Source organism: Salvelinus alpinus, chromosome 22 (genome assembly GCF_045679555.1).
Source record: "Salvelinus alpinus chromosome 22, SLU_Salpinus.1, whole genome shotgun sequence".
In the NCBI taxonomy this organism is placed as follows: Eukaryota; Metazoa; Chordata; class Actinopteri; order Salmoniformes; family Salmonidae; genus Salvelinus; species Salvelinus alpinus.
Genome location: NC_092107.1, coordinates 15,464,319 through 15,523,350, shown reverse-complemented (window position 1 = coordinate 15,523,350; position 59,032 = coordinate 15,464,319). Strand labels below are relative to the sequence as shown.

General features: G+C 42.6%; 2 protein-coding genes and 1 long non-coding RNA gene across 5 annotated transcripts; 1 reads left to right on the top strand and 2 right to left on the bottom strand.

The window, feature by feature from the left end:
- Nucleotides 1–24,127: 24,127 nt before the first annotated feature.
- Nucleotides 24,128–46,194, top strand: LOC139549114 (uncharacterized). The gene is made up of 4 exons (XR_011669829.1): nucleotides 24,128–24,167; nucleotides 30,830–30,977; nucleotides 44,376–44,538; nucleotides 46,055–46,194. It is a non-coding gene; the product is annotated as an uncharacterized lncRNA (long non-coding RNA).
- On the bottom strand, nucleotides 24,415–35,096 carry LOC139549113 (protein YIF1B-like). 3 transcript variants are annotated; one of them, XM_071359248.1, is made up of 8 exons: nucleotides 34,898–35,096; nucleotides 26,882–27,102; nucleotides 26,667–26,771; nucleotides 26,422–26,500; nucleotides 26,262–26,319; nucleotides 26,006–26,161; nucleotides 25,742–25,835; nucleotides 24,415–25,614 (listed from the first exon to the last, which is right to left on the bottom strand). In XM_071359248.1, exons 1-8 carry the CDS (start codon nucleotides 34,938–34,940, stop codon nucleotides 25,459–25,461), a joined length of 912 nt encoding a protein of 303 aa, XP_071215349.1. In that variant the 5' UTR covers nucleotides 34,941–35,096; the 3' UTR covers nucleotides 24,415–25,458. The 3 variants fall into 3 exon arrangements, with proteins under 3 accessions (XP_071215349.1, XP_071215348.1, XP_071215350.1); XM_071359247.1 differs by having other exon boundaries at nucleotides 34,868–35,059; XM_071359249.1 differs by having other exon boundaries at nucleotides 34,888–35,046.
- Nucleotides 37,262–51,487, bottom strand: LOC139549112 (HHIP-like protein 1). The gene is made up of 9 exons (XM_071359246.1): nucleotides 50,936–51,487; nucleotides 45,970–46,616; nucleotides 45,631–45,774; nucleotides 40,656–40,984; nucleotides 40,361–40,487; nucleotides 39,982–40,127; nucleotides 39,510–39,591; nucleotides 39,012–39,094; nucleotides 37,262–38,882 (listed from the first exon to the last, which is right to left on the bottom strand). Exons 1-9 carry the CDS (start codon nucleotides 51,221–51,223, stop codon nucleotides 37,810–37,812), a joined length of 2,919 nt encoding a protein of 972 aa, XP_071215347.1. The 5' UTR covers nucleotides 51,224–51,487; the 3' UTR covers nucleotides 37,262–37,809.
- Between the last annotated feature and the right edge of the window lie 7,545 nt (nucleotides 51,488–59,032).

Genomic DNA, 59,032 nt, shown 5'->3' with positions numbered 1-59,032 from the left:
GGAGGCCACTGTGTTCTTGGGGACCTTCAATGCTGCTGAACATTTCTGGTACAATTCCCCAGATCACTGCCTCGACACAAGCCTGTCTCGGAGTGATACGGACAATTCCTTCGATCTCATGGCTTGGTTTTTGCTCTGACATGCACTGTCAACTGTGGGACCTTATATAGACAGGTGTGGGCCTTTCCAAATCATTTACCACAGGTGGACTCCAATCAAGTTGTGGAAACATCTCAAGGATGATCAATGGAAACAGGATGCACCTGAGCTCAATTTCGAATTTCATAGCAAAGGGTCTGAATACTTATGTAATACTTCTGTTCTTTATTTGTAAAAAAAAAAAATATATATATATATATATTCTAAAAACCTGTTTTCACTTTGTCATCATAGGATATTGTATGTAAAAAAAAAAAAAAGTTTTTTTTATCCATTTTAGGAAGTCTGTAACTTAAAAAAAAATGTGGAAAAAGTGAAGGGGTCTGAATACTTTCCGAATGCACTGTATTTTGACCATTGGAACCAATAATTTAATCTGAGATGGAACATGAATCAAATAATGTTGCTTTGATGTAATATTGTTTTCAGGGAAAAGCTTTTTCACGTTTTTAAAATATTGCTCAATAAGACATTTCAAATCTGATACAGTTGACTAATAACAGGATAATATGAACCATCTCAAAGTACATTCACATTGTCTACATTTGTTAAACCCCACCCCCTCTTTAAATCCCCACAGCTCATGTTGGGCTAAAGTGTCTCAGCGGAGAGAAACCAATGCACGATATATTTCTCTCTCCCCATTGGAAGTTTGAATTTGAACTCCATTGTACAATAGAACCAAGTCCTCTTGATGTCTTTCAATATCGCATCAACCCCACACTGAGAAAGGTCATGTGATGTTGCTATAGCAACAAGTTGGATAGCAGACAGCTTGGATCTGTATTTATGGTTGATATTTCCCAACATAATAAACCATGAGTAATTTGTTCTTTGAGGCATGGGAGCCTAAAGGATTACACAGCTAAATTTTGTCTGTGTATATAAAATCTGTAAAGCAGTGGGTTTCATGAAAACAATGGATGTGATCTTATAAGGTCCCCATCTACAATGTCATATAAGACTCCATACGTGCATTTCTGAGGTCCATCTTCAATCTTGGCTAGTATTTTCAGGTGACACTAACTGTGCCAACCTTTTCACTAAAGGTATGTAATGAAAGGATATGTCTTTGATGGTAAGGCCACTACCTTTCACCCTGCATGCCTTTTGCCCAGCCTTAGCTTCTCCTTTGATATCAGGGATCTCTTACTGGGTCCAGAACGTTTCGTAAGGAGTAAAGCCATATGGCAAGTTGCTCATCAGGATCATGAGGTAGGATTTCAATTTACACCAGCTAGTACACTTAATATTGGTGTAAATGTTTGCAGCTCTTAAATTTATATATTTTTTAAATTGCGAACAAAGTAGAAATTGGCATTTTATTGCCTAGAAAGCCATGTCTATCTGATGCATGTGTTTACAGGAACAAGATTCAGATCAGCTAAATTTGACACCTCGTGCACAAGGCAGGCACCTCCAGTACCAGACCCCGTGACCCAAGCACTCTCGGGTCCAGTAATCCCAGCACCTACAGAACTAATGGCAGTGACTCCAGTAGTCCCTGATCCAGTAACCCAAATACCTTCACCAGAGCAAATGGCAGTAACCCCAGTGCCTCCAAGCCCAGGTTCCGTTTTGCATCCAGGCTCAGTGATCACGAAAGGAGTCCCTCCAAAATCATGAAGTTACCCAGCCCAGAATATGTCATCTACACAGACAGCGAGTTAGAACAAGCCAGAATATATTACTTTAAAAAGCAGCTCGTTGGGCAAACGCAAGATTACACACTCTCAAAAGAACTTCGCCGTCGACTACTCCATGACACGATGACCAACATGATATCCATAATGCGAGTCACAACGGAGGACTTAAAGTATCCATTGAAGCCTGAAGTAAATGCAATGGCCAAACGACTGGTAGAATTTTACCCTATGCTGCGGGACAATTCGGTGCATTGTAAATTTGAATGGGTGAGTGATCATCTTGTTCACTTCCTTTTAGTCTAACCATTGTGGCTTTTGCTATTCAGTAATTAACAGCAGTAATCTCTGCATTGTTGTCATGTGCATTTAAAGGGATACTTAGGAATTTTGTCAATGAGGCCCTTTATCTACTTCCCCTGAGTTAGATTAACTATTGGATACTATTATATTATCCACAAGTTCATTTGACTCTGGGGATGTAGATGAAGGGCCTCATTGCCAAAATCCCAAAGTATCCCTTTAAAGGGAGACATTACATATGTGTCCTAACAGGAAACTGTCTCCAGACTACTGATGAAGAGATTACAGAATGTGCGGACCCCTCAAAAGACCAAGGGCAGAAAGCCCAAGGATGCTACACTTGGAAAGAAGATCAAGGGCCATACACCTGAACGGGAGAAGAGAAGTTTGGAGTTTGGATCTGGATCGAACGACAGCATCCGTGATGCATTAACTGATGACTATCACTGCAGTTCCAGTGGCTCCACAGTGTTTCTTGACAAGTACCAATTTAGATCCAGCACACCAGAGAGTGAAGAGCAGGATGATGGTAATGAAGCATGTAAGTAGGCATTATACTCTGTTTACAAACAACACATTTAAATCTTGTCAACTCAAACATTAGCCAAAACAGTAACAGCTTAAGTTAATGCCCTAATCGGGCTGTTGCACTGTCCACTAATTAAAAAATTGTTCAAATTTGCATTTTCTGGCGGAAGGCTAAATCTGATTGCTGTGCTCTGAGCACCAGGGTTTAGGGCTGATTTCCAAACTAGTCCCTAGACCCTACCACTTAAATTCAATCAAATGTATTTATAAAGCCCTTTTTACATCAGCCGATGTCACAAAGTGCTATACAGAAACCCAGCCTAAAACCCCAAACAGCAAGCAATGCAGATGTAGAAGCACGGTGGCTAGGAAAAACTGTCTAGGAAGGTAGGAACCTAGGAAGAAACCTAGAGAGGAACCAGGCTCTGGGGGGTGGCCAGTCCTCTTCTGGCTGTGCCGGGTGGGGATGGTACATGGCCATTAAGGCCAGATTATTCTTCAAGATGTTCAGTGCATAGATGACCAGCATGGTCATTCAGAGGTCGGGACAGCAGGTGCAGTAGAGAGAGAGTCAAAAACAGCAGGTCTGGGACAAGGTAGCATGTCCAGTGAACAGTTCAGGGTTGCATAGCCGCTGGCAGAGCAGTTGAAACTGGAGCAGCAGCATGACCAGGTGAACTGGGGACAGCCAGGAGTCATCAGGAGTCATCAGGCCAATTAGAGGGAGCGTACTTAAATTCACACAGGACACCAGATAAGACAGGAGAATTACACCAGATTTAACAGACTGACCCTAGCCCCCCGGCACATAGACTATTGCAGCATAGATACTGGAGGCTGAGACTTGGGGGGGGGGGGCACACTGTTGCCCCGTCCGACGATACCCCCGGACAGGGCCAACCAGGCAGGATATAACCCCACACACTTTGCCAAAGCACAGCCCCCACACCACTAGAGGGATATCAACAGACCACCAACTTACTACCCTGAGACAAGGCTGAGTATAGCCCACGAAGATCTCCTCCACCGCACGAGCCGGAGGAGGCGCAAAACCGGACAGGAAGATCAAGTCTGTGACTCAACCCACTGAAGTGACGCTCCCCTCCTAGAGACGGCATGGAAGAGCACTAGTAAGCCAGTGACTCAGCCCCCGTAATAGGGTCAGAGGCAGAGAATCCCAGTGGAGAGAGGGGAGCCAGCCAGGCAGAGACAGCAAGGGCGGTTCGTCGTGCCAGTGCCTTGCTGTTCAACTTTGCACCCCTGGGCAATACAATACTCAATCATAGGACCTTACTGAAGAGATGAGTCTTCAGTAAAGGCTTAAAGGTCGAGACCGAGGGACAATAAGGAGGCTTGCATCTTGTGGCCATAGCGTATGTGTAGGTATGTACAGCAGGACCAAATCGGAGAGATAGTTAGGAGCAAGCCCATGTAATGCTTTGTAGGTTAGCAGTAAAACCTGAAAATCAGCCCTAGCCTTAACAAGAAGCCAGTGTAGAGAGGCTAGCACTGGAGTAATATGATCAATTTCTAGTCAAGATTCTAGCAGCAGTGTTTGGCACTAACTGAAGTTTATTTAGTGCTTTATCCGGGTAGCCGGAGAGTAGAGCATTGCGGTAATCTAATCTAGAAGTGACAAAAGCATGGATTAGCTTTTCTGTATAATTTTTAGCACAAAAAGTTTCAGATTTTTGCAATGTTACAAAGATGGAAAAAAACTGTCCATGAAATATTATTTTTAATGTTGGTCAGAAGAGAGATCAGGGTCCAGAGTAACGCCGAGGTCCTTCACATTTTTATTTGAGATGACTGTACAACCATCAAGATTAATTTTTAGATCCAACAGCATATCTCTTTGTTTCTTGGGAACTACAGTAGAACTAGCATCTCTGTTTTGTCAGAGTTTAAAAGTAAAACCATTTGCTGCCATCCACTTCCTTATGTCTGAAACACAGGCTTCCAGGGTAGGCAATTTTGGGGCTTCACCATGTTTCATCGAAATGTACAGCTGTGTGTTGTTTGCATAGCAGTGAAAGTTGACATTGTTTTTCCGAATGACATCACCAAGAGGTAGAATATAGTGAAAACAATAGTGATCCTAAAACGGAACGTTGAGGACCGCTGAAACATACAAATGATTTGTCAGAGGACAAATCATCCACAGAGACAAAATTATATCTTTCCGACAGATAAGATCTAAACCAGGCAAGAACTTGTCCGTGTAGACCAATTAGGGTTTCCAATCTCTCCAAAAGAATGTGGTCTAGTAGCACGAGGACAGATGCAGAGTCTTGGTCTGACACCATTAAAAGATAATTTACCACTTTCGGTACAGTCTCAGTGCTATGATGGGGTTTAAAATCAGACTGATGCGTTTCATATACAGTGGGGAGAAGAAGTATTTGATACACTGCCGAATTTTGCAGGTTTTCCTACTTACAAAGCATGTAGAGGTCTGTAATTTTTATCATAGGTACACTTCAACTGTGAGAGACGGAATCTAAAACAAAAATCCAGAAAATCACATTGTATGATTTTTAAGTAATTCATTTGCATTTTATTGCATGACATAAGTATTTGATACATCAGAAAAGCAGAACTTAATATTTGGTACAGAAACCTTTGCAATTACAGAGATAATACGTTTCCTGTAGTTCTTGACCAGGTTTGCACACACTGCAGCAGGGATTTTGGCCCACTCCTCCATACAGACCTTCTCCAGATCCTTCAGGTTTCGGGGCTGTCGCTGGGCAATACAGACTTTCAGCTCGCTCCAAAGATTTTCTATTGGGTTCAGGTCTGGAGACTGGCTAGGCCACTCCAGGACCTTGAGATGCTTCTTACAGAGCCACTCCTTAGTTGCCCTGGCTGTGTGTTTCGGGTTGTTGTCATGCTGGAAGACCCAGCCACGACCCATCTTCAATGCTCTTACCCTAAATACGGTGCAGTCGTCCTGTCCCCTTTGCAGAAAAGCATCCCCAAAGAATGATGTTTCCACCTCCATGCTTCACGGTTGGGATGGTGTTCTTGGGGTTGTACTCATCCTTCTTCTTCCTCCAAACACGGCGAGTGGAGTTTAGACCAAAAAGCTCTATTTTTGTCTCATCAGACCACATGACCTTCTCCCATTCCTCCTCTGGATCATCCAGATGGTCATTGGCAAACTTCAGACGGGCCTGGACATGCGCTGGCTTGAGCAGGGGGACCTTGCGTGCGCTGCAGGATTTTAATCCATGACGGCGTAGTGTGTTACTAATGGTTTTCTTTGAGACTGTGGTCCCAGCTCTCTTCAGGTCATTGACCAGGTCCTGCCGTGTAGTTCTGGGCTGATCCCTCACCTTCCTCATGATCATTGATGCCCCACGAGGTGAGATCTTGCATGGAGCCCCAGACCGAGGGTGATTGACCGTCATCTTGAACTTCTTCCATTTTCTAATAATTGCGCCAACAGTTGTTGCCTTCTCACCAAGCTGCTTGCCTATTGTCCTGTAGCCCATCCCAGCCTTGTGCAGGTCTACAATTTTATCCCTGATGTCCTTACACAGCTCTCTGGTCTTGGCCATTGTGGAGAGGTTGGAGTCTGTTTGATTGAGTGTGTGGACAGGTGTCTTTTATACATGTAACGAGTTCAAACAGGTGCAGTTAATACAGGTAATGAGTGGAGAACAGGAGGGCTTCTTAAAGAAAAACTAACAGGTCTGTGAGAGCCGGAATTCTTACTGGTTGGTAGCTGATCAAATACTTATGTCATGCAATAAAATGCAAATTAATTACTTAAAAATCATACAATGTGATTTTCTGGATTTTTGTTTTAGATTCCGTCTCTCACAGTTGAAGTGTACCTATGATAAAAATTACAGACCTCTACATGCTTTGTAAGTAGGAAAACCTGCAAAATCGGCAGTGTATCAAATACTTGTTCTCCCCACTGTACATGATTTTTCTCCAGGAAGGCAGTGTGTTGCTGCGCAAAAGCTTTTTCTAAAATTTGAGAGGAACGAGAGATTCGATATAGGCCAATTTAATTTTTTACATTTTCTGCGTCAAGGTTTGGCTTTCTCAAGAGGTTTTATTACTGTCATTTTTAGTGATTTTAGTACACGTCCGGTGGATAGGGAGCCATTTATTATGTTCAACGTAGGAGGGCTAAGTAAAGGAAGTAGTGTCCAGTACGCAGCTTGACAGTTTAGAAGCATGACTATTTTCATGAATATGTCAAGAGATACAGGATTAAAAAACTTGAGTGTCTCCATTGATCCTAGGTCCTGGCAGTTCTGTGCAGACTCAGGACAACTGAATTTTGGAGAAATACGTAGATTCAAAGAGTTGTCTGTAATTTGCTTTCTAATGATCATGATCTTTTCATCAAAGAAGTTCATGAATTCATCACTGCTGAAGTGAAAGCCATCCTCACTTAGAAATGCTGCTTTCTAGTTAGCTTTGCAACAGTATCAAAAATGTATTTTGGATTGTTCTTATTCTCCTCAATTAGGTAAAAAAAATAGGATGATGGAGCAGCAATGAGGGCTGTTCGATAATGCATGGTACTGTCTTTCCAAGGTAGTCGGAAGACTTCCTGTTTGGTGGAGCGCCATTTCCGTTCCAATTTTCTGGAAGCTTGCTTCAGGGCTCGGATATTTTCTGTGTACCAGGGACCAAATTTCTTGTGACAACTGTTCTTAGGGTTGCGACTGCCGCTAGGCTAATATTCAAGATTAAATTGACATCCTCAGTTAGGTGGCTAAATGATTTTTGTACTCCGACGTCCTTGGGTAGGTGGGGGGAGTCTGGAAGGGCATCTAGGAATCTTTGGGTTGTCCAAGAATTTATAGCATGACTTTTGAGGATCCTTGTTTGGGGTTTGAGCAGATTATTTGTTGCGATTGCAAACGTAATAAGGTGGCGGTTTGATAGTCTAGGATTGAGGAAAAACATTTAAATCCGCTATATTTATTCCACGGGACAAAACTAGATCAAGGGTATGACAGTGGCAATGAGTTGGTCCGGAGACATGTTGGACAAATGATGGCTCCGAAAGCCTTTTGGAGTGGGTCTGTGGACTTTTCTATGGGAATATTAAGTCATAAAAAATGTCAATATTATCTGCCATGACTACAAGGTCCGATAAGAATTCATGGAACTCGTTGAGGAACACTGTATATGGCCCAGGAGGCCTGTAAAACAGTAGCTATAAAAGTGATTGAGTTGGCTGCATAGATTTCATGACTAGAAGCTAAAAAGACAAAAACGCAGTCATTTATTTTTAAAAAAGAAATGTAATTTGCTGTCAAATGTTAGCAACACCGTGTTGCCTTTGCAGGATGCGCATGGATATGGCCATTAGTGTAACCAGGAGGAGAGGCCTCATTTAACACAGTAAATTCATCAGGCTTGAGCGATGTTTCAGTCAGGCCAATCACATCAAGATTATGGTCAGTGATTAGTTCATTGACTATGACTGCCTTGGAAGTGAGGGATCTAACATTAAATAGCCCTATTTTGAGATGTGAGATCACAACCTCTTTCAATAATGACAGGACGGGAGGAGGTCTTTATTCCAATGAGATTGCTAAGGCGAACACCGCCATGTCTAGATCGAAGCACAGACACGGTCTCAATGGGGATAGCTGAGCTGACTACACTGACTGGGCTAGTGTCAGACTCCACTAAGCTGGCAGGCTGGCTAACAGCCTGCTGCCTGGCCTGCACCCTGGCCTGCACCCTATCTCATTGTGGAGTTAGAGCCCTGTCTATGTTCATAGATAAGATGAGAGCACCCCTCCAGCTAGGATGGAGTCCGACACTCCTCAGCAGGCCAGGCTTGGTCCTGTTTGTGGGTGAGTCCCAGAAAGAGGGCCAATTATCTCCAAATTCTGTCTTTTGGAGGGGCAGAAAACTGTTTTCAACCAGCAATTGAGTTGTGAGACTCTGCTTTTGAGCTCTTCACTCCCCCTAACTGGGAGGGGCCAGAGATAATTACTCGATGCCGACACATTGTTCTATTTGATTTACACACTGAAGCTATATTGCACTTGGTGACCTCTGACTGTTACATTCTAACATCGTTGGTGCCGACGTGGATAACAATATTCCTATACTCTCTACACTTGCCAGTTTTAACCTTAGCCAGCACCATCTTCAGAGTAGCCTTTACGTCGGTAGCCCTGCCCCCTGGTAAACAGTGTATGATCGCTGGATGATTCTTTTTAAGTCTAATACTGCGGCTAATGGAGTTGCCAATGACTAGGATTTTCAATTAGTCAGAGCTAATGGTAGGAGGATTTGGTGGCTCAGACCCCGCAACGGGTGGAGGAGAGACGTGAGAATGCTCAGCCTCTAACTCCGACTCGTTGTTTAATGGGGAGAACCGGTTGAACGTTTCTGTCGGCTGAATGAGCGACACCAGTTGAGCATTCCGACAGCATTTCCTTCCAGAAGCCATGAGAAAATTGTCCGGCTGCAGGGACAGTGCGGGGGGATTTATACTACAGACGCTGTTTCATCCTTTCCTACACTTAAATTACCCTTGCCTAACGATTGAAGGTGGGCTTGGAGCACGGTTATTGTCACCATATGGCGATAGTTCTCCTGTATATTATGAATACAGCGACTGCAATTAGATGGCATAATGTTAATGTTACTACTTAGCTTCGGCTGGTGGAGGTCCTGTAGAACCATGTCCAGATAAAGGTGAAAAAGTTTAATGAAAAAAGTTGTATGAGGGGAAAAATAAAAATATAAAACGGTTATTAAACATTACATTTTTAAGTAAAATCCTTAAAGTTGACATGGAGCAAAGTAACGTTAGCGTTTTACAGCATATTGGTTGACTGTCATTCATATTCCATTCACCCAGTTACATGTAACAACGATAGGTTTAGGCTACTACATGATACTAACATTTTCCCTATAACCATCATAAGGTTGCTTCAACCTAGCCTATGAATGAAAGTTTACAACGTAGGTACAGTGACATTCAATACTGCCTTACACACTCTTGCCTGCATCTAGCTGATATAGGGTGTAATCATTAGTACAACAGTTGCAAACGAGAGTTTCTATTGGACAATTTCAGGTATGTTTATCCCAGTTTTGTTCCGTTTGCTTCTGTTTTAAGAAACGTTTTTCAACAGAATGGGCGGATTGAATACACCCCTGATCATACGTAAACACAGTTCAGTTTCATAGCAGCCACGTTGTATTCCTTCTCATATCTACATTATGCGCTCTCCTACTTTCTCCTCTTCCCTTTGCTTGTGGACCTCAATGCACAACACATCAGCTGTACGTGACAAGGTGAAAAAAAACTTTCCAAGCTACACACAGCCTACATCATTGTCACCATATTAGCAAAAGTAACATCATAGTCAGCATAGCTAATAGAACTAACGCGTTAGTAAACCCGCTAAATCATATGGTAACGTTAGTGTCCATCAGTAAGCAGTTACACCGGCGGGCACCGGTGGCAATACATTTGTAAAACCAAAAGCTCACCTTTTACTTGGAAGAGTTCCAGTGTTGTGTTGGATAGTCATAGCTAACATAGCATCTCTCTGTTTGAGCAGGGTCTTTCAGTAGGCTAAACTAGCTAGCTGCATTTTCTAGCTAAGTAGGTTAAACTGAAAGCAAAAATAAATAACACTTTCGCTCTCTCTCTTGCTTTTCCTTCATTTAGGAAGAAATTCATTTGTTAAACTGTTCAACTATTTTCTTTCTCTCTTTGAGTCAACTACTCACCACCTTGTATACACTGCAGTGCTAGCTAGCTGTAGCGTATGCTTTCAGTACTAGATTAATTCTCTGATCCTTTGATTGGGTGGACAACATGTCAGTTCATGCTGCAAGAGCTCTGATATGTTGGAGGACGTCCTCTGGAAGTTGTCATAATTACTGTGTAAGTCTATGGAAGGGGGTGAGAACCATAAGCCTCCTAGGTTTTGTATTGAAGTCAATTGTTGAGTGGCAGCTCTCAGGGAACTGTGGGGGGATCTTGGAGGGTTGGTGGCCCGGCGGTTGGGAGCTTGGGCCCGGTGGCCAAATAGTTGCTGGTTCTGGTCCCTGTTTTGACCTGGTGGGAGACCTGTCGACGTGCCCTTGGTCAGGACTTTGACCCTCAGGGCACTCTGGATGGGAGTCTGTTAGATGACTGATTGTAATGTAAATGTTGTGGCTTCACTGCAAGTAGATTTTATGTTTGAATATTTTTTGGGAAGAATACAACAACAAAAAAATCCTAAATATTTCAAAAACTAAAAGCATTGTATTTGGGACAGATCATTCACTAAACCTCAACTAAGTATTGGAATGAATAATGTGGAAATTGAGGTCAAAACATATTGATTGAACATATTGATTGAACAAAACATATTGATTGAACTTGATTGAACTTATGGTCAAAATATATTGATTCAACAGTAGCTAAGACGGGGAGAGGTCTGTCCATAATAAAGTGCTGCTCTGCCTCCTTGACGTCTATATCAACAAGGCAGGTCCTACAGGCCCTAGTTTTGTAGCACCTGGACTATCTCCCAGTCATGTGGTCAGCTGCCACAAAGAAGGACTTGGGAAAATTACAACTGGCCCAGAACAGGGTGGCACGGCTGGCCCTTAAATGTACATTCATAATATGCATGTCAATCTCTCATGGCTCAAAGTAGAGCGGAGATTGACTTCATCACTACTTGTTTTTGTAAGAAGTGTTGACATGTTAAATGCACCAAGCTGTTTAAACTACTAGCACACAGCTCGGACACCTATGCATACCCCACGAGACATGCCAGCAGAGGTCTCTTCACAGTTACAAGTCCAGAACAGACTGCACGCAAGCAGTAAAATCAGATTTTAAAAACAGATTCAAATATACTGTTGTTACCAGATGGAAAAGACTGCTCCCTGACTTTTGTGGCCCGTGCCCTGGGAAAGGCTTGTGTTCAGGGTCACTGTGTTAAGCAAGGCTGCATTCAACATGTGCTGGAAGCTGCTGGAGACCGTCCCAGAGTGCTGGCTGGAGTGTGTTCTCACTGGGCTGGTGCAGGCTGTCAACTGTCAACAGGTAAGGGAAGGGGAGATGGCTAGAGGTTATAAAAAGGTGTCAAGCTGTCTGTGTCTTTGTCCCATGCCTTTTTCCCAAGTGTTCTTTTTCCTCTAAGCCTGACAGAGGTCCAGGATCATGGGGTACCTGGTGTTGAAGGACAGAAAGTCCACTTAAAAAGCTGTTGTTATAGCCGAAGTCTTCAACTTCACTCTTGTTTTGAGGATTCTTCTGGGCTACCCGGCTCAGGACAGGGAGAGGCCACTACTCATACAGGTGAGTGTACAACAGTCTTTTGTGTTGTGATGATATGTGTGTATTTTCATGACAATGTTGATTGTGTGTGTGTGACTGCGTGTGTGTCCAGGTGCTGCGGTTGCTGTGCCAGGCCTGAGTCAACCCCCTCTGGAGCTGCAGCTCTATGTGAGCCGGGCTCTGCTGCTGTGTGTGACTGAGTGATGCAGAGCTACAGTAGCTACGCTCAGGTAACACCCCTAATACTACAGCACATTATTGTCACACGATCAGAGCTGTCCATACTAGTTTCTGACCTGTCCGCCTCTTGAGTTAAATTCATTTTTACTAGGAAAACGACGATAAACATTTTGTTATGGGAAGTGTCCATGTAGTCCCACCTTGTTGAAGTCTGTTTTGTGCCTAATGATCACAACCCTAATGTCTTTTCCCATGTCAAAGTTACTGCAGTTCAAGCTGGGAGGGATACAGAGCCACCTGGATAGCAGGGTAGTGCATGTGAGGGGCATGGTGGTTGGGGGGTGTCTCCGCTCCTGCATGGACATCAACAGAGCTAAGCTCAAATTCGAGGTATACTACAGTGTGGCACCGTAACCAAGGTTTTGGGTGCATCTCAATAGTTTGAAGTGGCTTATATTCTGTTCTCTGCTCATACTGCTCTGAATGAACTGGACGGGTGAAAACAAATACCATAATGCTTTCACCTATCTGCTGTTCAGATCAGTGCAAATGAAAGAAAGGAGATAGAGGAAGCCACTGTAGACTATTGAAGTGCACCCCTACAATAGGCTTTGCCTGCCTTGTTAAGAGTCCAGTGTAGGACACAGGGAAGGGTGTGTGTTCAGTGTTTCTTTCCCTCAGGATGAGGAGACCAAGGATCTGCTCTCACTGATGACTCCACTGTCTGATGAAGAAACGGAGACGATTAATGACAGATTGGATCTTCCTCAAGAGGTCAAAGGGCAGACTATACCATCCCAGGCTGCTTCAGTGGCCCAGAAATCAGGAGCTGACCCATACTCTTGTTATACACTACATTTATTAACATAATGTTGTCTGTGAGACTGAAGTTGTATATTTAATTCAAATCATTACAACTTAATGAATCTTCCCACGGGCAGTTAAGAAGGCATGGTATAGAGCTCGCCAACTTGTAGTCCTAAAAAACAAATGCTTCAAAAATCACAAAAAGTTAGATTAACTGATGAAGATTATCTCATTGAGCAGAACATATAAGATCTCCTAAGCCTGTGTTTATCACAGACCTTATTTTCGGTGTTTATCCAAAACTCTCCAAAAACGCCATTAATTTCCCCATAGCCTTGTCCAACAAACCATAGTGGAGTTAGTGCCTACAAAAAGATGCCATTTCTATTTTTCTACAGTAGTGTTGTAATAACTAGGCTCTATTTCCCTGTCCTGTGTTTGTATGAACCAGTGATGATTCGCTCACCCACTACTGACCAGGAGATGAGACAAGCCGCCCCGCCTTGCTACCTCCGAGACTGTCTTGGAGAGTAAGATACAGTATATACAGTACATTCGGAAAGTATTCAGACCCCTTCCCCATTTTGTTTCAGCCTTATTCTAAAATGGATTAAATTAAACATTGGACTCTGCAAGGTGTTGAAAGTGTTCCACAGGGATGCTGGCCCATGTTGACTCCAATGCTTCCCACAGTTGTCAAGTTGTTTGGCTGGCCTTTGGGTGGTGGATCTTTCTTGATACACACAGGAAACCGTTGAGAGCAGGTACTTGAATTTGGCACTCTAAAATTTAAGTACTGGAATACCTTAAATCAGACCTTTTCTCAAGTTAGTACTTGAAAAGTACTTGAATTAAAATAAGAGCAGAGCAGAACATGATCAAATATGTTATTTCCTTACGTGTTTTCCTTTCACCACAATGGCACTCAGCCAGGCAGGTACAGAATTGATTGATTAAGCGCGGCCAAACATCACATCGATAGCTAAAATGCCGGGCAAATGTAGATTTATTCCTGCCTGGCAGGATATTGATGTTAATGAATGGGTTTTGCCAGACAACCAGGGATGTAGTGAAGCGTAAACGCCGTTTACACACATTTTTACTTGTGAAATAGCGTTTACTTACCCTTTTTTTTATTTTTTATGTTTTATTATTGTTTACCCACTTATTACGTTCCCAGCATTGATCAACGCTCAGAAGGATTTTTGATCAGAGTTCTAATTGCGCCTACCTCTGCGAACAAGTGGAATCATGAGTGTTTCATGTATGTTCGCTATGTTCGCCTGCTCCCCGGATTTGCCTTGAAGGCAGCTCATTCATTGCCAACTCTGTCCAATGGGAAATTCCGCCCACGACATAGGCGGAGAGGTAAAAGAAACTAACTCAACCCAGACAGTGGCAAGTGTCAGACGCCGTTGACAGCGGGGATTTTTTTAACATCCCTCGACTCCTGCGGTGTCAACGGACATCCCCAAAACGAAAAACCCCTGACTCTCGGAGAATGAGTGTGCAACTGGTAAATAGTCGCTGCTATTTCAGTCAGATGTCTAGCTAGCTCGGTAGCGCTAGGACTCTGGCTATAACTAGCTGACTAGAAGGATTCAATTAGAAGCTAACGTCGAACGGAGCCTGACCTCAGCAGGAGCAGTTGACTGAAATTAAGATAGCTATAATCAAAAGATGGGCTACAATAATTTATCATCATAAAATACATTTTATTTACAGAGAGTAGTGAGACAGACAGCGGTAAGTCAGGCTGCAATGGAGGCAAAGGAAGATCCAAAGAGGAAGCATTGAAGCAAGCAGGGAGAGAGACAGTATTACAGTTGTACCCAAACTTGTGGTCCCCTAAGTTTTAAATAGGGTCCCCTGAGAGAGTCCTTCATCTTATTAAACACAATAACTTGTATCTCTTCAAATGGGTATAGAATGCAACATTTTAGAGTCAACTAAAGGAAGGGCATTTTACACTGTCAGAATTCACTTTCATGTCATTGTGTTGGGACAGCTTTTGGGACCCAAAATGTTGAATTATAAAGACAATTTAAATATTATCATGTACACTGAACAAAAATATAAATGCAACATGCAACAATTTAAAATATTATACTGAGTTAGTTCATATGAGAAAATCAGTCAACATCATCAGTACTGACTTACCACTCTTGTGTAGTAAATAAGTAGTGAAATGTATTATTGAGTAGAACTTGTAAGGCAGTGATGAATAGTACGTAATCTTTTTCATGTGGTTGATATACTGCAATCTGGTGGTGACTCAACATTTGCATAATAGGAACTATTACAAATGGATAATCCTTGAAAATAAGTATTAGTGCTTGAAAGTCCTTGAATTTGACTTGCCACTGTCTGTATGAACCCTGTGAGCGTGAACAACCCAGCAGCATTGCAGTTCTTGACACAAACCGGTGCGTCTGGCACCTACTACCATGCCCCGTTCAGAGGAACTTTAATCTTTTGCCTTCACGCTCTGAATGGCACACATACACAATCCATGTCTCAAGGATTTAACATCAATAAGGGATCATAGCGTTCACCTGGATTCACCTGGTCAGTCTGTCATGGTGTCCACAACGTTTTGTACACTTAGTGTACATACCATGCACAATTTTGACAAGGTGGATGATACATAATGAATTTATACTGTTTTTCATACTAAGATGTGTTGCTTTTTCACATATTTGTTCATTGGTTTTGCAAGAGTTGGTTGATGGGTCGGTTCATTGGTTTTCAAATATGTGCATGCCATTGATTAAGAATAGGATGCAATGTCCACCCCAAAATATAAGCTTGTTTTACTCCATTGTAAATTGTTGGTTACATAAATAATGACTATGTTACATGAAATGTAAATAAGAAATATCTCAACCGAATGAAAACCCCTATGTTAATATCTATTGGCAATAATTCACTTAATGGTGAGGTATAGAATAATACAACATGTATCTTTTCTCACACTGGATGTTTGAAATATGAGCAGGTGATTTGAGTCATGCTTCTTCAGTAGTGGAATAAAGACAATTAGCACTTGAGTGTTCTTAATCAATACTGTGTAATTACTGAATTGATGTATGATTATTAATACAATTGTTCATGGACCAATTTGATACTGTGTCCATTTGTATGAAACTACATTGAAATTACTTTGTTTAAGTCATTGAAATGACCTGAAAAAAAAGTATTTTCAACCAAAACCGAAAGTAGGATATTAGGAAGATGTTCTTAATGTTTTGTACACAATGTATACTTGCCATAAGTGTCCCCATGGCATACTACACAGTGCCTTCAGGAAAGTATTCAGACCCCTTGACTTTTTCCACATTTTGTTACGTTACAGCCTTATTCTGAAATTAAATAGTTTTTTTCCCCCCTCAAACTACACATGGTACCCCATAATGACAAAGCAAAGACAGGTTTAGAATTCTTTGCAAATGTATTACAAATTTTAAAAAAACTAGCATTTACATAAGTATTCAGACCCTTTACTCAGTACTTTGTTGAAGGACCTTTGGCAGCGATTACAGCATCAAGTCTTGGGTATGACGTTACAAGCACCTCCTGCGTTGTCTTGGCTGTGTGCTTAGGGTTGTCCCGTTGGAAGGTGAACCTTCACCCCAGTCGGAGGTCCTGAGCGCTCTGGAGCAGGTCTTCACCAAGGATCTCTCTGTACTTTGCACTGTTCATCTTTACCTCAATCCTGACTAGTCTCCCAGTTCACGCCACTGAAAAACATCCCCACAGCATGATGCTGCCACCACCATGCTTCACCGTGGGGATGGTTTTGACCAGGTGATGAGCGGTGCCTGGTTTCCTCCAGACGTGATGCTTGGCATTGAGGCCAACGAGTTCAATCTTGGTTTCTTCAGACTAGAGTGTCTTGTTTCTCATGGTCTGAGTCCTTTAGGTGCCTTTTGGCAAACTCCAAGCGGGCTGTCATGTGCCTTTTACTGAGGAGTGGCTTCCGTCTGGCCACTCTACCATAAAGGATTGATAGGTGGAGTGCTGCATAGATGGTTGTCCTTCTAGAAGGTTCTCCCATCTCCACAGAGGAACTCTGGAGTGCTGCCAGAGTGACCATCTGGTTATTGGTCACCTCCCGGACCAAGGCCCTTCTCCCCTAATTGCTCAGTTTAGCAGGGAGGCCAGCTCTAGAAGAGTCTTGGTGGTTTTAAACTTCCATTTAAGAATGATCAAGGCCACTGTTCTTGGGGGACCAAAATTTTCTGCATAATTTTTTTGGTACCCTTCCCCAGATCTGTGCCTCGTCACAATCCTGTCTCGGAGCTCTACGGACAATTCCTTCGACCTCGGCTTGGTTTTTGCTCTGACATGCACTGTCAACTGTGGGACCTTATATTAGACAGGTCGTGCCTTTCCAAATCATGTCCAATCAATTGAATTTCTCAGGTGCACTCCAATCAAGTTTCTAAAAACATCTCAAGGATGATCAATGGAAACAGGATGCATCTGAGCTCAATTTCGAGTCTCCTAGCAAAGCGTCTGAATCCTTATGTAATTTGTTTTATTTTTTTATTTCACCTTTATTTAACCAGGTAGGCTAGTTGAGAACAAGTTCTCATTTGCAACTGCGACCTGGCCAAGATAAAGCATAGCAGTGTGAACAGACAACACAGAGTTACACATGGAGTAAACAATAAACAAGTCAATAACATGGTAGAAAAAAAAAGAGAATCTATATACAATGTGTGCAAAAGGCATGAGGTAGGCAATAAATCGAATAATTACAATTTAGCAGATTAACACTGGAGTGATAAATCATCAGATGATCATGTGCAAGAAGAGATACTGGTGTGCAAAAGAGCAGAAAAGTAAATAAATAAAAGCAGTATGGGGGGTGAGGTAGGTAAATTGGGTGGGTAGTTTACAGATGGACTATGTACAGCTGCAGCGATCGGTTAGCTGCTCGGATAGCAGATTTTTAAAGTTGTTGAGGGAGATAAAAGTCTCCAACTTCAGAGATTTTTGCAATTCGTTCCAGTCGCAGGCAGCAGAGAACTGGAAGGAAAGGCGTCCAAATGAGGTTTTGGCTTTAGGGATGATCAGTGAGATACACCTGCTGGAGCGCGTGCTGCGGGTGGGTGTAGCCATCGTGACCAGTGAACTGAGATAAGGCGGCACTTTACCTAGCATAGCCTTGTAGATGACCTGGAGCCAGTGGGTCTGACGACGAACATGTAGCGAGGGCCAGCCGACTAGGGCATACAGGTCGCAGTGGTGGGTCGTATAAGGTGCTTTAGTAACAAAACGAATGGCACTGTGATAAACTGCATCCAGTTTGCTGAGTAGAGTATTGGAAGCTATTTTGTAGATGACATCGCCGAAGTCGAGGATCGGTAGGATAGTCAGTTTTACTAGGGTAAGTTTGGCGGCGTGAGTGAAGGAGGCTTTGTTGCGGAATAGAAAGCCGATTCTTGATTTGATTTTGGATTGGAGATGTTTGATATGAGTCTGGAAGGAGAGTTTGCAGTCTAGCCAGACACCTAGGTACTTATAGATGTCCACATATTCTAGGTCGGAACCGTCCAGGGTGGTGATGCTAGTCGGGCGTGCGGGTGCAGGCAGCGAACGGTTGAAAAGCATGCATTTGGTTTTACTAGCGTTTAAGAGCAGTTGGAGGCCACGGAAGGAGTGTTGTATGGCATTGAAGCTCGTTTGGAGGTTAGATAGCACAGTGTCCAAGGAAGGGCCGGAAGTATATAGAATGGTGTCGTCTGCGTAGAGGTGGATCAGGGAATCGCCCGCAGCAAGAGCAACATCATTGATGTATACAGAGAAAAGAGTCGGCCCGAGAATTGAACCCTGTGGTACCCCCATAGAGACTGCCAGAGGACCGGACAACATGCCCTCCGATTTGACACACTGAACTCTGTCTGCAAAGTAGTTGGTGAACCAGGCAAGGCAGTCATTAGAAAAACCGAGGCTACTGAGTCTGCCGATAAGAATATGGTGATTGACAGAGTCGAAAGCCTTGGCCAGGTCGATGAAGACGGCTGCACAGTAATGTCTTTTATCGATGGCGGTTATGATATCGTTTAGTACCTTGAGCGTGGCTGAGGTGCACCCGTGACCGGCTCGGAAACCGGATTGCACAGCGGAGAAGGTACGGTGGGATTCGAGATGGTCAGTGATCTGTTTGTTGACTTGGCTTTCGAAGACCTTAGATAGGCAGGGCAGGATGGATATAGGTCTGTAACAGTTTGGGTCCAGGGTGTCTCCCCCTTTGAAGAGGGGGATGACCGCGGCAGCTTTCCAATCCTTGGGGATCTCAGATGATACGAAGGAGAGGTTGAACAGGCTGGTAATAGGGGGTGCGACAATGGCGGCGGACAGTTTCAGAAATAGGGGGTCCAGATTGTCAAGCCCAGCTGATTTGTATGGGTCCAGGTTTTCCAGCTCTTTCAGAACATCTGCTATCTGGATTTGGGTAAAGGAGAAGCTGGGGAGGCTTGGGCGAGTAGCAGCGGGGGGGGCGGGGCTGTTGGCCAAGGTTGGAGTCGCCAGGAGGAAGGCATGGCCAGCCATTGAGAAATGCTTGTTGAAGTCTTCGATTATCACGGATTTATCGGTGGTGACCGTGTTACCTAGCCTCAGTGCAGTGGGCAGCTGGGAGGAGGTGCTCTTGTTCTCCATGGACTTTACAGTATCCCAGAACTTTTTGGAGTTAGAGCTACAGGATGCAAATTTCTGCTTGAAAAAGCTGGCCTTTGCTTTCCTGACTGACTGCGTGTATTGGTTCCTGACTTCCCTGAACAGTTGCATATCGCGGGGGCTCTTCGATGCTATTGCAGTTCGCCACAGGATGTTTTTGTGCTGGTCGAGGGCAGTCAGGTCTGGAGTGAACCAAGGGCTATATCTGTTCTTGGTTCTGCATTTTTTGAACGGAGCATGCTTGTCTAATATGGTGAGGAAGTAACTTTTAAAGAATGACCAGGCATCCTCAACTGACGGGATGAGGTCAATATCCTTCCAGGGTACCCGGGCCAGGTCGATTAGAAAGGCCTGCTCGCAGAAGTGTTTTAGGGAGCGTTTGACAGTGATGAGGGGTGGTCGTTTGACCGCGGACCCGTGGCGGATACAGGCAATGAGGCAGTGATCGCTGAGATCTTGATTGAAGACAGCAGAGGTGTATTTGGAGGGCAGGTTGGTCAGGATAATGTCTATTAGGGTGCCCATGTTTACGGATTTAGGGTTGTACCTGGTGGGTTCCTTGATGATTTGTGTGAGATTGAGGGCATCAAGCTTGGATTGTAGGACTGCCGGGGTGTTAAGCATATCCCAGTTTAGGTCACCTAACAGAACAAACTCTGAAGCTAGATGGGGAGCGATCAATTCACAGATGGTGTCCAGGGCACAGCTGGGAGCTGAGGGGGGTCGGTAGCAGGCGGCAACAGTGAGAGACTTATTTCTGGAGAGATTAATTTTTAAAATTAGAAGTTCGAACTGTTTGGGCACAGACCTGGAAAGTATGACAGAACTTTGCAGGCTATCTCTGCAGTAGATTGCAACTCCTCCCCCTTTGGCAGTTCTATCTTGACGGAAAGTGTTATAGTTGGGTATGGAAATCCCAGAATTTTTGGTGGCCTTCCTAAGCCAGGATTCGGACACGGCAAGGACATCAGGGTTGGCAGAGTGTGCTAAAGCGGTGAGTAAGGCAAACTTAGGGAGGAGGCTTCTGATGTTGACATGCATGAGGCCAAGGCTTTTTCGATCACAGAAGTCAACAAATGAGGGTGACTGGGGACATGCAGGGCCTGGGTTTACCTCCACATCACCCGAGGAACAGAGGAGTAGTAGGATGAGGGTGCGGCTAAAGGCTATCAAAACTGGTCGCCTAGAGCGTTGGGGACAAAGAATAAAAGGAGCAGATTTATGGGCGTGGTAGAATAGATTCTGGGCATAATGTGCAGACGGGTATGGTGGGGCGCGGGTACAGCGGAGGCAAGCCCAGGCACTGGGTGATGATAAGAGAGGTTGTATCTCTGGACATGCTGGTCTCAATGGGTGAGGTCACCGCATGTGTGGGGGGTGGGACAAAGGAGGTGTCAGAGGTACGGAGAGTGGAACTACAGGGTCCATTGCAAACCAAAACAATGATAATGATAACTAGCCTGAACAACAGTATGCAAGGCATATTGATATTTGAGAGAGACATACAATAAGGCATGAAGTGATTGCAGGTCTTGATTGGGAGAGCTAGCTAAAACAACAGGTAAGATAACAGCAGCAATAACAGGGTGCTAGTCTAACACAGCAACAACAGGTAAAAATGGCGACGACTAGGCAGAGAGGGTCGGATTAACTACACACAGATCCTGAGTTAAAGCACAGAGCCGACAGATAAAACACAAATAAACAGAATGGAGTACCGTGAATTAATGGACAGTCAAGCATGCATCAGCTATGTAGCCAAGTGATCATAGTGTCCAGGGGGCAGCCGTAGATGGAGCAGGGAGGCCTCCACTAAGCTAGCACGCGGCGTTTAAAGTTAGTAGCCCGGGGGGTGGTCTGCTCAGACGGAGGGGGTCTGCTCAGACGTGGTCGTGTCGACAGAGAATCCAAGCCGGATGGCGAAAGAGAGGTTGTGAATTGTAGAATTGTGTTTGCTAACTGGTGCTAGCTTCGTGGCAGTGGCGCTAGCTGCAAGCTAGCTGTGAGGATCAGAAGTAGTGGCTCAGGGATTACGGCAGGAATCCGGCGTTGTTGTCGAGAGACAGTCCGATGCTGGTAAATTGGTGAGTAATATCCAGGCTAATAACAGGGCTGGTGTCTGTGCAGAAGGTAAAAGCTACTAGCAGCGGCAAATAAACGGCTAAATTAGCTTGTAGCTGATTTAGACCAGTTGTGATGGATTGGCAGGGCTCTGTGTCGGCAAAAAAGGTCCAGTCCAATTGGCAAAAGAGGTATTGTAGCCCAAGAATTCGCTGGTAGACCTCTTCGGCTAGCCGGCAGATGGGCCTAGCTCGAGGCTAGCTCAAGGCTAACTGGTGCTTGCTTCGGGACAGAGGTGTTAGCCAGTAGTAGCCACTCGGTTGCAGCTAGCTAGCTGTGATGATACGGTGTAATTGTCCAGAGCTTGCGTCAGGAATCCGGTGATGTGGTAGAGAAAAAGCAGTCCTATATGCTCTGGGTTGATATCGCGCTTGCAGACTGGCAGGTATTGGCCCGAGCTGAAGCTGGCTGTGTCCGAGTTAAGGGTGAAGACCGCAGCAGTGGCTAACTGACTACTAGCTAGTAGCTAGTTATCTGGCTAGCTTCTGATTGGGGTTACGGTTCTAAAGTATAAAAAATAGCAGGTCCGTACCACATTGGGTGAGGCGGAATGTAGGAATGTATATTCAGTTCCTAGATGGAAAGTGAAATTAAAATATATACGAAATGTATACGAAAAATACGAGGACTATTTACACGGGACAAGACAAGACAAACACATGTCCGACTGCTACGCCATCTTGGATATATATGAATATATATAAATAAGGTATTGCAAACATTTCTGAACCTGTTTTCGCTTTATTATTATGGTGTAATGTGTAGATTTGTTTTTAAATGCATGTTAGAATAAGGCTGTAACAAAATGTGGGAAAAGTGAAGGTCTGAATACTGTTTGAACATATCATTCTGGAAATACATTGTCTTGCAATACTTGGCACCACTTGTCTATTTTTTGAGAACTCAAAGGAAAAAACTTAATCAAACCAGATGGATAAATTATTTGTGGTTGTCAGAGTTTCTGTAGACAGGCATATAGAGAATAATATTTGTCTGAGAAGTAAAATCACACCGGTGTCTTCTATATTGTCGCTACTCAATCAGACTACGGACAGCCATCTTCATGAGAGACATAACTGATCTCATTTTACACGTTGAATTGTAAACATAATACCAAATTATAGTTTTATACGGAGGTCACCTGAAATATGTAGATTGGTCTTTCCCAGAACATTGTCAGAAACCCATGTTGTAGTGAAGTAGATTTTATTGGTTTCTCGCATTCAAAGACTAAATTGTAAATGTTCAATCATAGATTATTAACAAATAGTAAAATCCTAAAGTAGCACAGTTTAAATATAACACAATGTTAAAAGATACAAAACAATACAACTACAATCTTTGGGTCGCAGCAGAAAAGCTCAGTGCATGACAAGTACTGTATATGGCAAAGTATAATGTGTATACCAAATTTTCCACCTGTACATTTAAATCTAGCCAGAATGAAAGGTTAGCGGGTAGTGAAGTCCATTTCAGTTGCTATTGGCCTATCAGATATGAAAACAATACATTGGTATTACAATCCAATCCTTTTTGATTTTATTATTTAGAAGTCACATAGCTTTCTGTAAGCATGAACAAGGCCACTGTCCAATATATCGATTGAAGCTTTTGTCCAAGCCTTTTCATAATTTGACCACATGTCTCGCTATAGGTTATCATATTGAAGTTCCGTTAGAGATTTATCACTGATCAATTATTTGGAGGAAACAAAACCATGGTTGTACTCCCAGCCTGTCGCTTTTTTAATTTGGTGCCTTTTAGGCATTATTTATAATACAAGATTACAATAATATAAAGACGACATCCATGCGTAAAGGACAACCCTGTCCAAACATGTTTGGATAATGCTTTGCGCCATTCTGAGATGCACTTTGTAGCCTACTTTAACTTGTTTAGTTTTTTACTGTGGGCATCAGGGCCTACGTGTAATTTATATTTATACTGTTCAATTTTGTACACACACATCCAGATACTCAGCTTGTTTGTGTGGTGACTTTTGTAGGGATGGGAGAGATTCTCAATATTTATTTGTACGGCCGTGGACAGGTCAAGGTTAATCGGGACAGTAGGCTATTATGGCCAGTCTTAAATCATTGGATAAAAAAGTAGGCTGTAATGATGAGTATAAAACAAAACGTGACGTTTCCTTTCAATTTATACAGCTTGTTTCATAACGGGAGGTCCAAGACAGGTTGAATTAATTTGTATACAGGGAGGGACCATGGCATCTGGGCACAATGTGGACTCAGCGGCAGATAAGACACATTTTATTACCATGTGTAACGCAACAAATCCCGATCCGATCAAGATCTGATGACAACCACATGTTAATCCAAGGTGTAAACCACAACTTCTGTTATCTGATTGTGCCATGTGACAGTGGGGACAGAGCAGCAGTGTTGGATCAAGATTGACAGGAATATCTGACAAATACATCTGCGAATGTCAAGGTAAGCAGGCTTTATCATACACACTGGCTTTCCTTATTGATTATCATATCATCCTAACTTGGGGCAGAGAGGGAAAAGGGCTAAGGTGTTAATCTTAAAGATACAACGTAGCCTTAGTCCATTAAAGCTTATTTCATGTTGGAAAAAAATTGTATCAATAGAAAACAAAGTTTGAGTGTATGTTAGTGATACTGGATGAGAAATATTCAGCTTCATAACAGTTACATTTTTAAAAAGCCATAGCAAATTTGTACTCCAGTTTCAGTTTATTTATCAAGTTGTAGAGAGCATAAGAGGATCCATGTTATTCCGACTCTGTATATCAAATATTCATAAAAGCAACTGAGGCATGGCAAAGCAACACCATTTTAGCGTGATATTTCTAGTAATTGAACATCTAAACCATTAAATATTTTTCCAGTTTGAAACCTGAAAATCAATTACAGTGTCATATGCTCATGTATTTTTGTCAAGCTTGTTTAAAAAAAGCATCAGCTGTAATTTAAGATCACTTAATGACTTTGTTACATGATAGAAAGCCTTTGATTGGGCTTCAGTTCGTGGCATCAATACACCAGACATGTACAAAAAGCATTTTTTGTATTTACAAACACACATCCACAAATCTGTTTACATACATCGTCCTATGATTAAGGACATTAAGAGCGCTTTTTTTGTGCTCACTGGACGGCGCAGGCAAATTATGTTAAAGCCTTTTAGTCAACGTAAGTATGTGATGCAAGAACACAAATTAGCCACATGAAATGGCTTCCCTGCGTAGTTGTGACACATTACACATTTTGGGCTGTAAATTCTGCAATGCAATTCTGCAGGACAGCCATTTTACGTAGCTAATATCGTTCTTGCGTTGCCTACTTACGTAGGCTATGATTTTGCCTTAACTGTGCTTCCATCCTTGGCTCAGTCAAAGCTTTTGCGATTGAGGACCCAGCTAGATTGCTAATATACAACCATATGTTCACAAATACTTAGAAAACATAACTAACTAATTACAGTATACAAAACATGGCAAGCCAGTCAATCATCCTTCTTACACAATTACATAAAAAAACAATACAAAAGACAGGTCAACACTACTGTCACACTTGTACTGTGAGACTTGGCAATGCTAATTCTACAATGCCATTTGTGTGTGGTTTTATTTATCCGTGCATGTGTCCCGCACCTCTGCAGCGAATGGTGGGGAGAGATGATGGTCAGTGAACAGTCTTATCTTTCCATAGAGAGGTAGTGTCTTGTCAGATGAAACACTCCTGGTCAGCTCGTGGTCTTACCTGACCAGGTGATAGGTCAACCAGTACATGAATATGGGCTGGGCGGCTGCGATGGACATGGTCAGGTACATCCTCAGCTGGTTCCTGGCCCCGTGAACCAACACGCCTTGGGCTGCTGCCTCAGACAGGAGCTTTAGTCTCAATGTGCGGATCTGAAGAGAGGACCAAGACAGAGGGAGACAAAATCAAGCTTGTGAACCTACGTACAGTAGTCAAGGTGCTAGCAGGGGACATCGGGTGGAGTAAATCCGATTCTAGTCCGCTCTTCCTGCTACTCACCATGAAGACGAAGATGGATATACAGCACCACAGCAACGTTAGGTAATATCCCGTTCGACCAAATAGTAACCCTGCCACGACCCCTACAATCATCCTGCACACACAAGGGAATCTTTCACAATTAATCAGAGTAGTTGATGTGTCATCATGTCTTTACAAATAAAAAAATGAAGACAACTTCCATGTTGAAAGACAGGGAAATCCAGAACCACAAACTGCAATGTCATACTAATCATGTCAGAGAGAGCGAGAGACCAGCCGTACCCCACATATTTGTATCCAGAGAAGGCCACAAGATCGATGGTGGTGAGGTCTGTGTTGACTGTGACCAGGTAGAGACTGAGGAGGACAACCAGCACCTCCATGATGAGCCACACCAGGGCTGAGCTGGCCTGCATGCCTAGGATCTCAGGGGTAAACCTAGAGAGGGGAGATGAGAGTTTAGAGATTAGAGATACAAGTTTCAGGATACTCTTTATACAGAAAACTGGGAAGAAAGGTGCAAAGTGGACCAGTTTACCTGTTCTGTGTTCCGAGCGCTAACCCAGCCACCAGGATGTATGTGATAAAACCCATTGCTGCAAAATAATATAAAACAATGTTAAAACAATAATAGGCTAGTTGTAGGTTTTATTTGTTTGGTTCAGTCAGGGTGGTAGACCTGACCAAATCTCCTTTACCTGGAATGTACAAGTCAGGAGCGTTGATATCAAAGCGTGGAGCCACTGGGGTGTCCTGTTGGTAGCTCACTTCCCAGTTCTAATCAAAAACAAAACAAAAACATACAACTTCTTTAGTCACCCAATCAAGAGTCATCCTAGGGCATAAGTTCAGTATCAGCTTGGTAGCTCTGAGTCTGGACATGGACACAAGCAATACCAACAGATGGTGACCATAGTAACACAGGGTGACATGGCATCAGTACCTGGTGCATGTAGGGGAAGACTAGCAGGCCGAGTTTCTTGCCCACATAAACTGTGTCCACAGCAAAGTAATATTTCAGCTTAGAGATGGGGAGGAAACGATCCAGCTGTAGATTAAATGGAGCAAAATCAAGACAATTTGGGCCCACAATGACACTCATGTTGCTACTTACTAACTGGTACCACAACTATGTACCATCACTACCATGAGTCTTACATTTTTGTCCACCAAGTCCTTGCCCTGGCTGGCCAGGCTGCTCCCGTAAGCCATGGCCAAGTTGGACATGGGGTCTGAGAGGAGGGTCCGGCCGGGGTGACCCATCGTCCCAACACCCTGGCCCTGGAACCCAGTGGGCTGCACCCCCGACGCTGCACTGGTGTCATCAAACAGCTGGCTGGGGTCTGTCCCATCCATTGACGTGTTCCTCATTTCGGGATCTGTCACGCAAGAGGCAGATGAAAGCACATTCTGGTCAGTGGAGTGGGGAATACAGACTGCAAGTACTGTGCAACACAAGCATGCATTGTTAATACCTGTGATATGTGAAGCTGGAAGGTGACGAACTGCAAACTTACAATGCATTTGAAGGACAACCAAAATGTAGCTGCAAAAGGAGGAGCCATGCAGTGCACATTGACACAATTCAACAAATAGCCTAGCCTAAACAGACAGTGCCTATAACGGGGTCTCTTCACTCCATGTGTAAGATAAACCCTATTCTCAGTCATCAATTCTGGGTGTGTTTTATCCCGAGTGCAGAATGGTCACATCACACACTAAGCAGATGGACACCCTTATGTCACCCCAGCCGCTTCCTATCAAATTATGCTTTGTCGTTTCACAGACATCCATTGGCCTGCACTGTAGACTAATCTTATTATTAATACTTAACGAGATCAACTGAGATTAGGAACCTCTTTCTCAAAGAGTGAGAGAGATCTGGCTAGAAGTCAGCCAGGACAAGTAGGCTCTAGTTCAAAATGAAACAATGAAACTTCAAACAGACACTCTTATAGATCTCCACTTGTGGTCTACTGTAGAGCTGGGACGATAAACCAAAAATGATCGATACCAAGCAAACCAAGGATTTTACAGATATCAATAACTTTAAGTAGAGGAATGTGAAGTTTGAAATGAAATAAGTCTGCTAATATGGGCTATTGCTAACTGGACAAATGGTACAATATTACAAGTAGTAGTAGTAGTTGTTAAGCGTCATATAACAAAAGTAACTGGTGCACACTGTTTTAAAGTTATTCAATTTCTCATTATCGTGCCAATTTACCACGATATAGATGTTTGTCCATATCGTCCAGCTCTAGTCTGTCTCAAAAAAGCCTATAGGCCTAAATAATGAAATACAATGTTTGTTATTCATTAGAAGCACATCTCTGAATCTCTATTTCTGACCTATTTAAAATGGGTAAGCCTAATGTTCCATATTCTTTACCAAATCAGTAAGTTTACCATGGTACTCTTAGCCGTTCTCATGACTACAATTCCATTCCATTACAGTGGAGCCAATCCATGTCCCGTTTCGCCTTGTGAGTGAAATGGCCCGTAGCTCTGACGCTTCCTAAATGCTCTGTCGAATTGCAAATACGACTCACTTCCGTTACGGTTTTAGAAACATTTGGAACTGAACTTTCATATATGCGAGAAATCACTTTTCTAATACAAAAGATACACTTACTGTACACAGTTTAGAAAAGTTGCACCTGGTTGTATTTTGAGAAATATGCGATCCAGCTGGAAACTATGGAATAACATATGGAATCATGTAGTAACCAAAAGTGTTCAAATATATTTTACATTTTTGATTCTTCAAAGAAGCCAACCTTTGCATTAATGACAGCTTTGCACACTCTTGGCATTCCCTCGACCAGCTTCATGAGGAATGCTTTTCCAACAGTCTTGAAGGAGTTCCCACATACGTTGAACACTTGTTGGCTGCTTTTCCTTCACTCTGTGGTCCAACTCATCCCAAACCATCTCAATTGGGTTGAGGTCGGGTGATTGTGGAGGCCAGGTTATCTGATGCTGCACTCCATCACTCTCCTTCTTGGTCAAATAGCCCTTACAGGGCCTGGAGGTGTGTTGGGTCATTGTCCTGTTGAAAAACCAATGATAGTCTCTCTAAGCGCAAACCAGCTGAGATGGCGTGTCGCTGCAGAATGCTGTGGTAGCCATGCTGGTTAACTGTGCCTTGAATTCTAAATAAATCACAGACAGTGTCACCAGCAAAGCACCTCCATGCGTCACGGTGGGAACCACACATGCACAAAGACACGGCGGTTGGAACCAAAAATCTCAAATTTGAACTCAGACCGAAGGACAGATTTCCACTGGTCTAATGCCCATTGTTTGTGTTTCTTGGCCCAAGCAAGTCTCTTCTCATTATTGGTGTCCTTTAGTAGTGGTTTCTATGTAGCAATTCGACCATGAAGGCCTGATTCACACAGTCTCCTCTGAACAGTTGATGTTGAGATGTGTCTGTTACTTGAACCCTGAAGCATTTATTTGGGCTGCAATTTCTGGAGGTGCAGTTAACTCTAATGAACTTATCCTCTGCAGCAGAGGTAACTCTGGGTCTTAATTTCCTGTGGAGGTCCACATGAGAGCCAGTTTCATCATAGCACTCGATTGTTTTTGCGACTGCACAAAGTTCTTGAAATTTTCCGTATTGACTGACCTTCATGTCTTAAAGTAACTTAATTGAGCTGTTCTTGCCATAATGTGGACTTGGTCTTTTACCATCGGAATAATCGGAATAAACCCCCACTTCCTTCCATTCTGCTAGCAAACATGGAATCTTTGGAAAACAAAATTGATGACCTACGTGGAAGATTAAACTACCAACAGGACATTCAAAACTGTAATATCTTATGCTTCACGGAGTCGTGGCTGAACGACGACATTATTAACATACAGCTGGCTGGTTATATGCTGTAGCGGCAGGATAGAACAGCGGCGTCTGGTAAGACAAGGGGCGGCGGACTATGTATTTTTGTAAATAACAGCTGGTGCACGATATCTAAGGAAGTCTGAAGGTTTTGCCTGCCTGAGGTAGAGTATCTCATGATACGCTGTACACCACACTATCTACCATGAGAGTTTTCATCTGTATTTCTCGTAGCTGCCTACATACCACCACAGACTGAGACTGGCATTAAGACCGCACTGAATGAGCTGTATTCCGTCATAAGCAAACAGGAAAACGCTCACCCAGAGGCGGCCCTGCTAGTAGGGCTGTGCTATATACCGGTATTTATGCATGGACCAGTTTGCGTTTTTACTTTACCTTCTATAACAGTATTTGATTTGTTTGTTAAATGTGATACGCTGTGAGTAACGTCCATTTTTTATAGTTTACTCCGCTACTTGAGTCATCCCTCTCCATGCCGCTTTCCACACAGACCTAGTCCCACCCCGTCACTCAAGGAGCGCATTTGTTCTTGCTTGACCACGAGTCACTTTCATTCAGTCTGCATGGTCAATGCAGCACATGCAACAATGTTGATGACAACGATGTTGTTTCCACTTTGATCTTAATAGAAATCCACAAGCGTTCTATAATTACAACATTAGTTTGTGTTTCTTAAATCTGCAAACAGCTAGTTTGTATTTTCTTAGCAAGTTAAGCTAAATTGTGTTAGCCACTATTGCTAATTGCTAGCTAACTAGCTAATAAAAGCACTGAGTCAGAGCAAATGTGGCTAGCTAATATAGCCTGATACCAGTACTGGTGGAGGCTAAAATCGGCATTTTGTTTGTGCAACAGTATCTTCTAAAGCAAAGAGGAATAGGCGAAGCATGAATAAAGATTTAATGTAGCCAAAGATTATAGGGTCCCCTAGAAAACACTGAACATAACTTTGGTTCCTACCCTGTCACAATAACTCATCCATGGCATTTTCATTCGTTGTTATGTCAAACACTGTATTCAAAGTACCCACTATTATTTAAATTCTAACTATAGAATTATAAGAAACATTCTATTTCCATGATTCCAAAAGTTCACCCAAATGTTTTGATCTAAATCACAATGGCAACATTGACCTAGTATTTTTGCCCATATCATGGCAGTATGGAAATGATCTCAAATGAGTGCAGTGTGTATGTCCATTACTTGAAATCCAAATAAAAATACATTTTAAATTACAGGTTGTACTGCAAAAGGAAAAACACCAAGGGGGATGAATACTTTTGCAAGGCACTGTATGTTCCCGGGATTCCTCCGATGGCATTGAGGAGTACACCACATCAGTCATTGGCTTCTTCAATAAGTGCATCGATGATGTCATCCCCACAGGTACCGTACGTACTAGAGGTCGACCGATTAATCGGAAAGGCCGATAACTTGAAATCGGCCCTAATTTTTCATAACAATCGGAAAACTGTATTTTTGGACACCGATTTGGCCGATTTTTTACATTTTTCTTTAACTAGGCAAGTCAGTTAAGAACACATTCTTATTTTCAATGATGGCCTAGGAATGGTGGGTTAACTGGCTTGTTCAGGGGCAGAACGACAGATTTTTACCTTGTCAGCTCGGGGATTCAATCTTGCAACCTTACAGTTAACTAGTCCAACGCTCTAACCACCTGCCTCATTGGACTCCACGAGGAGCCTGCCTGTTACGCGAATGCAGTAAGAAGCCAAGGTAAGTTGCTAGCTAGCATTAAACTTATCTTATAAAAAACAATCAATCAATCAATCATAATCACTAGTTAACTACACATGGTTGATGATATTACTAGTTTATCTAGCGTGTTCTGCGTTGCATATAATCGATGCGGTGCGCATTCGCGAAAAAGGACTGTCGTTGCTCCAACGTGTACCTAACCATAAACATCAATGCCTTTCTTAAAATCAATACACAAGTATATATTTTTAAACCTGCATATTTAGTTAATATTGCCTGCTAACATGAATTATTTTAACTATGGAAATTGTGTCACTTCTCTTGCAACAGATTCAGGGTATATGCAACAGTTTGGGCCGCCTGGCTCATTGCGAACTAATTTGCCAGAATTTTACGTAATTATGACATAACATTGAAGGTTGTGCAATGTAACAGGAATATTTAGACTTATGGATGCCACCCGTTAGATAAAATACGGAATAAAATACGGAATCCATATTTCACTGAAAGAATAAACGTCTTGTTTTCGAGATGATAGTTTCCAGATTCGACCATATTAATGACCTAAAGCTCGTACTTCTGTGTGTTATTATGTTATAATTAAGTCAATGATTTGATAGAGCAGTCTGACTGAGCGATGGTAGGCAGCAGCAGGCTCGTACGCATTCATTCAAACAGCACTTTAGTGCGTTTTGCCAGCTGCTCTTCGCAATGCTTCAAGCATTGAGCTGTTTATGACTTCAAGCCTATCAACTCCCGAGATTAGGCTGGTGTAACCGATGTGAAATGGCTAGCTAGTTAGCGGGGTGCGCGCTAATAGCATTTCAAACGTCACTCGCTCTGAGACGTGGAGTAGTTGTTCCCCTTGCTCTGCAAGGGCCACAGCTTTTGTGGAGCGATGGGTAACGCTGCTTCGAGGGTGGCTGTTGTCGATGTGTTCCTGGTTCGAGCCCAGGTAGGAGCGAGGAGAGGGATGGAAGCTATACTGTTACACTGGCAATACTAAAGTGCCTATAAGAACATCCAATAGTCAAAGGTATATGAAATACAAATCGTATAGAGAGAAATAGTCCTATAATTCCTATAATAACTACAACCTAAAACTTCCTACCTGGGAATATTGAAGACTCATGTTAAAAGGAACCACCAGCTTTCATATGTTCTCATGTTCTGAGCAAGGAACTTAAACGTTAGCTTTCTTACATGGCACATATTGCACTTTTACTTTCTTCTCCAACACTTTGTTTTTGCATTATTTAAACCAAATTGAACATGTTTCATTATTTATGTGAGGCTAAATTGATTTTATTGATGTATTATATTAAGTTAAAATAAGTGTTCATTCAGTATTGTTGTAATTGTCATTATTACAAATAAAAAATATATATAAAAAAATTATCGGCCGATTATTCGGTATCGGCGGTTTTTGGTCCTCCAATAATCGGTATCGGTATAGGCGTTGAAAAATCATAATCGGTTGACCTCTAATACGTACATACCCCAACCAGAAGCCATGGATTACAGGCAACATCCGCACTGATCTACAGGCTAGAGCTGCCGCTTTCAGGGAGCGGTACTCTAACCCAGAAGCTTATAAGAAATCCCGCTATGCCCTCCGACTAACCATCAAACAGGCAAAGCTTCAATACAGGACTAAGATCGAATCGTACTACACCGGCTCTGACGCTCATCGGATGTGGCAGGGCTTGCAAACCATTACAGACTACAAAGGGAAGCACAGCCGAGAGCTGCCCAGTGACACGAGCCTACCAGACGAGCTAAACTACTTATATGCTCGCTTCAAGGCAAATAACACTGAAACATGCATGAGAGCACCAGCTGTTCCGGAAGACTATGTGATCACGGTCTCCGCAGCCAATGTGAGTAAGACTTTTAAACAGGTCAACATTCACAAGGCAGTAGGGCCAGACGGATTACCAGGACGTGTACCGCGAGCATGTGCTGACCAACTGGCAAGTGTCTTCACTCACATTTTCAACCTCTCCGAGTCTGTAATACCAACATGTTAAGCAGACCACCATAGTCCCTGTGCCCAAGAACACTAAGGTAACCTGCCTAAATGACTACCGACCCATAGCATTCACGTCTGTAGCCAAGAAAATCATGAAGAGAGCACAACAAAATCTATTCCCCCTAAAGAGACTGAAAAGATTTGGCATGGGTCCTCAGATCCTCAAAAGGTTCTACAGCTGCACCATCAAGAGCATCCTGACTGGTTGCATCACTGCCTGGTATGGCAACTGCTCAGCCTCCGAGTACATCCCAGTACATCACTGGGGCCAAGCTCCCTGCCATCCAGGACCTCTATACCAGGCGGTGTCAGAGGAAGGCCCTAAAAGGAAGCCCCCCCCCCCCCTCTCCCCCTCTAGAACACTGCTGCTACTCTCTATTATTACCTATGCAGTCACTTTAATAACTCTACCTACATGTGCATATTACCTTAACTAACCGGTACCCCTGCACATTGACTCTGTACCGGTACCACCCTGTATATAGTCTCGCTATTGTTATTTTACTGCTGCTCTAATTACTTTTTACTTTTATTTCTTTTTAACTGCATTGTTGGTTAGGGGCTCGTAAGTAAGCATTTTACTGTAAGGACGGTCTACACCGGTTGTATTTGGTGCACGTGACTAATAACATTTTACTTGAATGTCCTCGAGTGGCCTAGTTACAGTTTTGGCAAGACTTGAAAATGTCTGTCTAGCAACAATCAACTTGACAGAGCTTGAAGAATATAACAAATAATAATGGGCAAATATTGTACAATCCAGGTGTGCAAAGCTCTTAGAGACTTACCCCAAAAGACTCACAGCTGTAATCACCGCCAAAGGTGCTTCTTTGAAACATTTATTCATTTTGTCATTATGGGGTATTGTGTGTAGATGGGTGAAAAAAAAATAGAATCCATTTTGAATTCAGGATGTAACACAACAAAATATGGAACAAGCAAGGGGTGCTAAATTACGTTAATGTAATGTATGAATACTACTCTGTATTGGGAACAAGTTCTGATTGGACACTGGGCGGAGACCAACAAGAAGCTAACGTTAGCTAACAAAACAAGAGGCACAGTCCCATGTCCAAATTTTGAAGCAATGGAATACAGGAACTACGTGAAGGCTTGAAATCGTAACTCTTGAGAGCGAATAGCGCGACCTTCTAACCTACACCTGAATAATGTAGCCCGAAACTGATCAGACATGTTTCAGATTCAATGTCGACATGGAATATGACAACGTCACCAGATAGCTTATCTAATGACGTGGCTAACAGCCAGCTAGCGAGCTAGCTAACTCAGTCTTGTGCAACATGCGTTAGCTAGCCATATTAGTAAGAAATTAGCTGTCATGATTGATAACAAACCGCATATGACACAAAACAAGCAAGTTAGCTAGCTACATTTGCCAGGTAGTTAGTATAGCTTTGGCTTGAAGAGCAGCCATCGAGTGGGTTAGCTTGTTAGCTAGCTATTACTAATAGTATTAGCATGCCGGTTAGCTACATTTCTAGGCCAAAAAGTTAAGACATCTTACCAATAGTTTGACCAACGTACGTTAACTTACGCTGTCTGAACACACTTTGGGTTGCTGTGTAATCCATGTCCATCAATTATTACAGGTAGTTTCGGATATCGTCTATAAAAACGCTGATATGAAACCATTCAATACGCTTCCTACAAAATTTGTACACAGCCACACCCATGTGTCAACTGGCCAATGATAGAATCGTAAAAGAAAAGACGAAGTTCTAGGAAAAATGTGGACCAATCGAAATAATCCACTATAATTAATTTATTTCTACGTCTACCATTTACCATCACTTCTTGGACAGACTAGAGTCTTAGATATGCCGTTTTACAAACTTATTTGTCCTGTAAACATTACATGGCCATTTTGATAGCGCCCAGGGCTGCGGGCCAAACGGTTGTGGGTTTGCAGACTACCATGGACAAGAGTCGGGGAGGAAAGATCTCCTATATAGTAAAATGAAAAATAGCCCTTTATAAACATTTCATGCAATTCTACTTTATGTTATATAATAGCGGATTTTTTTTTAAATACCACACGTTAGCGAAATTACAAGATAAGAATGGACAGAGAGGTTAGGCATCTGTTAATTTGATCATATTTCTCCAACTCCAAATCAGTGTGTCTTGTTCGCAACGAAACTGTCCCTGTTTGCAAATAATAAAATCTGAGCATGGTGCTGTACTTTCAAAAGTTAGGCCTACCTTTCCACCCCAGACAGAGTAGGCAAACCAACTCAGAACAAATATAAGCTTTAATTGCGGGCTACTCTTCTTCCATGGCTTAACCCAATGAGAGGTCACAAGTAAACCCAGTTGTCTTGGTTTAAACAGTTTACTCAATTGATAGTGACAGAATTTGATTATTTCCCAAGCAAAGTAAATGTATTGTCTCCTCGGCTATGGAAGGTTATAGCTCAGCCTCTGAATATCCAAGAAACAAAACAATGATATCCCGATATGCATCGGATTCATGTCTTTCATGGGTATTTTACAGCTTGTTCCTATATATAAAGCATCGCGGACCAAAGCGATGTTAAATATCACTTTATTTAATCTCATCCGTTTTATTTTCTTCGAAATCTTAAAATAGTAAAATGTTGTTCGTAAAATCTAATTAAAATGAAGACGGATTAAATTAATTATGGCCACTCTGTTGCCTACTTTCAGCACCATGAGCTGTCCATTTCCGACTGATTGTGCCGCGGCTTCTGCTTCGAGTTTCAGCACCACAATGTCAATTACTCAAATATGGCTTATTGTGAGGTCAATAACTCTGATAAATAGGCTGACATGGGCAAGAAACATATTGCTTTTAATGAAATCAATTATAGTAGTAGCAAGCTATCAAAGTTGACCTCAGGTCCTTCTCATCTTCCTGCTCTCTTTCTCAAACTGAACAGAACATAGGCTATAGGATAGTCCATGCGCAAGATGGACTAGGCCTAATTTTTTTTAAAGCCTTTGAGTCTCCTGAACTGCCACTATATGCATACACAGGACAGCCATTGGTTAGGCAAAACACAACAACTTTTTGATCAGCAAGAGCAGAGCAGACATTGGGCTCAGTGTTGGAATATCCATTGCAGTGTGTAATGCAGCCTAGTTTTATTTATACAATCCCAGGGGCTATCTTAGAAATATAACTTTCCTCTGTGCTTCTCCAGGCATGCATTTCGTAGCCTATACTTTATAGGCTATGGATAATTTGGTTGAGACCACACTAGCCTATAAGCGCACTTGATATTTCCCACCCAGCAGAGAATCAGAGATGAGGGGCGGCATTGGGCACACATCGATATATAGCCTAATAAGCAACTAATTCTAAAACACAGAGAAATAGAAAAAGTAATCAATTACAAATTACATGACCCTCCCCTGGACTAGGAAAAAAATGAAATCCTAAACCCTCCCGTTGACTGAAGTTGAGAAAGCATGACTCACCCCCATTTTCCTCCAGGGACCATTATGTAAACTTTTACTTAACTACATTCCTAAAGAAAATACTGTACGTTTTACTCCATACATTTTTCCTGACACCCAAAAGTACTCTTTACATTTTGAATGCTTAGCAGGACAGAACAATTGTCAAATTCAAGCACTTATCAAGAGAACATCCATGGTCATCCCTACTGCTTCTGATCTTGCAGACTCACTAAACACAAATGCTTCATTTGTAAATTATGTCACCCTTCTCCCTTATCGTCCAGCATTATGCCGCGTTCAAGTGCTAGTCGGAACATGTATAACTACAACCTGTTAGCAAGTCGGACATTTCTGAGTTTCCTAGTTCCGACTAGCATGTGAACGCAGCATTAGTCCTCTGAATAACAGTTTTGTTTTATCTGGTTGTCAATGGGTGACGCAGTATGCTTGCTTGAGTAGAAATGAGGAGCAAGAATTAAATTGAAATCTCAGTTTATTCGTCTCAATGGCCTTAAAAACAGTTTACATACTGTATATAATCCGTCAAATTTTACAATAATAAAAGCACACAATGTCCAGCATCTTCCTTTTCATTATCATTATTATTATTATTATTTTGACATCACTTCTTCACATGTAGAATTTTTTTTATGAAAAAGAAAACATTTAATTATATATATAGATGTGATTATCAATTCATACAATGTAAAAAAAAAAAAAATTATCAACAAAACATATGCCATTTCTTTCAGCAGAGGGCAGTATTGTAAAGTGATACACTTTTTTCTGGAAGGGAGGCAAGGGAAGGAAAGGGATTCTGCCTCTGAAGTAAAGTATCAGAAAGTCTAGTCTACAATCAACAATTGCTGTTAATCATCTTGAATTCGCAGTGTATGTGAGTATGTGTGGGGGAGTAGAGGGTGAGATGTGTCTGACCACAGTGGAAGTACAGTACATAGAGGAAGATTCTGTTCATGCACAGGAGAGTAGCAATGATCCCCCAGTCAGATGTCTTTTGGCTCATTATTTATCCTCGTCGTGGTGGTAGCCACACACCACCCCCACATCCTCATCGTGTGCACAGTTGTGCTTGCCCACCTTTGCCCGTTTGCAGTCCAGTAACGTCCTCTCTGTGCCTTCACACTCCACATCATCTAGCAGGATACTGCCACTGCCACCCCCCAACTCCGCCCGTTTAGCCACATCCAGGGCTACAGGGAATCCTAGTTGCTGGCACACCACCGTAGCCGCTTTACTACTAAACAAGTCATCACACACTGTACCCCACTCCCCTCGTATGTAAATCTCCACCCGCCCACGGTCCGATAGCTGCTCTGCACTGATCAGCCTCACGGACCCAGCCCGGTGCTTCCGGCGCCGCTGCTTCCCAGGTTTGGAGCCCCGTTCCTTCTTGTTGACCTGGTTCCTTGTGGAACGGTCTATCTTGTCACTCTGGCCTTTCAGGAGCTTGTCCTGGGCCTTTGAGAGGGTGAAGTTAGGCCTCTGGGTGGTGGGCTTTGTTCCAGCTGTCCAGTACATGGGCCTTGGTGTGGTCTGGGGCCGGTTGGTCGTAACCCCTAGTGGTGGGGGTCTGACCGTGTCGTGCGGTTGTGGTAGGGTCAAGGGTCGTGCTGTTGGTGGAGAGGGCTTTCTGGCTCCAGTTGTCAACAGTGGTCGGGGCTTCGGGGTAACAGTGGGCCTGGTGTAGGACAACGACGTTCTCTGCCGGGAAAGAGTGGTGGCATGACCTGGCCTGGCCGTCATCACCTGCCTCCATGAGGTGGTCAGGGCAGGTGTAGCAGTACCAGTAGGCCTCTGCTGCATTGAGGTGGGGTTGGAAGGTGTTGCTGCAGGTTTAACAGTAGCCCGCGTCGTAAGAGGTTTAATAGTAGCCCTCATCGTTGAAGGTTTCACTGTAGCCCGCGTCGTTGCAAGTTTAGCGGTAGCCTTCAGGGTTGCAGTTGGCGGTCTGTAGGTAGGTCTCGTCGTCGTAGAGCGCATGGTGGTCGGAGGAGTACGGAGCGTGGTGGTAGCTGTTGTTCTAGCCGTAGTAGTGGGCACAGCAGTGGTCATCGGCTTCTTGTCAATGACAAACTCTGTAGAGAGGAAGTCAAGCGAGAGAAACAGCCCTTTAGAGCACTCCAACTGACCGAGATGTGTTGCGCTATGACTCATGATAGCCTGCAAACACAGAGCAACGCGTGTTTGTTTGTGGTGTCACTTACCCTCCGTCGGGTGGAAGGGAATCAGCTTGCCCTTAATCTTGACAAGAGTGGGCTTGAAGCTGCACTTGCCTGGAGGTGCTCTCCTAGATGGTGAGAGAAATCCATCAAACAATCCATTTGTTCCAATGCTGCTCATGACAACTCTATCTCCTACTAATACAGTATTGTGTCATTTTAATCATACGTTATCATAACCACATGAAAAAACAATTCTATCATAGATAAGCACATTATATTCAGTAAATTGCATTTCGGGGTAAAGGATTTAGCAGATATTCCCTTAGTGTGACACAGAGCAAGTACATTTGTGATTACACAGTTAAAGTAAGAGATGTACTAAACAAACACAGGGGGATTGAAGACCACATCAATAATTGGATGGACAACAGACATTAGTATATCTGGCAAAGGTATGTCTGTTTTGGGAATCTGCCATTAATTCGAGATGAATTCCCAGAGCCCCCAGGCTGTTGGGACATTGGGACCCTAGTTTAATACCTGGATGGATCCACTATCTTATAGATCACCCCCGCTCTGGCAGACGCACTGGGAGCTCCCGTTGCCAGGAAGTACAGCTCCCCTAGAAACAAGAGGGTAATAAGTATCTAAGACCCAGCACAAAGATATGCAACACTTTCAAAGTGAAACGAAGACAGACCGTTTCTTTTGAACCCCTTCCCACTCTAATTAGCTTTGAAGTCAGGAATTCTGAACAAGATTGCTTTTTGAAACTTATCTGAAGTTAAAGAGCATGCACTAAGTGATGCACCACTGGGTTTGAACTCTTTATTGCTGTTCAAAAGCAGAAGAGCTCATCATGAAATAGCTCAGAGAAGCAATTTTTCATGGTTGCCTTGGGTGAGTGACAGCACAAGCAGCATGCATCCTCTAATGGCCTTTTCATGTACGGATCAGTACGAACAAAACACAGAGAGACACAAAAACATGCAAAGCTAGTTGTCAAGGTTACCTGCCTCATCTTCAGCAAAGGATATTATGTATTTGTAATAGCTGTTGATGAGTTTGGGGAATCGGCACGTCTGGCCTTTTCCCATACACATCTCCTTGTACTCCCACTTCCCAGTGCTTTGGTTCTCCTTCAGTGACATCAGCCGCCTAGGTAGACAAGGAGTCACTCAGATTGTGCATGTGTCAAGTGAGTTTTAGGGCAAAAAAACGATTGTAATGCTATTGTTTTAATGCATTTGAAACATTTGGCAATGTTCTTTCAATGTTAAGAACATTTGTCTATCAACTCCTTTTCGAGGCATGACAATCTATGGAACATTTTAAGCATATTAATCAGTATAACATTGGATAAATGTAGGTTATGTTGTATAAACACACACCCACTCATAAAATCCCCGAATATGTAGAGGCCGTTGAGATTAGGCATCTGGCAGCCGCGGTATATGTAGCCTCCAGTGACCGACTTCCCCAGTTTGTGGGGGTAAGCGAAAATAGGCAGGATGTCATCTGAGGAGAAAAAAGGTAATACAACAACACATCTCGCTTTGGAAACATGCTGCAAGGATTTTTACGCCGCTTAAGGGTTTTAATAAATATCTGAACTTATAATGAACTGATGCTTGATTGATCAGCCTGCCACTTCTACCAAGCCTGTAGGAGGAGTAGCCTACTCACCAAGAGAGGAGTTGCGACACAGCCTGTTGTCATAGCAGGAGAAGCCCTCCTTGGCTCTCCAGCCGTAGTTGCCACCCTTGACGATGAGGTCCACCTCTTCAAACTTGTTCTGCCCCACGTCCCCGCAGAACAGTCGGCCACGGCCCTGCCCGGTGATGGGGTCGCCCCGGTCGATGGAGCAGCGCCACATGTTACGCACCCCGTAGGCGTAGATCTCAGGCAGCGAGCTCTTCTCCCCCAGGAAAGGATTGTCCGACGGGATACTGTAGGGGTCCATGTCATCGTTGTTGTCCACATCGAGACGCAGCACCTTGCCCAACAGAGTGGACCTACGCACACATGGGGTGGAGTTAATTCATAGGAAAATGTACGAGCGTTTTAGTGTGTGCTTCTGTCATTGTTGTGTGTGCTTCTGTCGTTGTTTTTCATTTGTGATTGTGTATCCAACCTTGTCTCAGACCATTTTGTAAATCTGAGACACTCTAGTATGATACAGTGGCTTGCGAAAGTATTCACCCCCCTTGTCATTTTTCCTATTTTGTTGCCTTACAACCTGGAATTTAAATATATTTTTGAGGGGGTTTGTATCATTTGATTTAGACAACATTCCGCTGGTGTACAGCAATCTTTAAGTCATACCACAGATTCTCAATTGGATTGAGGTCTGAGCTTTGACTAGGCCATTGCAAGACATTTAAATGTTTCCCCTCAAACCACTCGAGTGTTGCTTTAGTAGTATGCTTAGGGTCATTGTCCTGCTGGAAGATGAACCTCCGTCCCAGTCTCAAATCTCTGGAAGACTGAAACAGGTTTCCCTCAAGAATTTCCCTGTAATTAGCGCAATCCATAAGTCCTTCAATTCTGACCAGTTTCCCAGTACTACCGATGAAAAACATACCCACAGCAAGATGCTGCCACCACCATGCTTCACTGTGGGGATGGTGTTCTCGGGGTGATGAGAGGTGTTGGGTTTGCGCCAGACATAGCATTTTCCTTGATGGCCAAAAATATACATTTTAGTCTCATCTAACCAGAGTACCTTATTCCATGTGTTTGGGGAGTCTCCCACATGCCTTTTGGCGAACACCAAACGTGTTTGCTTATTTTTTCTTTCAGCAATGGCTTTTTTATGGCCACTCTTTCGTAAAGCCCAGCTCTGTGGAGTGTACGGCTTAAAGTGGTCCTATGGACAGACACTCCAATCTCCGCTGTGGAGCTTTGCAGCTCCTTCAGGGTTATCTTGGTCTTTTTGTTGCCTCTCTGATTAATGCCCTCCTTGCCTGGTCCGTGAGTTTTGGTGGGCGGCCTTCTCTTGGCAGGTTTGTTGTGGTGCCATATTCTTTCCATTTTTTAATAATGGATTTAATGGTGCTCCGTGGGATGTTCAAAGTTTAGAATATTTTTTTATAAGCCAACCCTGATCTGTACTTCTCCACAACTTTGTCCCTGATGTGTTTGGAGAGCTCCTTGGTCTTCATGGTGCCACTCGCTTGGTGGTGCCCCTTTCTTAGTGGTGTTGCAGACTCTGGGGCCTTTCAGAACAGGTGTATACATAATGAGATCATGTGACAGATCATGTGACACTTAGATTGCACACAGGTGGACTTTATTTAACTACTTATGTGAATAATGAAGGTAATTGGTTGCACCAGGTCTTATTTATGGGCTTCATAGTAAAGGGGGTGAATACATATGCACGCACCACTTTTCCATTTAAAATGTAGATTTTTATTTGTTTATTTCACTTCACCAATTTGGACTATTTTGTGTATGTCCATTACATGAAATCCAAATAAAAATCAATTTAAATTACAGGTTGTAATGCAACAAAATAGGAAAAATGCCAAGGGGGGGGTGAATACTTTTTCAAGGCAATGTATGCTACATTTCGTACGGGGTGTATTCATTTGTTCATCACTCATTTCGTATGGTATGTTACAAATTACAATTTGCATTATATGTTACGAATTTGCAAAACGTACTATATGTTGTGAATTTGCAAAATGTACAATACGTTACGAATTTGCAAAATGTATGATATATTATGAATTCTAGCTAGGTGGCTAACATTAGCTAGCTGGCTAACATTAGCTAGGCTAGGGTTTATGGTTAAGTTTAGGAGTTAGGTTAAAGGGTTAAGGCTAGCTAAAAGTGTTAGGGTTAGGGGAAGGGTTAGCTAATATGCTAAGTAGTTGCAAAGTAGAAAGAAAAGTAGTAAGTATTTGAAAAGTTGCTAATTCGCTAAAATGCTGAAGTTATCCGGAATGAGATTCAAATTCATCACGGACAAGGGTTAAGGTTAGTGTTAGGGGAAGGGTTAGCTAAAAGGGTTAAGGTTAGGGATAGGGAAAGGGTTAGCTAACATGCTAAGTAGTTGCAAAGTAGCTGAAAAGGTAGTAAGTAGTTGAAAAGTTGCTAATTAGCAAAAATGCTGAAGTTGTCCATGATGAGATTCAAACTCACAACCTTTGGGTTGCTAGACTTTCGCATCATACATACTGCGATACTTTCATTAAGTAACCATCTGTCTTATGTAACCATGCGAAACGTAACATATCATGCTAATTTGAGTGTCCCGGATTTCTGTTTACTATGTTGCGTCTAGTCTACGAGACCAGGCTAGTGTATCACAACAGTCATCAAAGACATTTATGTTTAATGATGAGTGAGTACGTTATAGATGCACAAAGATCATGACCCTAAAGCATTTTTTGGGGAATGATATTTATGCCTCCGTGACTTTCTCACTCATCATTATTCACAATTCATTCATGATTATCCGTAATCATGGTAACATCCACATGAATGTAGAAGGGTTCAGAAACATATTCTATTCTTATTTACAATAATTATTTTTGTATTATTTACCATTCATTTCTATTGACCACAACATCCTTGAAACACAACCAAAACAAACTGCAAATGCATCCAAGAAGTTTGTAGAGTAGACAAGTTTGATGTAGTCATTGTGTGCTAGGAAAATGGGACCTAATATTAAACTTTTTACTATATTTAATACACTATAAGTGAATGTATCCAAATACATATGACTAAATATATAAAGTGCATAAAGTGCTTGCATTTCTAAACGATGACACAGATATGTATGAAAATACCCTCAAATAAAAGGTGACATTCTGTACTGTCACCTCATATAAAACATTTAATCTCAAATCCAAAATTCTGGAGTATAGAGCCAAATGAATCGTTTTTAGCTTCACTGTCCAAATAAATACATAGTGGAATTTCTCTCTCTCTCTCAATTCCAATTCAAGGGGCTTTACTGGCATGGGAAACATATGTTGACATTGCCAAAGCAAGTGAAGTACATAATATACAAAAGTGGAATAAACAATATAAATGAACAGTAAACATTACACTCACAGAAGTTCCAAAATAATAAAGACATTACAAATGTCATATTATGTATATATACAGTGTTGTATCTCTCTCTCTCTCTCTCTCTCTCTCTCTCTCTCTCTCTCTCTCTCTCTCTCTCTCTCTCTCTCTCTCTCTCTCTCTCTCTCTCTCTCTCTCTCTCTCTCTCTCTCTCTCTCTCTCTCTCTCTCTCTCTCTCTCTCTCTCTCTCTCTCTCTCTCTCTCTCTCTCTCTCTCTCTCTCTCTCTCTCTCTCTCTCTCTCTCTCTCTCTCTCTCTCTCTCTCTCTCTCTCTCTCTCTCTCTCTCTCTCTCTCTCTCTCTCTCTCTCTCTCGGCCCACAGCGTCGCGTCTTGTGTAAATATTAGCCATGGCAGGTTCCACAACCCTCATATCCCTGGCCTCCCATTCATTGGCTGTCAAGAAACCCTCTGCTCATCTTTCTTCTCCTGCGATGAACTGAAAGGGATGTTTCCACCCAATGGAACTCAATAGAATGCCTTTACCGTAAGTACCGCCCCCGGGGTAAAGCTGTGATGTAAAGATCCCTCTATTTCCGCATGCATGAATTCTGCTATACACTAGAGCTACCCAACTATAAACTAGACATAACCCTCTTCTGAGAATAACGCATAACAAGGTTTGATTTAGAGCACCTGCTCTTACTGTACGTCTTGCTGCTGTTGAAGATAGGAGGAAGAGCTCATTGTTATGGCTGGAATCAATCATGCATTTTCCATATTTTTTTGTGATTTGTTTGATACTGTTCCATTTATTCCATTCCAGCCATTACAATGAGCCCGTCCTCCTATAGCTCCTCCCACCAGCCTCCTCTGCACCACATTTACATCGTAATATTCTGAACAGAGTAGCAGATATTTTACCTCCACTCAGGTCTTTAAAAGGAGAGGTAAACGTCCCTTTTGAAGCTCGACTACACAAGACTGTAGTGATTATCACATGGTACGAAAAGGCCCGACAACATCCCCCATAAGTATTACTTTTGGCCTGGCACTGCAGGTCCAGACTGGCCACTGACCAATACGCTGTGGGGGTGGCACTCACTTAGAACCTGACTGGCAATGTTATGCCCTGTCCTTGCCCATGGTTCAAAATAAAAATGCATTCTAAGACACAGACTGTCCAAAGCTCAGTGATGTTTTTTTCATAATATCACTGTGTGTACAATTCTGCCATTGTGTTATAACTATAGAGGCTTTGAGTCATTTCTGAATGGCCCTGTGACACTCTGTAGATTCTGGGCACTGCCAACCCCTGCCCATGCCAGGAGAACCCTTATTTTTCCTGTAATTTCTTGTCTGTAAATAAGTATACTTTAAAGAGCCAGCACATCACATTAAGCGTTTCCATCCACCACTAGCTCTAATACTCCAACACTACTGTTTAGGTGTCCTTAGTTGAATGATAACTATATCGTCAACACTTTAAAAATGTATGTCTCTGAAGCGAACATATCATTCTGACCTTCAAAAAACATCAACATGAGGTGAAGGCTAGAAATACACTAAATTACTAAAGGTCACCCCCTAATTTGTTTCCCCTGAATGTGTTTGAAATATATAGATCACAGTGACTCACTTATTCTGGGAGTTCCCAAACTTTCCAAAGGGGTCCCCTGCTCTTCCGCCATCGCCGATGAAGATATAGAGGTAGCCATCATGCCCGAAGAGAAGTTGGCCCCCGTTGTGGTTCGAGGCAGGTTCCACCACTTCCAAAATAGTTCTACAAAGAAAACCACTCATGACTAAACATCACAAAATTAGAAATCTGATAGGACGAGTGTAGTTGCAGATCTCTATTTCAAATCTGCTGGTTCGTTCAGATTTGTTTCAAAATGTCAAATGCATTCATGTGAATGGAGCCGATGACACCACAGGTTCTGATTCAGTCCATGCCATTTGGTGATACTTGTCTTACCTCTCTGAGGAGTGGTCTAGTTGGTTCATATCATCAGCGGACAGTGTAAACTCACTAATGCGGATCCTCTCCTCCTTCTTCACAGACACAGAGTAGTAGACATAGGCCTTCCGCACCACCGTGAAGCGCGGGTGGAGGGCCATGCAGAGGAAGCCTCTCTCATCCCCCGCCCAGGGCGAGGTGAGCACTGCCTTGGTCAGGTTGAGGAAGGGCCGGTCAATACGGGAGCCGTTGGCCAGGTACGCCCACACGTAGCCCAGCTGCTCGGCCACAAAGAAGCGGTGGGTCCCGTCGTCGGCGTGGACCATGGCCACCGGGTTCCTCAGGCCGTTGGCCACCTCCTGCAGACACAGCTGCAGACAGCCCTCGGGGTCTGCCCGAACATCTCCCAGGTTGGCATTGAGCTTGTCGTCGGAGAGCACATTGGGGTAGCAGTACTCCCTGTCTTTCAGTTCCAGGAAGTTACAGAACTTATTGCGGTCGTCCTCTATGCCCACTGTGGCGTTGTTGTCGGTGAGCAGGCTAATGGTGTAGCGGCACTGGTGCCAGAACTCAGAGCAGTAGTCTCCGCACAGGCCTGGCAGCTCCCTCATGGGCGTGTTGGCATCCTCAGCATCATACAGGTGGGCAGAGTAGGGAGAGCACTCCTGCAAGGATAAGGAAACCTTGTTTGAAAAGTGGCAGAGCTATTGGGGCTCGGACAACACACGCTTATGAGCAAAACTTCATGATCAGTAGACCTACCTTATCGGCTGATAACTTTCATAATGAGCTACCACTTAAGCTGTAGTCTATAGCCACTTGATTTGTGTAATGTCGTATATAATCTTCAAAAGTATAGTCCACAGGTTAATACTATGGCATGTCTGTTCGTGATACTGTGCAGCTATTTTCATGATGTACTCTCTCTAAGCTTGAAAACATTTGTAATTCAGCATGTCCTCTTCTCATCCCAGTACTAACCAGATCAGCTAGTAATAACTATTCTAGAAATAAATAAGGCCTGTTTAAATGCATCTTGGAACGTCCAATCCCTTGTTAAGTCAAAGACACAAAATTACACTCATTTGTACACTGGTAAACCGTTGGGACAATTATGCAAAACATATAAACCACTGTAACGACTGGTACTGAAAAAGAGAGTTCTGCTACAAAGACTCTGATTAATGATATATATATATATATATATATATATATATATATATATATATATATATGATTCCAAGTCTAAGGCAAAGTGGGCATAATGTGTTCTGGAGTTCTGCTGAGTATTTATTTACTTCTTCATATTTAAATCTGGGATATGCTCTCTCAAAGGTACCATCAAACCACTGCTCAAAAACTCAACATCAAAGCTTTTAACATCAACAGCACTGGCCAACTCTGGGGTAAAATCTGTTGCTGACCATAAATTGTTAGGTGGATTATGCAGTCACATGATTGTCAGGCAGTGACGTAAACGAAAAGGGGGCAATCTGGAGGTGGTATGTGTTATGCACAGCCACACTATGTACCTGAGTTGGGGGTACAGTAAAAACTAGTAGGTAAGAGCTGACAAATGTGGGCATATAGCCACTATAAAGAATATAAAAGCATGCATGAAATGCCTTGATTATATACAAAATGTAAGATATATCACATCACATCATAGCACCTTGGGGTAAATGTTTATTTTTTACTTACATCATTTCTGTTAGATCTTAAAATATCTAGATTTGGCTCTTGTTGAGGGGTTCATTTGTTTCTGCAGATCTTAAATAGTTTCCCAGCTATCGTCCAGCAGGGTGCCATCCCTTTCAAGTCTTTACAAACAAATCCGGCCATGCTGAGTCCCATTTCCTTTGTACATGTAATGGAACTATCCAGAGAAAGTGTATCAAAAGAGCCCAGTGTTCAGTGAAGCTAAGCAGGGCAGGATTGATATCATGCCATGCTTATTTGGTTAAGTTTCAATCCAAGGTGAAAAAGGGAATCTCTGAGTCTGAATCTAAAATGCTATTGATCTACGCCAAACATACAGTGGCTTGCGAATTTATTCACCCCCTTGGCATTTTTCCTATTTTGTTGCCTTACAACCTGGAATTAAAATAGATTTTTGCGGGGGGGGTTGTATCATTTGATTTACACAACATGCCTACCACTTTGAAGATGCAAAATATTTTTTTATTGTGAAACAAACAAAAAGAACAGAAACCTTGAGCGTGCATAACTATTCACCCTCCCAAAGTCAATACTTTGTAGAGCCACCTTTAGCAGCAACTACAGCTGCAAGTGTCTTGGGGCATGTCTCTATAAGCTTGGCACATCAAGCCACTGGGATTTTTGCCCATTCTCCAAGGCAAAACTGCTCCAACTCCTTCAAGTTGGATGGGTTCCAGCAATCTTTAAGTCATACCACAGATTCTCAATTGGAGTGAGGTCTGGGCTTTATTGCCTCTGATTAATGCCCTCCTTGCTTGGTCTGTAAGTTTTGGTGGGCATTCTTTCCAATTTTGAATAATGGATTTAATGGTGCTCCGTGGGATATTCAAAGCTTCAGATATTTTTTTATAACCCAACTCTCATCTGTACTTCTCCACAACTTTGTCCCTGACCTGTTTGGCGAGCTCCTTGAACTTCATGGTGGTGCCACTTGCTTGTTGGTGTTGCGGACTCTGGGGCCTTTCAGAACAGGTGTATATATACTGAGATCATGTGACAGATCATGTGACACTTAGATTGCACACAGGTGCACTTTATTTAACTAATTATGTGACTTGTGAAGGTAATTGGTTGCACCAGGTCTTATTTAGGGGCTTCATAGCCAAGAGGGTGAATACATATGCACCACCACTTTTCTGGTTTAATTAAATTTAGATTTTTTTAAACAAGTAATTTTTTAAATTTCACTTCACCAATTTGGACTATATTGTGTATGTCCATGACATAAAATCTAAATAAAAATCTATTTAAATTACAAGTTGTAATGCAACAAAATAGGAAAAACACCAACGGGGATGAATACTTTTGCAAGGCACTGTAGACACAAATCTCTAGGTGGCAATTACCCTTCTATGACTCTCTGTAATTAACATACCAGCGCTACCCTTGACCATATAATTTATTGTGTAATTCAGCCCAAAATCAACAGGGCCAAGTTTTTCAAAAATGTTAAATGCATATAAAAAAATTCTATGCATATAAAATAGAATGAGCAGAACGGGAGTCCACATTCAAGTCAATGATTTGACAGTTCTAGCCATTCTATTTCTATGCATGTAATCCTAATCCAGATAGATAACGTTTGAAAAACTGCACCCTGGTCATTGTTCTTTGCCCTGTTTCATCTCGTTTTATCAAATGGGTGTTGACTCCTCTGGCCTCTACTGTAGGCAGCCCTGATAACGCAGTCACTTAGCCAACTATAACGTTCTGTTTAAATCCTTTGGGAATACTGTAATTTAGGCCGGCGTTGGATGGGATAGGGAGTTTTGACAACAGAAATTCGTCAAACTTAAATCCACGTGCCTTTTGTTCACAGAGATGGCAACCAGATGTGGCGTTAGAATTTGTACAGTTTAGCGTGGAAACAACCCTAGACTAGCACACCCACAAACACTGCGATTGTAAAGAAGGTTGACTACACAGTGCACGGTGAGCTGGTAGGGTTAAAGCTGTGTGTGTTGGTTTCCTTTCCTCCACAAGTCACCAAAGACAACATAAATACACTCAAAGAACACTCTAAAAAGGACCTCCTTCCAAAAGAGGTGAGCGGTAATGACAGAGTGCACATGTGCCACATCGTATCGGACAAACCTTCAGAGTTCCACGTTGCCACGATCACTGTAAATGTGAGACTTCTCAGCTTCCAACGTTGGGAAGGAGGTATAGGATAGGCTGTATTTAGTTAAATGGTTGACGTCAATGTTACTACTTGTTTTGTATCCCAATAGTCAGCCTTAATCCTACCACAAGTAGACGGTATAGTTCCTTCAACTACTTCATCTGGATTAAACTCCTCACCTCTATCTCCCTCCTGCCCTCCCTCCCTCCAGTGAAAATATGATATTGTATATCCTGTTCAGTGGCCAGACAGGAAATCAATGTTTCTTTCGCTGGTGGTCAGTGGACCGCTTGACAGATCACAAGCAGCCCCCTGTATCTATGATAACTGTTCGGACAAAGGGCATCATTGAGCAGAGTTTACCCTGGCTAAGTGGCCGTAGGCATTGGGTCTCCAGCCACTGACCACACTGCCTGTATCTCAGCATGGCTGATAGGAGAGCTGAGAGCCAAGCACAACAGCTCACTTCCACCAATGGAGTCTGCTGAGGGGAGGCCGGCTCATAATAATGGCTGGAACGGAGCAAATGGAATGGCATCAAACACATGGAAACCATGGAAACCACGTGTTTGATACCATTCCCACGATCCCGTCCTCCCCAACTAAGGTGCCACCAACCTCCTGTGACTTCCACTGGATCCAAAACCAAACAAAGCTGAGGACACATTCACATGGGCTGCGATTCTCATCATTGGAGAGGAGAAACAAGTCATCCGTTTACAGTAGTGATGTTGTGGTACTGTGGTTCAGGACCCTAAATCCACCATTGTTAACAGTGCTGTCGTTTCTCATGCTCGAACAGTCAAGTCAAGGTCTTCCATAATACCTCCAACTATAATTTGTTCCAATCTACAGCGTGCACATTTGGAAAGGCCTGGGGCATTTCATTATCATGATGCCTACGTACATTTCAGTAGCGAAGGGGTGTACAAATCTGAATGAAATATAGTTTCATGAAATGTGATAGCTTAATCTGTATACATTGTTTTATGTCCTGTGATGAATTAGAATTTTATAACAAGTGAAAAGGTTTTAAAACCATGCAAGAGGAGAATCCATTCTACAAATATCCTGCAATTTTGTGGACTGTTTTAGATAAGGAGTCATTAGCTAACATCTGACCACTGACAGACTTCAATTTACCTGACAGAGGATGGTGCGTATGTATTTCGCACAGGTCACGTAACCCGAGTAGTCAAAGTAGTCCATGATCTTGTAGAAGTTCTGGGAGATCTTGTCATCTTTCTCCAGGTCACAGCAACCAAACTTGGCATACTCCTTACAGAAGACCAGAGGCTCCCGTGGCTGGAAGGGGGGCTTGTAATCCAAGCACTGGGGGTGTGTGTTCCCATGTCGGGGTGCGAATAGGACCAGTAGGACCAACAGCCACCGGGACAACAGCTCAACTCCCTTTACACTTACCCCGCTCATAGCAATGGTAGTTCCCCCTGCCACCTGTAGGGCTAAGTAATGGAGTGATGCAGAATTCCAAAAGGTCTGTGTGTACTGGTGATTCTGTCCCTTCCCCCTGGTGCTTGACTGTTGGAGAGCCTTCCTATGTTTGCTCTGAACATGTGCTCTTTTGTGGGACAAAAAACGAACGGTGGTGGAGAGCAACAGGCCCTTTCATTCAGCAGTCCGCCCTGGCCAGCCACGCTGCTTCCACTCTCCAACTCAGATCCTATTCCCATCCCTCCCTCTGCTCCCTCCTCCCCTTACTCTCCCTCTCTCCTCCTCTCCCTCGCTCTCTGTCTGTCCTCCACAGACACATAGCATTCTTTCCCATTGCACCCTGTCTATATCACCCTGCTGTAGCTCCCCTCCCCCTCTACATACTCAGCCTTTTCTCTACTTCCCACACACCTCTCTACCCTGCCTCACTGAGGGGAATAGACTAGGGGTGTGTGTGGTTGAATGACTCAGGACCTTGTGCTGAAAGAGGAGAGCAATGGATCCTCCACACACCGCAAACAATGGCATAGCCTATACGAAACTGTATGTATACGATGGAGTACACATGGATAACGCTGTTTGATATAGGCTTCTGCCGTTATTCAACAGGCATTTGTGAACCACTTGGTGATATGAAATGTCTCTAAAAACCTATAGAGATCAACTGAAAATCCACCCTAAAGTGAATTGAGGCGAACGATGACTTGCTACAGTTCCTAAGTGTCGTGTCCTAGACCTACAGGGTATACAAATACCACTGTCGTATGTCTTTCATTTGGACTCAGCCACCTCCCTCCCATGTCCTTGGCTTCAGATGTGACACATTTGCAGAGCACACTCTGGTAACAACTTAGGAACTGTTCATAGTTCCTCTTTCAATTACACATTTTGAACATGTGGATATTAAACCATATGCATCCCAGGAAATAAATACAGCCCCGTATAATTAGAGGAAAGGCTGGATAACAAGCTCATTAATCACATATTGGTTATTCAAATCGGTATCATCATTTTTAATTCCTTCTAGGATGTTTTCAGACCTTGCATTGTTGTCCGTGTTTCGTGCTTTACTGAGGTGAAAGGGCTGTGAGCCAGAGTAAGTGAGTTCGTCTGCTTTCTGAGAATTAGTTAAATACTACAGAATGCTATTTTTAGAGAAAGAGAAAAAGTAATGTCTCATCCTTATTCGTTTCAAAATGATTCAAGCTCTGTCAAATTGGTTGTTGATCATTGCTAGACAACCATTTTAAGGTCTTGCCATATATTTTCAAGCAGATTTAAGTCAAAACTGTAACTTCCACTCAGGAACATTCACAGTCTTCTTGGTACACAACTCCAGTGTAGATTTGGCCTCGTGTTTTAGGTTATTGTCCTGCTGAAAGGTGAATGAATCTCCCCGTGTCTGGTGAAAAGCAGACTGAACCAGGTTTTCCTCTAGGATTTTGCCTATGCTTAGCTCCATTCTGTTTCTTTTTTATCCTGAAAAACTCCCCAGTTCTTAACAATTACAAGCTTACCCATAACATGATGCAGCCACCACTATTAATAAAAATATGGAGAGTGTGTCACGAGCGTCGTCTTGAAAATGACCAGACCAAGGTGCAGCGTGGTGAGGGTACATTTTTCTTTATTTTTTAAATGTTGCCAATAAAACAATAAACAACCACGACGCTCCGTAAGGCTAACATGCATTAAACGAAGACAACATCCCACAACTAAGGTGGCAAAACAGGCTGCCTAAGTATAATTCCCAATCAGAGACAACGATAGACAGCTGCCTCTGATTGGGAACCACACTCGGCCAAAAACAAAGAAATATAGAACATAGAATGCCCACCCAAATCACACCCTGACCTAACAAAATCGATAAATAAAAAGGCTCTCTGCGGTCAGGGCGTGACAGAGTGGTACTCAGTAATGTGTTGTATTGGATTTGCCCCAAACATAACACTTTGTATTTAGGACAAAAAGTTAATTGCTTTGCCACTTTTTTGCGGTATTACTTTAGTGCTTTGTTGCATACAGGATGCATGTTTTGGAATATATTTACTCTGTACAAGCTTCCTCCGTTTCACTCTGTCAATTAGGTTTGTATTGTGCAGTGGTGGAAAAAGTAGCCAATTGCCATACTTGAGTAAAAGTAAAGATACCTTACTAGAAAATGACTCAAGTAAAAGTGAAAGTCACCCAGTAAAATACTACTTGAGTAAAAGTCTAAAAGTATTATATACTTAAGTATCAAATGTAAAAGTATAAATAATTTCAAAGTCCTCATATTAAGCAAACCAGGCGGCATCATTTTCTTGTTTTTTTATTTATTTATGGATCGCCATGGGCATGCTCCAACACGCAGACATAATTTACAAACGAAACATGTGTTTAGTGAGTTCGCTAGATAATTGGTTGTAGGGATGACCAGGGATGTTCTTTTGATAAGTGTGTGAATTAGACCATTTTATTGTCCAACTATGCCTTCAAAATGTAATGAGTACTTTTGAGTGTCAGGGAAAATAAATGGTAACGATGTACGCAGAGAGTCGGGAAGCAAGTTCAGGGAGTGAATACATTTAATTAATAAATGAACAAAACAAGAAACACAAACAGCGCACCGACATGGAACAGGAAGAGAAACAATAACGACTGGGGAAGAAACCAAAGGGAGTGACATATAAAGGGCAGGTAATCAAGGAGGTGATGGAGTCCAGGTGAGTGTCATTATGCGCAAATGCGCGTAACGCTGGTGACAGGTTTGCGCCATAAACGAGCAGCCTGGTGACCTAGTGGCCAGAGGGAGCACAAGTGACAACATCATTTTCTTTAGGAATGTAGTAAAGTAAAAGTAAAAGTTGTCCAAAATATAAATATTAAAGTACAGATACACCAAAAAACTACTTGGGTAGTACTTTCAATTATTTTTACTTAAGTACTTTAAACCACTGGTATTGTGGAGTAACTACAATGTTGTTGATCCATCCTCAGTTTTCTCTTATCACAAACATTAAACTCTGTAACTGTTTTAAAGTCACCATTGGCCTCATGGTGTAATCTATGAGCGGTTTCCTTCCTCTCCGGCAAATCAGTTCGGAAGAACGCCTGTATCTTTGTAGGGACTGGGTGTATTGATCCACCATACAGAGTGTAATTAATAACTCCACCATGCTCAAAGGGATATTCAATATCACATTTTTTTTTACAGATAATTGTATGTGTGGGGTACAAGGATGAGGTAGTCCTTCAAAAACCATGTTAAACCCTATTATTGCAATTTATTATGTGACTCGTTAAGCAAATTTTTACTCATTAATTTATTTAGGCTTGCCATAACAAAGGGGTTTAATCCGTATTGACTCGAGACATTTCAGCTTTTCATTTTTTATTAATTTATTTAAAAAATTTGAAAAACATAATTCCAATTTAACATTATGGGGTAATTGTGTGTAGGCCAGTGCCCCCAAAAATATACATTTATTTTATTTTAATTTCAGGCTGTAACACAACAAAATTCAGGGGGTGTAAATACTTTATGAAGGCACTGTACATAGTCATTGAACACTTGTCGTATTTAAGTGCTCAGCATATGTGGGAACTCCTTCAAGACTGTTGGAAAAGCATTCCAGGTGAAGCTGGTTGAGAGAATGCCAAGAGTGTGCAAAGCTGTCAAGGCAATCTCAAATATAAAATATATTTTGATTTGTTTAACACTTTTTTGTTACTACATGATTCCATATATGTTATTTCATAGTTTTGATGTCTACACTATTATTCTACAATGTATAAAATAGTAAATGAGTAGGTGTGAGTAGGTGTGCCCAAACTTTTAACTGGTACTGTATATACACGCAAAAGTATGTAGACACCCCTTCAAATTAGTGGATTCGGCTATTTCAGCCATACCCGTTGCTGACAGGTGTATAAAATCAAGCATACAGACATGCAATCTCCATAGACAAACATTGGCAGTAGAATGGCCATACTGAAGAGCTTAGTGACCTTCAACATGGCACCGTCATAGGATGACACCTTTCCAACAAGTCAGTTCGTCAAATTTCTGCCCTGCTAGAGCTGCCCTGATCAACTCTAAGTGCTGTTATTGTGAGGTGGAAATGTCTAGGAGCAACAACGGCTCAGCCACGATGTGGTAGGCCACACAAGCTCACAGAATTGGACCGCTGAGTGCTGAAGCAGGTAGCGTGTAAAAGTTGTCTGTCTCTGGTTGCAACACTCACCACTGAGTTCCAAACTGCCTCTGGAAGCAAGGTCAGCACAAGAACTGTTCGTCGGGAGCTTCATGAAATGGGTTTCCATGGCCGAGCAGCCGCACACAAGCATAAGATCACCATGCGCAATGCCAAGCGTCGGCTGGAGTGGTGTAAAGCTCGCCGCCATTGGACTCTGGAGCAGTGGAAACGTGTTCTCTGGAGTGTTTTATCATGTTTCACCATCTGGCAGTCCGACGGACGAATCTGGGTTTGGCGGATGCCAGGAGAACGTAACCTGCCTCAGTGCATAGTGCCAACTATAAAGTTTGGTGGAGGAGGAATAATGGAAGCACGTCCCCGCAATAATGTTCCAACGTCTAGTGGAAAGCCTTCCCAGAAGAGTGGAGGCTGTTATAGCAACAAAGGGGGGTGTAAAAAAGGCAGGGACAATTGGGAACTCTGAAAAAAACAAGGTCGAATCATGATGACGTCAGTGATCTTCAGTTCGGAGCCCTAGAAAGAGGCCCGAGTTCCCGACTTGCAATTCCGAGTTGGATGACCGTTCAAAACGTATTTTCCCAGTCGGAGTTCCCAGTTGTCTTGAGCGAGGCAGAAGTCATGCTGGATTGACAGCATGGCCAATGTTGACTGTTTTTCCTTTTAAGCTTGGAAAAGAGACCCTTAAACCCAGACTTGGACCACACACCCACTGCACTGAATAGCAGGCTAGTGATTGCTTTCCGATGCTTGCAGTTAGCCACTGATTCCTTCCAAACCACTCATTGTTGAATTTGCCATTTCCAACTTGTGTAATGTTTATGTTCAATGGCTGATAAGCACGGATACGTTTTATCTATCATTTAACCTAATTATTTCTCGTCATATGAAAAGGATTTGCCAGTAGATTGTTGACTTGATTCATGATGACTGCTATCTTGCTAGCTAAGATTTTGAAAGTATGATGTTGACATGATCATTCCAATCAAATCTACTGTAGATATGTGATTTGACATCATTTTATCTGTGGCCATTGACCTTGAGCCTTCTTGGACGGACACTCCTAATGTAACTCTATGGCAGCATCCAAGGGGCTTGAATTTGTTTAGCTCTACATATAGATGAGTGACATGAGTGACAGAATACTGAGCCAATCATGGCGCAAGTAGAGAACATTACCAACCCCTACACTACATATTTTCCGCTGGCTGCCCCACGACCACAGAAAGCACTGAGCTAGGCTGAAACACCGGCATTTTGGAGCTGCCTTCCTCAATAAAGCAAAAAAGAGACCAAGTTTGTATGCGGCTTTATTAACTCAATGTTCATTGTTTGCAAACTGATATGTGACACGTATTAATGCCAAAATAACAGGCAAAACAGGCAAACAATTATTATTATTATTATTATAATTTTTTGCTAAACAGGTAGGGTTCAAAACTGCCCTGAAGTGTACAAAACATTAAGAACACCTGCTCTTTCCATGACATAGACTGACCAGATGAATCCAGGTGAAAGCTATGATCCCTTATTGATGTCACTTATTAAATCCACATCAATCAGTGTAGATGAAGGGGAGGAGACAGGTTAAAGAAGGATTTTTTGGGCCGGTAATCTATTGGAAAATTATAAACATATTATTAAAAATGTTTAAAACAATGAGAATTTTTAAGCCTCGAGACAATTGGGACATGGATGGTGTATGTGTGCCATTCAGAGGGTGGGTGGGCAAGACAAAAGATTTAAGTGTCTTTGAATGGGATATGGTAGAAGGTGCCAGGCGCACCGGTTTGTGTTAAGAATTGCAACACTGCTGTATTTTTCATACCCAACAGTTTCCCGTGTGTATCAAGAATACTCCACAACACAAAGGACATCCAGGCAATTTGACACAACTGTGTGAAGCATTCGAGTCAACATGGGCTAGCATCCCTGTGGAACACTTTCGACACATTCTAGAGTCCATGCCCCGTCGAATTGAGGCTGATCTGAGGGCAAAAGGGTGTGCAACTCAATATTAGCAAGGTGTTCCTAATGTTTTGTACACTCAGTGTATATCTTGCTATCGCCCTCTTCCTCTCCTTACCTGCCTGCCTCAGAGTATCATCTCAGGGTTGAGTATCCATTAACTCCGGAGACAACGCTGGAGCAGTGCATTTCATGCTCTGACGCTTCCCTCCATCTCCAACCTAAGAGCCAGACCGTGTGAGTGAAGGAGGGAGAGGGTGCATTCGGCTCACACAGGAAAGTCATGAGTGTCTGGGGTCGTTCAGGTCTAAACCAGTATACTGCGCTGCTCTTTCAAGATGATACACAGCCAAATCCATCCTTTAGTTTAGCATCACTAAGAATGATTTCTTATGAAGTTACATTTTGGTTTGATTAACAGTGACCGCATGATTGTTACGCAATTCCAACACTTGATGAAAGTGGTGATAAAAAGTTGAAACGACTGACTGTATTAACCTTTAAAGTTCATTTTTGTGTGTCGATCAATCATACTACACTACCCCCCCCCCCCCCTTCCTTCGAGAGACTGTGTCCCCACGCTTCTCTATACCAAGTCCCTCACGTGAACACGCCTCTGCGGTGGCCTCCCAGGCACCATCCCGACTTCTGACTTCAATGTAGCGAATTCGGGAGTAGCTCCGACAGGGACTCCAACCCGGCTCCAGCGACTGAATGTTTTAGCTACATATGGTTTTACTGTGTCTGTGTTGACTATCGCAATCCAGATACTCTGACCTGAATTACAAGGTATCTTTCAGTGGTAAAGTCAATAAAAGGACAGATATTTCATTGTGGACCAGTGGAGACTGTATTGAGGATTGAGGATGGCACTCTACAGTACATTGCTGTGACATCATGGGGACGGCAGCAAATGAACATGTTTTGTTAAGCTTTAGAATGCCCAGTGGGCTAACAGAGAGGGGTATTCCCAATGTGTGCGTATTCTCTCCCCAAAGACATGGCGTGACTACATATATCACATCATGGATTGCCAGGAGCCAAAACATCCCAAACAGTACAAAACACACACCCAGTGTCTCTTAAGTATACACATCAATTGCTCACCGTACTATAAAACTATCCAAGCATGCATTTCAAATCTAATATACACTGTACATTCTTACCACCTATCGAGATATTGTTGCCAAATTAATATTAGCCTTTATCCTGATGATTTACTGGTTTTCCACAGTGGACTAACAGAGTCAGGCCGACACCAATACTTTTGGCATTAATATTCCTAATTCCTATGTAAATCCATTTCCTGACATATTATGTAACATATCAGCCAAGCAAAGTTAGTTCCCACAATCCAAGGTTGTTCCAGCTCTAAAACTTCAGTTGGATTAGTGCTTTTACCTCGTGATTTACCCCAGTTGCTCTCAGAGAAAAAATATTTGACAAATGCTCAAATGGCCATGAAAAAGCCCAGGATTTAATATTCAGTCAAATTGCTACTGACACTAATTGATTGCCGTTTTAATTGTATATGTGAGAAATCGAAAAAGCCACATTAATTTCATATTGCATTATAACACTCCATATCTCCAGAAGGCCACTTGAGTGTGGATGTGCCAGATTG

Excerpts from the sequence above, each read along its gene's own strand:
- LOC139549113 (XM_071359247.1), bottom strand. The coding sequence starts at position 34,940 with ATGGACATGGATTACACAGCAACCCAAAGTGTGTTCAGACAGCGTAAG. Across the intron at positions 25,836-26,005 it reads TCTGGATACAAATATGTGGG|GATGATTGTAGGGGTCGTGG; the intron begins GTACGGCTGGTC and ends TTGTGTGTGCAG. Across the intron at positions 25,615-25,741 it reads TATCCATCTTCGTCTTCATG|ATCCGCACATTGAGACTAAA; the intron begins GTGAGTAGCAGG and ends TCCTCTCTTCAG.
- LOC139549112 (XM_071359246.1), bottom strand. The coding sequence starts at position 51,223 with ATGAGCGGGGTAAGTGTAAAGGGAGTTGAGCTGTTGTCCCGGTGGCTG. Across the intron at positions 46,617-50,935 it reads TACGCACCATCCTCTGTCAG|GAGTGCTCTCCCTACTCTGC; the intron begins GTAAATTGAAGT and ends TTATCCTTGCAG. Across the intron at positions 39,592-39,981 it reads CTTTGCTGAAGATGAGGCAG|GGGAGCTGTACTTCCTGGCA; the intron begins GTAACCTTGACA and ends TCTTGTTTCTAG.